This window comes from Pan troglodytes, chromosome 7 (genome assembly GCF_028858775.2).
Source record: "Pan troglodytes isolate AG18354 chromosome 7, NHGRI_mPanTro3-v2.0_pri, whole genome shotgun sequence".
NCBI classification, from domain to species: domain Eukaryota; kingdom Metazoa; phylum Chordata; class Mammalia; order Primates; family Hominidae; genus Pan; species Pan troglodytes.
The window spans coordinates 35,835,598-35,906,308 of NC_072405.2; the positions used below are offsets into that span (position 1 = coordinate 35,835,598).

Sequence of the window (70,711 nt, forward strand, 5' to 3'; positions counted from 1 at the left end):
CACCAAAGACACGGTTTTTAATTCATGGAGCTGCACTACAACAACTCAAGAACTCCCAGCCAAAGTTTTAGTTTTTCTAGGAACATAAACGAGCCAATAGTGTGGAAATCGGTGATTAAAAACAAACCTCGCACATTTTAAGACAGAATTATTACAAGTAGCATGTACAAAAGGAAAATAATAGCCTACATTTAGTTCTTCTAAGCTTCATTCCACAAGAGATTGAAATCGAAGTATTCTGGGCTGGCACACGATAGCTGGAACATCATATTTTATTCTAGAAACACATTTGCCTTGGCAAAGAAGAGCGTGCCTAGAGGAGTGGTCAGGATAGTGAGGGATCTGTGATCCTTCGTTCTGAATCTAGAAAAGTCACTGGATATGCCCCCTCCCCCCGCCCCCCAACACGGTCTTATGTTCTGAATCTAGAAGTCACTGGATGTGCTGACACATAGACACACACACACACACACACACACACACACACACAGAGTCTGTGGCCTCTTTCCCAGGCATTCCAAGTCCAGCAAGTTCGCAGGGAGCTGTCAGCCCGTCCAGGAAGGCCCGGGCCTGGGTTTGCCTCTTCAAGCAGCTACTGCAGGGGCGTGGGGAGGGGGCATAGGAGACTTTGGACTTTCCTTTGAGACAGTAGAAAGCGTTACATCCAGAGGCGAGATTCTAGCCTGGGGTCCCCGCCTTCCCGGCCTCCTCTTCCTCTCCCTCTGACTCCCTTTCCTGTGCCCCTCCCCCTGCCTCTTTCCCGGCCAGAGTCCAGCCTTAACCCGGGCAGGGGGCGGAGTCCCGTTAAGGCGGTGTGGGGAGGAGGCGGGGCCAGGGCAGGGGCGGGGCAGAGCCGGGCCAAGCTGGGCGGGTCATGCGCCCTGGCCTTCGCGCATCTCCCAGGTTAGCTGCGTGTCCGGGTGCTAGGCTGCAGACCCGCCGCCATGACGCTGCGCGCGGCCGTCTTCGACCTTGACGGGGTGCTGGCGCTGCCAGCGGTGTTCGGCGTCCTCGGCCGCACGGAGGAGGCCCTGGCGCTGCCCAGGTAAGGGGGCCCAGCGCCGCCGCCGCAGTGGGTCGGGGCCTCAGGAGGCAGACCGCGCTGGGCTTGCAGCCCTGCTTTCAGATTGCTCCTGTGCCGGAGCCCTGCGAATCATGCGAATCATGAAACTGAAGACCTGGCCCTGAAGTCCCAGTGCATATGAGGAGATCCGTTGTCTTTCTAAATGTTCATAATTAAACGTTGCCAAGGACTCCAAAATTGCTTTCTGTGAACTTTTCCAAAAGGGAGAGGAGTTACTCATGGAGCTTTGTGCTTCTGCTGCCTCCTGTCTAATGGAGTGGTGCTTAAAGATGCCAGCTGAGATTCAGGAGAGAAGAAAGTTCTCTCCCCAGGTGTGGGTTGCATGCTTACTTGTGTAATAGCAAACTGCAGCAACCGCCCAAAGCCACATCACTGGGAAATGGTAGATGGGGTGTGCAGAGTGAGAGCTCAGGGACTTGGGAAAATACCTGTTCTACTACATGAAAAAACCACCCCACCAGAATCTGAAGCTATTTATACAATATGGTTTCAGCTATGGAAAAAAGGTACATGCAGAAAAGTGCCTGAAAGAAATAGGCCAAAGTACATCAAATGGGATTAGGAATAATGTAATGATTTTCTTTCTCTCTCTCTCTCTTTTTTTTTTTTTTGTAGTTTCCAACTTCTAAATTTATAAACAATGTATTATTCCCACATTCAGAAAGGAGAGAAGTATACTTATTTATAAAGTGAAAAAGAAGGCCAGGCATGGAAGCCATTGTTCATATCCTCCTTTTACATATGAGGAAACTGAGGCACAGAAAGAAACCAGCTGTCCAAATCACATAGCTGTTAAAGAGCAGAGCCAGAAATCCAACCCCAGTAGTCCATGTCCGGAGCCTTTGCTTTTAATATAGTAAGGAAGATGAGATGGCAAGTAGCTTGAGGGAAAGGCATGTAATCTCTGTGCTTTGGGAGGCTAAGGTGGGAGGATCACTTGAGGCTGAGAGTTCAAGACCAGCCTGGGCGAAATAGCAAGACCCTGTCTCTCCAAAAATAAAAATAAAATTAGCTAGACATTAGTGCATGCATGTAGCCCCAGCTACTTGGGAGGCTAAGGCAGAAGGATTGCCTGAGCCCAGGAGTTGGAGGCTATAGTTGTGTCCAGAGTTGGTTCCTGTCGGTGGGTTCGTGGTCTTGCTGACTTCAAGAATGGAGCTGTGGACCTTCGCAGTGAGTGTTACACTCGTAAAGGTGGCGCAGACCCAAAGAGTGAGCGATAGCAAGGTTTATCGTGAAGAGCGAAAGCACAAAGCTTCCACAGCATGGAAGGGGACCCCAGCAGGTTGCCGCTACTGGCTGGGGTGGCCAGCTTTTATTCCCTTATTGTCCTCTCCCATGTTCCATTTCTGTCCTATCAGAGTGCCCTTTTTTCAATCCTCCCTGTGATTGGCTACTTTTAGAATGCTGCTGATTGTGCGTTTTACAGAGCGCTGATTGGTGCATTTTACAATTCTCTTGTAAGACAGGAAAGTTCCCCAAGTCCCCACTCGACCTAGGAAGTCCAGCTGGCCTCACCTCTCAATCCTCCCTCATAACAGGACACCCCACCTGCTACTGGGAACTGGGTGATGACCACTCTAGCTACTTCCTGCTGGATAGGGGCAAAGAAGGGGCCCTGCCGTTGTAGTGTCCTCCAGAGGGGAACTCTCTAGGCCAGTCAAAGGGCCAGTGGGTCAGTCTAGCAGTCCTCGGTAGAAGTTGTGAGTTAAGCTCATTTGGGGTTCCATTTGTAAGACCATCTGTAGCTTGATGGCCTTGATCCTGGAGGAAACAAATTTGAGAAGGAGGTTAAAAATACAGGGACTGAAGGTGAGTAATAGCAAGATGGCTGTCACGGGACCTAGAAAGGGGAGAAGCCAAGTCACCCAACTCCAGAGGTTGGTATAAGAATTTGAAAGGTGTTGTCTGGTTTCAGAAGCCTTTTCCTGTAAATGCCAGGCAGCATCCTGTACTATCCCTGACTGGTTAGTTTAAAAACAACACTCCTCCCCTAAGAAGGTGCAAAGTCCTCCTTTCTCAGCAGTGAGGAGGTCTAGACCTTAGCGGTTTTGGAGAGTCACTGTTGCCAAATAGTCTATTTGGGATTGTAGAGTAAGGATAGATTTATTTATTGCAAACTGTCTGAGAAATCCTTTGAGAGTGTATGGTAGTAGGATAATGAAGTAGTTAAACTGGCTATTCTGGTTCCTGTAGCAGTGGGCATTCCTAGCCCTATAAGTAGGGGTATTAGTTGTATGGTCCTGCGCTGACAGACTTGAGCTTTGAGGGGCACTGATAGGGTCTGATTTCCTGTGGCAATGTTAGTGTTGGGACTTAGGAGAAGGTGCAGGTGCCTGTCCAGCTGGTGGGGAGGCAGATATAGGTTGAAGTTCCACATAAGAAGAATATGCCTTGGCTGGGTAGAATAAACTGGTTGTGTATGTTAAAAAGGTGTGTGAGTTTGTGTTCATTTTCCCGCACTCCTAGAGTACTTGCCAAGGTAGCTCTGGTGAGCAGCTGGAAAGGGTGTTGGGAGCAGACTGAGTGGCTCCCTGTGTTCTATTTTCCCATTGGAGAAAAAACCGTTTTGTATCTACTAGGAACCATCCAAGAGAGTAATTGAAAGAGGGGATAAGAAAGCATACACTAGTGGTGGGGGCGCTGCTGCAGGGGGTCCAGGGGTGAATGGTCATGCAGGGAGTATGTTTGCCATTACAAAACCCAGACTGTTTGTTAAACAGGGAGGAGGTGATGATTTTGGGGGGCCCTGAGAAGCAGACAAGCCATCTGAATGGAGGTGTTTGGGTGACTCAGGAGTTACTATGATCAGTTGGGGCTTGAAGTTATAGGGTGTAATTACACTGATGGGATAGTAGGTGCCCCAGGGGCAGGCCTGATAACAGGTTGTGTTGGATGCATAAAAGGGCTTGGAAAGTTAAGGTGGTATTCAGTATTCGTGGTCACAAGGTCTTGTATGGGCTTTTCCTGAGGATTGTGGCCTCCAGGCACAGTGAAGGTGATATTGTATCTCTAGTGCCCTGGAAACTCCCTGAGTTACCATGGCTTTAAAAGCCAGACCATTGTCGCTTTGTAAGCTTTGGGGAAGCCCAAATCTAGGAATTACTTCATGAATTAGGACTTTAACCACTTCTTGAGCCTTCTCTGTCTTGCAGGGCAAGGCTTCATCCAATTTGCAAAGGTATCAACACAGACCAACAAGTATTGAAATCCCCTTGACTTAGGCATATGGGCGAAGTCTAACTGCCAGTCTTCTCCTGGATAGTGCCCTATTCTTTGTTCCCCCAGAGGGGCCTTATGATGGACCAAGGGATTATTCCTTTGGCACACCTCACAGGCTTTGACTACTTGTTGGCTGGTCCAAAGGAGATTTGGCCCTGTAAATAGGGATTTGGCCATTTGATGAGTGTTCTCAATACCCATATGAAAAGTTTGGTGGAGGGTCTTAAGTATTTTCCACTGGCTGGCTTCGGGCATGAGTACCTTTCCCTCTTCTGTTGTTAACCACCTGGAGGGGAGAAAACTATGCCCCCATGAAAGTCCTCATTCTGTTTCGGTTGGGGAATACTGGGGCTTAATCTCTTGGAGAGGGTTGTTCCATACCAAGGGTCCTTCCATAGGTATTTCTAATGGGAGGTTCCACCTGGCAGCAATTTTGGCCTCAGTGTCTGCCTAATGGTTTTCTTCTGCCTTTTCTCCTTCACCTTTTGATGGCTTTGGCAGTGTAAGACTGCCACCTCTTTGGGTTTTTGCACTGCGTGCAATAACTCCATGATTTCCTTGTGGTATTTAATGGGGGTTCCCCTGGAGGTTAGGAACTCCCTTTCCATATTGCAGCATTGGGCATGTAGGATTAGATAAGCATACTTGTTATCTGTATACACATTTATTTTTTTTTCTTTCCCAGTTCTAAGGCTCAGGTAAGCACCACTAGTTCTGCTAACTGGGTGCTGGTCCCTGGGGAAAGAGGCTTACTTTCAAGTACTGTTACATCACTAACTATGGTATAACCTGCCCTTCGTATCCCATTCTCCACAAATGAACTTCCGTTGGTATATAGGTTAAGGTCAGGATTAGCTAAGGGGACTTCTAAGAGATCATCTCGGGCAGCATAAGTCTGGGCTACAATTTGTTGGCATTCATGCTCGATTGGTTCCCCATCCTCTGAGAGAAAAGTGGCAGGGTTCAGGGCCACACACAAGCGCCTGGTATCTAAGCAGGCAGTTGTCTGACAGCCATAAATTTCCTTTGGCACCTAGTATGCCATTTACATCATTAGTAGTCCAGACAGTGAGATCCTTTCTTTGTATGATTTTGATAGCCTCCAATACTAAGATGGCCACTGCTGCAACTACCCATAAACAGTAAGGCCAGCCTTTTGCCACTACATCAGTTTCCTTACTTAGGTATGCCACTGGTTGTGGCGTTGTCCCACGAGTCTGAGTAAGGACTCCAAGAGCTATTCCTGCTCTCTCTGTGATGTATAAAGAGAAGTCTTGTCCTTTGGGAAGGCTTAAAGCTGGAGCTTGTACTAGGGCCTGCTTTAAGGTTTTGGAGGCTGTTTCTGCCTCTGGTTCCCATTCTACTAGATTAGTGTTTGCCCTCTGGGTCTCCTTGATTAAAGCATAGAGTGGCCTGGCCATCTCGCTGTATCTGGGGATCCATAGTCGGCAAAAGCTGGTGATCCCAAGGAACCCCCATAACTGTTTTAATGTCTTAGGGCAAGGACAAGCCAGTATAGGCTGTATTCATTCTTTCCTCAGAGCCCTGGTTCCTCTGGCTAAGGTTAGGCCTAGATATTTGACTTGTAGGCAGAGCTGGGCCTTCAGTGTAGATGCCATGTACCCTTGATTAGCTAGAAAGTTCAAGAGAGCTAGAGTAGCCTGCTGGCATGAGGCTTTTGAACTGGTAACCGTAAGTAAATCATCCACATACTGAAGGACCAGAGTGCCTGGACTTGAGAAGTGGCCTAGATCTTGGGCCAGTGCCTGACCAAACAGATGAAGGCTATCCCTAAACCCTTGAGGCAAGACCATCCACGAAAGTTGGGACGTGTGGTCTGTGGGATCCTCAAAGGCAAAGAGAACCTTGGAGTCAGAGTGCAGGAGAATGCAGAGGAAGGCATCCTTGAGGTCCAGAACAATGAACCATTCTGCTTCCTCTGGTATTTGAGAGAGCAGGGTATAGGGGTTGGGTACAGCTGGATATAGAGGAATTACTGCCTCACTGATGAGTCTAAAATCTTGTACTAGTCTCCACTGAACGTTCGGTTTTTGTACTCCTGGAATTGGGGTGTTGCAGGGACTGCTGCATTTTCTTACTAAGCCTTGAACTTTTAAATGTCTAAAAATATCATGTAATCCTTTATGAGCTTCAGGCCTTAAGGGATATTGCCTTTGATAAGGAAAAGTGGTGGGGTCTTTTAGCCTGATTTGGACTGGGCAGGCATTTTTTGCCCTTCCGAATTGTCCTTTCAATGCCCAGACTTCAGGGTTGATTCCCTCCTCAAGTAGGGGACAACAAATGGGTAACTTGTTCCCCATATTTATAGAGATAATATCTCTAGCTTTGGCTAATATGTCCCTCCCTAATAAGGGTGTGGGACTTTCAGGCACAACAAGAAAGGCGTGTGAAAAGAGCAAAGTCTCCCAATTACAACTGATGGGAAAAATACCTGGTTATAGGCTGTCCCAGGATTCCTTGGATGGTAACAGACCTTGAGGACAGCCATCTGGGGCAAGAGATTAACACTGAGAAGTCTGCACCAGTGTCCAGGAGGAAGTCAATTTCCTGGCCCTCAATGGTTAAACTTACCTGGGGCTCAGTCAGGGTGATGACATGAGCTGTCACTTGCCCTGGGCACCCTCAGTCCTGTTGTTGGTTCATCCGGTTGGGGGCTTCTGGCCCAGAGAACCTTTGTCCTCTGGGGCAGTGTGCCTTCCAGTGATTGCCTTGGCATAGTGGACATGGGTGAGGGAGCAGCTTGTTTCTTGTTGGACAATCTTTTTTAAAGTGTCCTTGCAAAGCACACTGATAACAAGCCCTACTGGGTGATTGGCCTGCTCTGTTTTCTGTCTTCTCTGAACCACCAAGGTTTGTTTGTGTGAGGGACATGACTAAGGCTGCAGCCTTTCTCTTACATCACTTTTCCTTTTTGGCCTGTTCCTCTTGGTCCCTATTATAGAACACCAAGGTTGCCAGGTTTAATTATGCCTCCAAATTTTGTTCAGGGCCCAGAGATAGCTTTTGGAGCTTTCTCCTGATATCTGCGGCTGATTGGGTAATAAACTTATCTTTTAGAATCAATTGACCCTCGAGGGAGTCAGGTGACAGGGGAGTATATTTTCTTAAGGCCTCCTGTAGCCGCTCAAGGAAGGCAGTAGGATTTTCTACCTTTTCCTGAGTTATGGTGGACATCATTGAATAATTCATGGGCTTTTTCCTAATTCTCCTTAGTCCTTCTGGAAGACAGGTCAACGGATGTTTGCGACTCCAGTCCCCATGATCTGAGTCTAGGTCCCAGTGGAGATCCATACTGGGGACGGCTTGTTGACCGGTAGGGAATTTGTCCCTTTCTTTGGCTGTCATTCTGTCATTTACTTGACTAAGATACCATTTACTTGACTAAGATACCAAACTCTCAGGCTGCAGCTAAAGCCGCATTCTTTTCATTAAAGGGCAGGGTTTGATCTAACAATAGCATGACATCTCTCTAAGTGAGGTCGAAGGTTTGCCCTAGACCCTGTAGGACATCTATATACCTATCAGGATCATCTGAAAACTTCCCCAGGTCTACCTTGATCTGCTTTAAATCAGAGAGGGAGAAGGGGATATATACCCAGGTTGGGCCAAATTCCCCTCCCCCTACAGCTTGAAGGGGACATAACCGATAGCCCAGGGGTTTTATGGTCCCTTGGAGATTTCTTTGCTTGTTTCCTTCTGAGTGGGGGAGATTAGAGGAGGCTTATCAATAACAGGAAGAGGAGCTGGAGCTAGGCTAGGATATGGAGGTAAGCTCATGTTTCCAATACCAAGAATGTTCTTGTTGTATCAAGTTGCTTTTTTTTTTAATGACCACCTGCCCTTGTTTTATAGATTCAGTGGTATCTTCTTCCTGTATAGGTATATTCTTTCCCTAGTTCCTCTTCTTTTATCATCCCCCATTCTCTAAGAAGAAGAAATAATTTTCCCCTGTTTTCCCACTCACCTAGTGTCTTGTAGTTATTTGTTTATACCTTGCCTCCCTTGTTCTTCTGTGAGCTTCCTATGAATAGCATCATATTTTTCCACTTTTGCATCACAGCACATAGCACAATGCCTCACATACCTAAGATGCTCAATAGGATTGTTAAGTTGAATATTGCATTGCTTCTTAATACTGAGGAGCAGATACTGAAAGGGACCAGGAGTCTTTTGGAGGAGGTGGAAATGTTCTAAAATTGGAATGTGGTGATGCTTACACAACTGTAAATTTACTGCAAATCATTGAATTGTCATACTACATGAATTTAATGCTATGTAATTGTCTTAGTCCATTTTCTGTTGCTTACAACAGGATATCTGAAACTGGGTAATTTATAAAGAAAAGGAATTTATTTCTTGCAGTTATGGAGGCTGAGAATTCCAAGGTTGAGGGGTTGCATCTGGTGAGGGCATTTTTGCTGGTAGGGACTCTCTGCAGAGTCTCAAGGTAGCACAGGGCATCGTATGGTGAGGGGGCTCAGTGTGCTAGCTCAGGCCTCACTTCCACTTCTTATAAAGCCACTAGTCCCAATCCCATGATAACCCATTAACTCATTAACCCATTAGCCTATGGATGAATTAATCCATCCATGAAGGTGGAGCCCTCATGACCCAATCACTTCTTAAAGGCCCACCTCTCAATTTTAATTTAATGCCACAATGGGGATTAAATTTCAACATGAGCTTCAGAGGAGACAAACGTTCAAACCATAGCAGTAATTATACCTTAACAAAGCTGTTTAAAAAACCAACAACTGTTGGCAAAGGTATGGGAAAACCATTGCTGACATTGAAAAGTTGAGCAAGGCCACAGATATTAGGTATATGTCTCCATATAGTTGGTCCAGAGCTGACCACTGTTACCTCTAAGAGGGTGTCTGATAAAAGGTATACTTGACTATTATCAGAAATAAAGCTCCCAGGATGGGGATATTTGTTCTGTTACTCAGGGCTGGTAATTTTAACTGGCTTGCCACTTCAACTGGAATTCATCTGGGATTGGCAAGCCAGTTAAAATTACTTTCCAGACCTGAGTAATAGAACAAATGCATTCGTACACATAAATACATTTGTTCTGTTACTCAGTGTATTTATTTACTGAGGCTGCTGTAACAGCAAACAGAGACTGGATGGCAACAATGGAAATGTTTTCTCTCACAGCTCTGGAGGCTGGAAGTCCAAGATCAAGATGTCAGCAGGGTTGGTTCCTTCTGAGGCCTCTCTCCTTGGATTGTTAACAGTGTTCTTCTCCCTGTGTCCTCACATGGTTGACTCTCTGTGTGTGTGTGTGTCCTAATCGCCTTATAAGGGCACCAGTCCTATTGTTGGATTAGAGCCCACCTGTATGATCTTATTTAACTCAAATTACCTCTTAAAGACCCACTCTCCAAATACAGTCACATCCTGAGGTATTGGAAGTTAGAACTTCAATGTATGTATTTGGGATGGGGGTATACAACCCAGCCTTAACACAGTGATATGGTTTGAATTTGTGTCCCCACCCAAATCTCATGTCCAGTTGTAATCCCTAATGTTGGAGGAGGGGGTTGGTGGGAGGTGATTGGATCATGGGGGTAGATTTCCTCCTTGCTGTTCTCGTGATGGTGAGTGAGTTCTCATGAGATCTAGTTGTTTATAAAAGTGTGTAGCACTTACCCCTTCTCTCTCTTCCTCCTGCTCCAAACATGTAACACGTGCCTTGCTTCCCCTTCGCCCTCCGCCATGATTGTGAGTTCCCTGAGGCCTCCCCAGCTATGCTTCCTCTACAGCCTGCAGAACCATGAGCCAATTAAATATCTTTTCTTTATAAATTACCCGATCTGAGGTACGTCTTTATAGCAGTGTGAGAACAGACTAATACAGGAAACTTTAAAGGTTAGAAGATGACATTAAGATAAAATAGAAACTAGAGAGGCAGAATCGAAACCAGAAAAAACATATTCCATTCTTTTTGAAGAAGGTAAACTCATGAAAAAGTTCTTTGAGACCATGCCTGGTGCACACAAGGACAGTAATGGCTGCGTGCCCACTCTTGGTTCTGACCGTTATATAGTAAAGTAGGAAGCGCCTCTGGGTGAAGCTGCTATTAGGTGGTTTCCCATGGGCAGCTTCTCTGTGGATCATACTGTGATTTACTGTATGGTCTCATGTCCTCAGCTGGATGGCTCCCTGCGCGCAAAGATCCCAATTTGAACTGCGTTTGCATTTTCCAGTTCCTGGCAGTATGCCTTTCTAGTGGCTGCTTCTCAATGAATATGAACAGTGTCTGTTTCCATGTGCTGCCATGACAAAATCCACAGAATGTTCCTGTTGTTCTTTGTGTTTTCCAGAGGACTTCTGAATGATGCTTTCCAGAAAGGGGGACCAGAGGGTGCCACTACCCGGCTTATGAGAGGAGAGATCACACTTTCCCAGGTGAGGGGACATCACCACACAGAGCCCTTTGGATGAACGTTCTCTGCCTGTGTGCCCATCTCCCCGAACTTGGGGCCCACCATAATAGAAAACACCCACCTTTTCTGTGAAGACAAATGTTGTTTTAATGGTATTAATGGGCGTATTGCAGTCACCTTAAAACATACTTGCTAACATATTGTGGCAAATGGTGAACGAAAACTGTGATGAAACTATTGGGAAGAACATTATTGAATTATTGACTTTTTATTTAATCCATAAAAAAACCTCAGTAATATTGTTGGAAGGTAAGAAAGAGGGAAATGCTGTATATTTTCTTCTTCTTCTTCTTCTTTCTTCTTTTTCTGAGACAGGTTCTCACTCTATTGCCTAGGCTGGAGTGCAGTGGCATGATCATGGCTCACTGCAGCCTTTACCTCTTGGGCTCAGATGATCCTCCCACCTCAGCCTCCCAAGTAGCTGGGATTACAGGCACACATCACCATGCCCAGCTGTTTTTTGTATTATTATTATTATTGCTAGAAATGGGGTTTCACCGTGTTACCCAGACTGGTCTAGAACTCCTGGGTTCAAATGATACACCCACCTTGGTGTTCCAAAGTGCTAGGATTACAGGTATGAGCCACCATGCCCAGCCTATATTTTCAATGAACATACAGAATTTAGAGTGAATTTCTAGTAATTGCTATGAAAATCCTGCGTTTCATTCAGACTCCTTTGGTGGCTTCTGATAGTCTGTGTGTAACTTCTAGGAAACTGGCATGGCTAGAGGGAAGAAGCCTGGAAAACTAAATTATATCATGCTAAGGCTATTTACACTTGACTTGTCTTAAAAAAAAAAAGTCTTATCTTGGGAGTGAATGTCATCTTTTAACTTTTCATGTGTATATACTATACAGACAGAAAAGTACACATAGCATACAGCTTGATGACTTTTCACACACTAAGTATACTGCTGTCACCAGCACCCAGATCAAGAAATAAAACATTCTCAGCGCTGTAGGCAACACATAACCCCACTCTGGACACCATCCCTCCAAGAGTATTACCATTCTAACTTCTATCCCAATAGATCACTTTTACCTGTTTTGGACTTTATGTAAATGGAATTGTGCAGATCAGCTCTTTTGTGTCTGGCATCTTTTGCTCAACATTGTATGAGTGAGACTCATCGTTGTTGCATGCTGCCATAGATCATTTTATTCTCATTGCTGCATGACATTCCATCACATTCATATACCCCAATCTATCCATTCTTCTATTGATGGGGGTCTGGGTAGTTTTCAGTTTGGGACTATTACAAATAGTGCTGCTATGATGATGTGTATATATAACAATCCATTCTGCTATTAGTGAGTGTATTAGTTTGCTAGGGCTGTGTCTTACATAGCACCTTCAGCTGCTACCTACAGCAAATATGCCATAGACTGTGTGACTGAAACAACAGACATTTATAGCTCACAGTTCTGGAGGCTGGGAAGTCCAAGATGAAGGCACTGGCAGGTTCAGTGTCTGGTGAGGGCTCTCTTCTTGGTTTGCAGGTGGCCACCTTCTTGCTGTATCCTCACATGGTAGAAAGCAGAGAGACAGGGGAAAAAAAGCAAGTTCTTGGCTGTCTTCTCCCTGTGTCTTCACATGGTCATCCCTGTGTGTGTCTATGTCCTCATCTCCTCTTCTTATTTGGGCACCAGTCATATTGGATTAAGATTCGTCATAATGACTTCATTTTACCTTAAGTACCTCTTTAAAGGCCTGATTTCCAAATATAGTCACATCATGATACTCTGGGGGCTAGGACTTCAACACAGGAATTTTGGGGAGGACACAGTTTAGCCCATAACAGTGGACATTTGGGTAGTTCCAGTTTGGGGCTTGCTATGGTCCAAGTGTTTGTGCCCCCCGCCCAAAATCCCTATGTTGAAATCTTAACCCCCAAGGTGATGTTATTAAGAGGTGGGGCCTTCAGGAAGTAATTGGGTCATGAGGGTGGAACCCTCAGGAGTGAGATCAGTGCACTTATAAAAGAGATCCCAGAGAGCTATCGAGCCCCTTCTACCATGTGAAGACAGCAAGAAGGTGCCATCTGTGAAATAGAAGGCAGGCCCTAACCAGACACCAAATCTGCTGGAGCCTTGATCTTGGACTTCCCAGCCTTCAGCACTGTAAGAAATAAATTTCTGCTGTTTATGAGCCACCCAGCCTCTGGTCTTTTGTTATAGCAGCTGAGATGGGCTAAGACAGGGCTCTTAGGAATAGCACTGCTATGACTGTGGGTGAATATAACACAATCTATCCATTCTGCTGTTAGTGGGCATTTGGGTCGTTTCTGGTTTGGGACTCCTAGGAAGAGTATAGCTATGAACATTTTTGGCCATGTCTTTTGGAGAACATATGTTGGCATTTCCAGTGGGTATGTGTCCAGGAATGGAATTGCTTGGTCACAAGGAATGTATATGTTTAGATTTAGTAGACCCTGCCAGAGCTTTTCTGAGTGGCCATACAAACTGTCCCCTCACTTCACTTTGACAGTGGATACCACTCATGGAAGAAAACTGCAGGAAGTGCTCCGAGACCGCTAAAGTCTGCCTCCCCAAGAATTTCTCCGTAAAAGAAATCTTTGACAAGGCGATTTCAGCCAGAAAGATCAACCGCCCCATGCTCCAGGCAGCTCTCATGCTCAGGAAGAAAGGTAAGGATCTGATACTGGCCAATCTCAGGCCTGACCACACAGAACCCTCGGGAGCATTAGGTCAGAATCCATTGAAGTGAGCTTTGAGATCACAGATCTTCTGAGCCACGAGGAAAGCCTCTTTAAACATGGCCCCAAAGCAAGTTTTATCCAATGGCAAAAGCGGCACTGTTAGAAAAGCTGGAAAAATGGCAGGATTTTACTTAATAAAGCAGTTGATGCCCATGACTGCCTTGTGAGCATCATTCTCCCCTTCAGTGGCACTTTAGTAATGACCCAAATGACATGATCTTTTGTCACAGTGATTAAGAAACAAGGCCTTTTTAGCAACTGTGATTTTCTTAGCCTCTGGGTATCAGAGTGTCCAAGCTATGAGTTGGCTGACATGGGCTCAGATTATGTCACATAGTCTAAGACATGAGGTCAAGTTCATCCATAGGCGTTGACTTGGTGTGAACACCTGACTCTTGTCATAGGCATACTTGAAACTATTCCACCCTCTTATCAGTAGACTTACCTGGTTGTGGCTGAGCCATCCCATGTCTGCAACCCTTCCCTCCTATTGCGTGGGAAGAGTCTCACCATCAACTCTTCAGTGTCTTCTTTCCAGCATTGCCTAGTTCTCACCCTCGCTGGTTAGGCAGATAAAGCCAGGGGATAATCCTATTTCTATGTACACTTCTCTAGTTTTGAAATAGAAACCTAGTCCCTGATTGCCAAGGCAGGTATTCTGGAATTTAGTCAAGCAGTGTTTTCAGTAGCATGGACTAGAAAGAATGCTGGACCTTCACCATGTGGCTCTGGGCGGCTCGTAACTTGTCTGAGCTTGTTTGCTGATCTGTGAATCTGGGAGGGTAGGATCGGCCCTGTCCACTCCTGAGGTGGTAGAGATCAAAATGAGCTGATGAATGTATAAGTGCTGCTCCACTGTTGTCAAGGAGGAAGGAGGGTAGTTTCTCCATCTAGGCTTCTGAGGGCCTTGAATGTACCCAGCTCATGCTTGTGTCTGTGTCAGAGGTGTTCATGGGTCAAGATGATTCTTTTCCAATTTGTCGGTTGAAAGTTGGGCATAAGAGATTAATAAAAGTGAGCACAACCTGCTTGGCCCATCATTGGAGTCCCTTGGGGGTATCTGGAGCATTTCAGGGCAAAGGTCTGTAGCTGGTCTATCTACTGGTGGCTTTTTGCTCAGGATTCACAACTGCCATCCTCACCAACACCTGGCTGGACGACCGTGCTGAGAGAGATGGCCTGGCCCAGCTGATGTGTGAGCTGAAGATGCACTTTGACTTCCTGATAGAGTCGTGTCAGGTGGGAATGGTCAAACCTGAACCTCAGATCTACAAGTTTCTGCTGGACACCCTGAAGGCCAGCCCCAGTGAGGTACGGAGACACTTCCTTATGGCGGAGAAGGATGTTCAGAGATATTGCAACCAGGGAAAAACTGAGGAGTGAGCAGGTGGGATGCATCTTGGGCCTGGCAGGACAGCTCTGAGTCCACTTCTCCCAGACCACGTCTTCTCCTAAAAGACTGTTACCCATTCTTTGATCTAGAAAGTTCTCCCAGAGGTGGGCATTTGGCTCCATTGTATAGCTCTTACAGAACTTTGGTCAAAACAGGCATCAGCAAAAGCTGTTTTAGCCCAGCTGCCTCAGTTTACTTACAAAGAAATGGAGATCCTGGGAGACTTGCAAGGCCACAAGACTAGTAGTCAGGTTCATCCCCACAAAGGGTGAGTGAGGATGGGCTCCGGTATTGCCACGCTCTCCCACCAGACACCCTGTGCCCTGAGCCTGTCTCCAGAGATCACCTGTCCTAAAGCTCTTTTCTCTTTGTGTGTCTCTACTTTAATCTGCAAAAGGTGATTGAATGGAGATTAAATTCCTTTCCCTCACATTTCCAACCCCCCACCTCCCCACAAGCTGACCAGAGCAAACCCTGAACTCTAGCCTTGGAGTCCTCACCATGCTGCATCCTGGGACCTCCCCTTTCTCCTCCTGGACTTTGCTTCTTCTCTTCTCAGTGCCTGGAGTCAGCCTCAGAGTAGGGCTCCCAATCTAAGCCTGCACAGGAATATATCAGTCTTCCTATCGATGGCTTCCAGGTTGGATGAGCTGCTTAGAATTCTAGACTTCCCTTGTCCAAGATGGTAAATGCATGCACCCATGCTTTCTATGACTTCCAGGATTTTTCTTCTCTTTTTATTTATTTATTGTTTAACTAATTAATTTATTTTTTCTTAGAGACAGAGCCTCACTCTGTCACCTAGGCTAGAGTGCAGTGATGTGATCATAGCTCACTGCAGCCTCAAACTCCTGACCTCAAGTGATCCTCCTGCCTCAGCCTCCCAAGTAGCTATGACCACAGGTTCATACCACCATGCATGGCTAATTTTTTACATTCTGTTGTAATGGGGGTCTCACTATATTGTTCATGCTAATCTTGAACTCCTGGTTTCAACCAATCCTTCCAGTCTCCCAAAGTGCTGGGATTACAGGTGTGAGCCATCAAGCCTAGCACTTTCTTTATTACTACATATAAATTTTTGATTCATTAAGAATCTATTTGGGGGTAAGATATAAAGTAAGGATCCATTTTATTCCCCCAAACAGTTAACCAGTCATACCAAGGCCATTAAACAATCTTCCTTACCAATTGGACATGACACTTTTCTTAGAAACTAAATTCTTATTTGTATTTGGTTCTATTTCATAGACATGTCTGTTTCTTTTCTAGTGCCAAATTTCTACCTTTTGTAGCTTCATCAATTGTTTGACTCTCTGCCCTCACTACAGTTCTTTTCCAGATACATTTTTTGGTCTACTTATGCCTGTTGATTTTCCCAGAAGAATTTTAATGTCACCTTGATAAGTGTGTATCCTCTCCTAACCCTCTTGCAATTTCAGAAGTGGCTGAAGCCAGTAGGTCTGTGTGGGGTCATATGTGCCTTTGTTTTCATGCGTATGTTATGTAATTAAATGCTTTCCATTTTAGCAGTAGATGGTTACAAAAGAAAAAGAGTTTTTAATCTCCTCATCATAAAATAGCCCCTGTTTGCATTCTGGTGAGTTTCTTTCTGAGATTCTCCCATGCTGTTTTGGGCTCAGGTCGTTTTTTTGGATGACATCGGGGCTAATCTGAAGCCAGCCCGTGACTTGGGAATGGTCACCATCCTGGTCCAGGACACTGACACGGCCCTGAAAGAACTGGAGAAAGTGACCGGAATCCAGGTAACTTGACTTCTGAGCGAGCCAAGCTTCCTGGACTCATCTGTGGTTTCTGGACTCAGGAGAAAACCACGAGCAGAGAAGCTGCTGTCCGTGGAGTCCATGAATGACTCCTGGGCACCGCTGGTTGGGAGTCCATCACCCACTGTGCAGTCAGCACGATGTCCCTAAGGAGCATCTTGCCTCTTTCTCTGCAGTCAGTGAACAGGGAGACAAGAATTTATACTAGTGTTAGTGCCAGGGCCGGGGAACTGGCAGCAAGAGTGGGATGTTCAAGGCCATCCTGACCTCGCTTTTGAGAGTAAGTATGGAGAACGTTTACCCTAAGGATCAGGGCCCCTACCTGGCATGTCCGAGCATGCCGCTGGCACTCAGGTGCAGCCCTTTAGTTCCACCCAGCTCAGAGGGAAGCCTCTTAAGAAAAGCCTGTCCGTCCCTGAGGTGGTTGGGACAGCCGTCATGATGTCCCTGGGGTTGCCTGGGGATTAGCCTGCTCCTCCAGTTCTGAGGCACCTTTCTTTTTTGGGGTTGACCTGAGATCGCTGATCTCACTGAGTCCACAGCCTTCTGCAGAAGTGCAGCACCCTCGTCCTGTGAGCACAGGGGAGAAGAGGCAGGAGAAAGCTGGCACTCAGCTGAGGCTGCCACATGTCCAAGGATGCACAGCCATTGCCTCAAAGGGAAGTAGGTTAGTTTGCTCGGGCTGCCATAACAAAGTACTACAGGCTGTGTGGCTTCAACAACAGACATGTATTTTCTTACTGTTCTGGAGGCTGGAAGTCCAAGATCAAGGTGCCAGCAGGGTTGGTTTCTCCGGAAGCCTCTCTCCTTGGCTTGAAGACAGCCACTTTCTCCCTATTTCCTCACTTGGTTTTTCCCTGTGTCTTTCTGCTTCCTAACTTCCTCTTTTTATGAGGATACCAGTCAGATTGCACTAGGTCCCACCCTAATGACGTCCTTTAACCTTAGTTACCTCTGTAAAGGCCTAATCTCCAAATACAGTCACATTCTAAAGTATTGGGGGCTAAGGCTGGGCGCAGTGGCTCACTCCTGTAATCACAGCCCTTTGGGAGGCCAAGGTGGGCGGATCGGTTGATGTCAGGAGTTCGAGACCAACCTGGCCAACATGGCTACACACCGTCTCTACTAAAAATATAAAAACTTAGCCAAGCATAGTGGTAGGCACCTGTAATCCCAGCTGCTCGGGAAGCTGAGGCACGAGAATAGCTTGAACCCAGGAGGTGGAGATTGCAATGATTCAAGATCGTGCTACTGCATTCCAACCTGGACAACAAGAGCGAGACTCTGTCTCCAAAAACAAACAAACAAACAAAAAAGTATTGGCACTAAGACTTTAACGTGAATTTTGAGAGTGATACAGTTCAGCCCATGACAAGACTGATTTTTTTGTCTTTAGTGAATAAATTAAAATGTATACCCAGTGACTCCATACCTTAAAGCATCTTGCCCAAGCTTTGTTCATTTGTCCTTCTACAAACCTGCAAGTCCCAGGCAACAGAGAAGAAAGCACATCAGACTTGGGCTCAGGGAACCCATGTGCTTGTGCCCCTGGCTAGGTCTGTCCCCTCAGCATACCTGAGCCACAGATACCTGTCCTGTGAAACTGGGAAAGTAAAAACTATATCTCACTTCTCTTTGTCTCAGGGGTAGGAGGAAGAGGAAGATAGAAGGAAAAATGAACATCATCCCCCTTGTATTTTTTTCATTGTGGAAAAATGCATGTAACGTAAAATTTGCCATCTTTGTGTGTGTGTGTGCGCACACGCACGTGTGTGTGTGGACAGTTCAGTGATGTTAGGAAAATGTACATTGTCGTGCAGTCATCACCACCACTCACCTCCAGAACTTTTTCATCTCCCTCACATGAAACTCTGCACCATCAAACACCAACTTTCCATTCAATGGCATGCCCTGGCCCCTGGCAACCCCCATCCTGCTTTTTTTTTTTTTTTTTTTTTTTTTTGCTAGGGCTGTGTCTTATATAGCACCTTCAGCTGCTACCTACAGCAAACGTGCTGTAGACTGTGTGTCCTGGCCCCTGGCAACCCCCATCCTGCTTTTTTCTCTATGAATTGGACTCCTCTAGGGACCTAATGTAAGTGGAATCACAATATTTGTCTTTTTGTAACTGGCTTATTTCACTTAGCATAATGTCTCCAAGGTTCACCCATGTTGCAGCGTGGGTCTGAATTTCCTTCCTTTTTGGGATAGAATACTAACTATTCCACTGTATGGATAGATCACATTGGGTTTATCCACTGAGCTATCCAAGGACGCCTGAGTTGCTTTTGCCTTTTGGCTATTGGGAATAGTGCTGCTATGAATGTGAGTGTGCATGTATCTCTTTGAGACCCTGTTTTCAATGCTTCTGTGTGTATACCTACGAGTGGAATTACTGGATCATATGGAAATTCTATTTTTCTTTTCTTTTATTTATTATTATTTCTTTTTTCAGACAGAGTCTCGCTCTGTTGGCCAGGCTGGAGTGCAGTGGCACAATATTGGCTCACTGCAACCTCTGCCTCCCAGGATCAAGCGATTTCTGGCTAATTTTTGTATTTTTAGTAGAGACAGGGTTCCCCCATGTTGATCAGGCTGGTCTAAGTGATCCACCTGCCTCGGCCTCCCAAAGTGCGAGGTTTACAGGCATGAGCCACCGTGCCTGGCCAAAATTCTATTTTTAAATGTTTGAGGAAATGCTGTGCTGTTTTTCACAGCAGTTATACCCTTTTATATCCCCACAGAAAAATCACCCCTTCTTAAACAGGGGAGCCTGCGTCTCTTTCTCAGAGGAAAGCAGTGGGCGTCAGTCATGAACAGCCTTTGTAAATTGCACAAACATATAAGATGATTATTAAAGTAGGAACCCCCCACTTTTCCCACCCCCAAAAGCAAGGGCATCCCCTGGTGTATGACCTAGGAAACTGAGGACACATGGCAGGAGGGACCCTAAGGGGCACCGGCCCTGCTCACGGGCCTTGGCTCCCGCCCGACCATGGGCTCATGGCCATCAGGAGACAGCAGGCTGCCCTCCCCCATCACACTGAGTCCCTCCCTGCCCCCGTCTTCTCCAGATGCCATGGAGATGGGAGGACTCACCTCCTGTGTCCCCCTCTGCAGAGTCTTCCATAGTTATAAAGGAGGTAGATTTCTTAGCTTACGTCCCCATTTTAGAGGTCACAAAACTGAGTCACTGAGGAGAATGAATTTTTCGTTGGGTTACGCCTTTAGGACTAAAAGTGACCAATCCAGCAGTAGGATTCACAGCGTGTCCAGCAGCAGAGTTCAGGCATAAGGCTATATTCACATACATGTCCTCAGTAGTGGGCTCCTTGTCATTTCTGCCTCAGGGAAACTGATTCCAGTAAGGTACAAAAGCCACCATAAGGACTCCTTGTTCAGGAATTTCCTATTTACTGAGATGGGTTAGTCTAAGCCCTCACGGACTCCTGAGAACAGGCCTGGGACCTGCCGGTGGAAGGCTATTAGGGGCTAGACTGTGTCCCCCAAAATTAATACAGTGAAGTCCTAACCTCTAATACCTCAGGATGTGACTGGGTCTGAAGAAAGGGCGTTCAAGGAGGTAATGAAGTTAAAATCAGGTCACAAGGCTGAGCCCTAATCTCATCTGACTGGTCTCTTTAGAAGAAGGAGAGATTAAGCACAGGAGCCGTGGCTCACTCCTGTAATCCCAGCACTTTGGGAGGCCAAGGTGGGAGGATCACTTGAGGCCAGGAGTTCGAGGCCAGCCTGGGCAACATAGTAAGATCCTGTCTTTAAAAAAAAAAAATAGCTGGCCGTGGTGGTGCACACCTATAGTCCCAGCTACTTAGGAGGCTGAGGTGGGAGGATCCCTTGAGCCAAGGAGGTCAAGGCTGCAGTAAGCTGTGATCACATCACTGCATGTCAGCCTGGATGACAGAGCAGAGACCCCCAAAAAAGGGAGAAGAGGCAGAGATTAGGACACACACAGAGAGGTACCCAGGGCATGAGGACACAAGGGAAAGACCATGTGAAGACACTAGGAGAAGATGGCCATCTGCAAGCCAAGGAGAGAGGCCTCAGGAGAAACCAGCCCCACCAGCACCTTGACTTTGGACTTCCAGCCTCCAGAACTGTGAGGAAATAAATATCTGTTCTTGAAACCACATAAACTGGTATTTTGTCATGGCAGCCACAGCAAACTAATACAAAGGCCCAGAGAGTTTGATTTTGGCCGACTTGAAGGAGAGACCTTTCAACAGAGCTGTGCTGGAGTGACTGCTGTGTGAGCTTCGCATGATGTCCCACATGAGCCTGGGCGACTATCGGAGGAGCTGCCACAGAAGCAAATAATATTAATTAAAGTCCAAATTCTCTCGCTTAGAGCAAGTGATTTTTGCTTCTTGCTTATATGGAGTTCAGTGGCCAGTGGCCAGGGGCTTCGTCTCATGCAGTCATTCGGGGACTCAGGATGATGGAGGATGCACTGTCTTCTACCTGTGGTTTTTGAGGTCACACTGGACACCCAGCTGGAAGATGGGGAGTTGAGGAATGTAGAGAATCATTTGGGGGTTTTAATGTGGCAGGCAGGAGGCTGCACTCTTCCATCTGCATCCATTGGCCAGAACTCAGTCTTGGGGCTCCACTCAACTGGAAGGCAGGAGGAAGAATGGAGTCTGGCTGTGCTGGCAGGAGAGGGAGATGGGCTGGTCAGCCACCAGGAGGGCTCAGGATGGAGTGGAAAAGGTGATTTCCGAGGCTTCCCCTGGCACCAGTATTCAGGAGAGCCTCTCACGGAAGGAGGCTGCTGCTGTCTCTCTCACTGTACCTTTCCTGCTTACAGCTTCTCAATACCCCAGCCCCTCTGCCGACCTCTTGCAATCCAAGTGACATGAGCCATGGGTACGTGACAGTAAAGGTGAGTCAGTTTTGTCTCTCAGTCGGCTAAGTGCTCTCCCACCAGGTCACCTAAAACGACCAGCAGAGACACCCAAGAGGCTGAGCTGTGAGGATCACCTGAACCTGAGCCTGGGAAGTGGAGGTTGCAGTGAGCTGTGATCACACCACTGTGCTCCAGCCTGGGCAACGGAGTGAGACCCTGTCTCAAGAAAAAAAAAAAAAAAAAAAAAAAACAGTGACCAGCAGTGACATTTGTTAAATATCGAGGGTGGTTGAACATCCACTATTTATAAGGAAATGTTATTTCCCACAAATCTCATTCCTCAGAAATCAGTGAAAGACAGACCCTGTCTCGGATTCTATAAAGCAGTGTGGCTGATGTGGCCAAACCCCCATAGAACAGCAGGCTAGGGAGCTTGGGCAGCCTGGGAGGCTAAAGCATGCACACAGCTGGCCTGTGTTGGGGGAGAACATCTTTTCATTCAACAGGCATTTATCGAACACTTCCTCTGTGTCAGGCACAGGCCAGATACAAGGGGTGCAGTGACAATCAAGACAGACCTGTCCTCAAGGAGCCCACATTGAGGGCAAAGAGAGGGAACGGGTCATTAAAATGTTCTTTTTGTTTTAAAGGGTTATCATAAAGCCAAGGCCACACACAGAGGGCCCTGGCTCGTGGCCTGGCTGAGAGATCTAACTTGGCTTGCTGACACAGAGCAGGGGTTTAGTACATCCTCATGGATTCACTTTGGGATCTTTCCTCATTTGTCATTGGCCTCATTTAAATATGAAAGGATCTAAAGCAGTGGGTCCACTCATCAGCAAAAAAGGCCAGACAGCTACTGTGCAGGCAGATAAACCCAGCTGGAATCTTGGTTTTGCCACTTAACTGAGATTGCAGCCTTGGACAAGCATCTTATCCCGGTGAGCATCAGTATCCACACCTTTATAATGAAATGACAATAATATCTCTCCATGCCATTTCTGTGAGAATTAAATGAAATGTTGTATGCAGACCATGGGGCATAGTATCCAACAGCCACGTACTCCATAAACAGCAGCTGACAAACAGGAGAGCTGGAGGCTATGGCTGTGCTGACCTTGGAGACCTTGGGGACCCTTGCTGTCCTGGAGGAGAACCTTCAGAGAGAAATTCTGAGATGAATGGAGGGTCTTCCATGGTCCCAGGGATTTTACATTCACAGCCTCAGTGGTTTGGTTACAGCAAGGATGAGGTGCCTGCTCAGAATGGGATCTGTGCTCAGAATGGGTTCTGCCAGGGTGGAGGCAGCCACCACAAATGTAAAGTGGGCATCCAGGCACGAGTGGGTTTGCATAGTAAGAAAAGGCTTTTCTGGGACTTAAAGCTACTGCTCAGCGCCACTGACATCCCTTCTATAACTCTGGGTTCTCCTGAAGGGGTGAGTGTTTAATCAGGGCCTTCTGGTCTCATCTCTCTGGTGGTAAAGAGGAGTGAGGGGCTTTTCGCCCAGGGCCGGGGGCTGGATTGTAACCGTGGACAGGGTTATTCTCGTAATTCCCTTAGGATTTGCATATCCAGCCAGTTTCAAGAGATTCTTTATTTGACCTTGAAGGAGTGTGATCAGAATCGCTTTACCCCACCTTGTCTTTCCCCCACCCCATATTTAAGAGCTGGCAGTGAATTTCTGGGGAGTCCCAGCTGCGCCAGGCTCTCAGGGGGCTGTTGTATTGATCGCCACTGAATCCTAAACTGGGTTGATAATAGATCTTTCTGTGTTCTGGCTTTATGGACATTTTTCTTAACACAGAAAAAAAATGAGATGGGAAAGGACATGCGTTTGCTGGGCTACTCAGCTGAGTCAATATGAAGCTGTGAGCCTCAGTATCCACAGCTTCATAATGAGATGATAAAGCTCAAGAGTGAGCTGTTTAGTTGGGATCTGTGCTAGAACACAGGCGAACTAGGATCGTTTGATCAGACATAAGTGTGAAACATTTCTCAGTGTAAGGTAGATCAAATTTAATGTCAACTTTTGCCAAGTGCTGAAGGAAAGACTGTGGAACAAACTCTGATAAACACTGTAGTCCGTGAGAGGGTCTGCCACATGCCCACCTAACGTTTTCTTGAGCAAAATAGCTTGTTGGGAATTATGAATAAAACTTCCTGTGGGGCCAGGTGTGGTGGCTCATGCCTGTAATCCCAGCACTTTGGGAGGCCAAGGCAGGAGGATCACTTAATGCCAGGAGTTCGAGACCAGCCTGGGCAACATAGTGAGACCCCCCATCTCTAAAATTAGCTGGGGTGGTGGTGTGCATCTGTGGTCCCAGCTACTTGGGAGACTGAGGTGGGAGGATCGCTAGAGCCCAGGAGTTTGAGGCTGCAGTGAGCTATGATCATGCCCCTGCCCTCCAGCCTGGGCAACAAAGTGAGACCATGTCCCCCACACTGCCCAAAAAAGAAACTTCCAGTGTGGGGCGCAGCTTGGAGTCATCTAAGATACAGCCAAGTGGAATTGTTCCACGTGAATTTCTATAATGTGACTCTGATTGTTCTCCTGCATTTCCTTTAGGATCGTGGAGATATGTAATTGGGGTAAGAACAGGGCACTTTGATTATTTGGTTCATTTGGCTGGACCCCACCATAATAGTCAAGGCTGGTTAGTGGCTATAACAAACACCCTGTCCCTTTCAGTGGCTTCACACCAAGTGTATTTCTCGCCTACAGCACAGTGCAGTGTTGTGGGCTCTGTCCACACAGCCATTCAAGCAACCAGGCTCCTTCTCTCTGCTGCCTCCACCTTCCTCAAGGCCCATGTCATTCAGGCAGAGATAGGCAAAGGGAGGGAGGCCATGCACAGGAGGTTCCTGTGAGCCCCGGATGTGGCACCTTTCCTCTGCTTGGGAGACACTGGCCGGAGCTCACTTGTGCGTCCACACCGACTGTAGGAGGGGAAGTGCTCTGCGAGATGCTACCATGTGTCTGGAAGAAGATGGGAACACAGACTTTGTCAAGCCCTCACAGTCTCTGCCACACCCATAGCCCCCAAAAAGACTATGGGTGTGGCAAAGCTTGAACAGATTTCATATTTAAGAAGTAAACAGCTCTTAATGAAACACTTATAGTATTGAGACAGCCAGGTGGGAGGGGGTCCCCAGAGAAACTCCAAACAGCCTGTGCACTGGGGTGGAGCCTCAGGAAGTTCTTGCCCTTTGCAGCAGGGAGGAGCCTGGCCCCTCCTCCTCCTGTGTGGAAACTGGGATTCCAACAGCGAGGCGGGAAGTGCTCTGGCAGGGAACTCTGGCCTTGCAGAGAGTCCCTGTTCCCCATTTTTTTCCTTTTCACCAATAAAACCCTGCTCTTTACTCATGCTTCAAACTGCGAGCCTATATTTTCATGACCTTGGGAACAAGGACCCCGTCTTTAGCTGAACTAAGGAAAAGTCTTGCAACAGTATTCTGCACGTGACCATGAATATTAAGCTCTGCACAGTATCAGCCCCCTGTTTAATATACTGAAAACACATCACAACAGCATCAGAAACTGTGAGAGTATGGGGGCCTTGTAGAGAGGAAGGAGAAGTGTGTTGTTTTGTTTTATTTTGTTTTCCAACATCATAATCTTTGCAGAATTCTTAGGTTATGGTGAGAGCCACCTGTTTTTATTGAGTAGGTTGGCCAGAGCCTCTTCTCAGCCATTTTCATGTAACACGGGTCTTTCACTGAGAAATCTGGGTCATGCACAATCCAGCAACGGACTGAAACGGCCCTGGCATTCTGCAGACGCTGTGGGGCCTGGGTCCACTGGGCCTGGTGCTTGGTCGCTGCCCGCTCCTCTTTCCCTTCCACAGCCCGGGGTCCGTCTGCATTTTGTGGAGCTGGGCTCCGGCCCTGCTGTGTGCCTCTGCCATGGATTTCCCGAGAGCTGGTATTCTTGGAGGTACCAGGTGAGAAAGCTGGGGAAGATGCAGCCAGTCAGGGTGAGGTTGGGGGAGTCTAGATGGTGTGGTCCGACGTGGACTGTCGTGAGGAAGCTGAAACCTGACAGTGGAGCATTGTCTCCAAAGTGTGACCAGGTTGGGGCAGGAGGGTGACTCCAGACCTCAGGGCTATGCTAGGCCACGAGGCACTTTTGCAGATTAGAAAAGGGCAGACTTCTTTAAGACACTCCATGCCCCCTGCTGGGAAGTCTCTCTAATGAGTATAGAAAGCTGCAAGAGCTTTGCCAGGGAAGATGCTGTCTTAGATGTGGCATTTCTCCCGTGCCCCACCACCGTCCACAGCAGCCCTGTATAAATGGGCTCATTTCAGCTCCATGGCAAAGTTACCGGGTAGTGCCCTGTGGCTCTTGGTTTGAGCCATTTACAGGAAGAAGGGGATGGAGGGAAGCAAAGAGGGAGTATCCACCTAGGACTGATGGGACCATGCTGGAGTGTGCCTGTTTGTTTTCTAGATCCCTGCTCTGGCCCAGGCAGGTTACCGGGTCCTAGCTATGGACATGAAAGGCTATGGAAAGTCATCTGCTCCTCCCGGTGGGTGCGCTGTCTTGCAGCTGTCTTATACTGGTCTTGCCTTCTACCTGCCTGAGCGCTCCACGCCTCGGTGCTTTCCCTGGTCCCAGATCAGAGTAGCCTTCCCCTTAAGACAGTCTGACTTCACCTCTTTCCTCTCCTACGGTGCCCTGTGTCTCTGCACTTTGGGCCTCAGATGCCCCTGCCCCCCACACTCTGAATGAATACAGCAGCCCCTAAGGCTCATGCTCCAAGGGATCTCCCACTGATCATGGGGGATGGCGGACATAGAATGTACCATCCATCTCCAGAACATTCTTCATCTTGCAAAACTGAAAGGCTGTATTCAGTCCTCAGTTCTTCCTCTCCCCAACCCCTGACAACTTCCATTCTACTTTCTGTCTCTATGAATCTAACTCCTCTAAAGACCGCATATAAGTGGAATCATACAGTATTTGTGCTTTTGTGTCTGGCTTCTTTCACTTAGCATAATGTCCTGAAGTTTCCTCCATGTTATAGACGGCACCACAATTTCCTTCCTATTTTTTTTTTTTTTTTTTTGAGACGGAGTCTCACTCTGTCACCCAGGCTAGAGTGCAATGGTGTGATGTTAGCTCACTGCAACCTCTGCCTCCTGGGTTCAAGTGATTCTCCTGCCTCAGCCTCCCTAGTAGCTGGGATTACACGTGTGTGCCACCACACCTGGCTAATTTTTGTATTTTTAGTAGAGACCCACTTTGCTGGATACATTTATCTTTCAGTTCTTGTAACTTTTCATGAATTATTTCTTTGATAATTTTTTCTTGTATTTTCTCTATTTTTGTTGTTCTTTTTCTTTTTGCTTTCTGGAATTGCTATTGTTAAAATATTGTTATTGTTAAAATTGCTATTATTTTTTAAATCATACTACCCATTGATTTGGGTACTCATATGACCCAAAGTAATCTACAGATGCAATGCAATCCCTGTCAAAATCTCAATGGCATTTTTTACAAAAATAGAGACAGCAATTCTACAGTTCTTATGGACCCATAAAAGACTGCAAATAGTCAAAGCGACCTTCAGAAAGAATAACAAAGCTGGAGGCATTTGAAGCACACTTCCTGATTTCAAACTATATTATAAGTCTATAGTATGATACAAACAGTGTGATACAAACATAAAGACAGACATACTTTCAGTGGAACAGAATAGAAAGCCCAGCAGTTGATCCACATGTATGTGGTCAACTGATCTTTGACAAGGGTATCAAGAATACACAGTGGAGAAAGGACACTCTCTTCAAACAAATGGTGGTGGGGAAACATGAAAAAGAATGAAATTGGACCTTTATCTTATACCACACACAAAAATCAACTCAAAATGGATGAAAGGCTTAGATGTATGACCTGAAACTGTACAGCTTCTAGAAGAAAACACAGGGGGAAAGCTTGACATTGGTCTTGGCAATGATTTCACAGATGGATATGACATCAAAAGCACAGGCAACAAAAGCAAAAGCAAACACTCGAGTCTACCTCAGTCTAAGGATTTAGTAAGTTTTTGTGGGTTTTTGTTGTTGTTGTTTGGTTTTTGGTTTTCTTTGCAAAAAGATCCTTTTGATGTGTTGATATATTTTAAGTAACGTGAATTAAATATGTTTCTTTTATTTTTAATTGCAGAAATAGAAGAATATTGCATGGAAGTGTTATGTAAGGTAAGAAGAATCTTGGGTAACATCTTCCCCATCCTGCGATTTTTGTTGCTATAAACCCGAAGCTGGGGTATCCATTCAAATTTTAGGGAAGCATCATTTCACAGCCTCTGGGTATAAATTCCTACTGAAAGTTGAACAGTATTTCCAAATGATAGCCCACATGTATGCAGCATTGACTGTGTGTCAGGTCTTCCTCCAAGCAACTGACAGAAGAGAAAACTGAGTCATGGGAAGTTAAAAGGTCAGCAGCCGGTAGAGCCAGGTTGGAAGCCTGCAGTACTGCATTCGATTGCCTCACCATCTAAAGCATTGAAAAAAGTCACTTTATTCTGGTAAAGACATTGTTGGCCAGACCTAGGCCAGACCTGTGCAGACTGTGACCAGCATGGAATTCCTGCTCTAAGACAGGTGTAAGCACCATCCTGGAGAGGGGCCCCTCACTTCAGTGCTGGCAGGGGAGGCCGAGGCCAAGGTGAGGAGAGACTGGGTCCCAAACCTCCACGCAGCTCAGGAGCAAAAGCAAAAGCTGGGGGAGCCCAGGGGAGGAAACAGCCCCCAGGTTGGCTGGGGAACTAGTAATGCTGCTGGTGACACTACGATTACAAAAGCCTCCATCTCTGAGTCACAGCCCTGTGGGGGCTTCTCCCCCTCATGTGTGCCCCACAGCTTCATGCGCTGGCTTTGGCATCTCAGAAGCAATCATGGGTAAAAGTTCCATTTCCAGGCAGGGCTGCTCCTGCTTCCTCAGTTTTCCAGTCTTTGCCTCTTGCACTCTGCTGCTTCTGATCCCAAGTGTCTCCCCCAAAGTCTTACCAAGGTCTCACCAGTGACCCCAGGAGCCCCTCTCCTGCTGTTGTCCTCTAACCTGGACCTTGCTTATTTCCATCAAAATCCATTCTTGAGACAGAGACATTGGGTCACTTAGGAGAACTGGTCTCTTGAAGAAAGTCCTTTTACCAAAAACCAACAAGATGGTGCTCCCATCCTCCTGTTCCACCTTTGAAAAATCATGAGTACATCCACAGCTAGGTATTTACCCAAGAAAATCGATGACATAGGTCCACAAAGACACCCAGATGCAAATGTTCACAGCAACATTATCCCTAACAGCCAAAAATGGAGACAACCCACATGTCCATCAGCTGATGAATGGATAAATAAAATGTGGCCCATCCCTGCAGTGGGGCACTGTTCAGCTATACAGAGGAATGACATGCTGGTGCAAGCTTCAGTGGGAATGATCCCTCAAAAGACGATGCTCAGCAAAAGAAGCCAGTTTCTGTGTCAGGACAGTGGGTGGTGGGGGCAGGAATGTGTTGTCCCCAGGGTGGAACAAGCCTCTCACTGCTCCCCTGCAGCAGCACGAGGGCAAGCTCTACAGGGCAGCTGTCTTCCGTCTCCCTCCAGTAAAGAGCCCAGGCTTGCTGTCTTACAATGGTGATGGGATAGTTAGGGATATGTATTGGCGTACACTGAATAATTCACTGTGCGTGTTTGGAGTCAGCTTGGTTCCTGAGAGGATGCTGGGAAGGGAAGGGTGATGTCGTGAAGACTGATGAACGATGGACGGCTGCACTGCTCAGCCTGGCTACCGTAACAAAGCGCCACAGACTAGGCACTTCAACAGTAGACGTTTGTTTTCTCACAGTTTTGGAGGCTGGAAGTCTAAGATCAAGGTCTCGGCCTCCGCTGCCAGCACTGAAGTGACGGGCTCATCTCCAGGATGGTGCTTACACCTGTCGTAGAGCAGGAACTCCATGCTGGTCACAGTCTGCACAGGTCTGGCCTAGGTCTGGCCAACAATGGCACAGTTGTTTCTCTGAGGCCTCTCCTGGGCTTGTAGATGCCACCTTCTTCCTGTGTCCTCACGTGCTCGTCCCTCTGTGCGTGTCTGTGTCCTAATCTCCTCCTCTTCTCTTTTCTTTTTTTTTTTTTTTTTTTTAATAAGCAACAGGGTCTCCTTATGTTGCCCCGGTTGGTCTTCAACTTCTGGGCTCAAGGGATCCTCCTGCCTCAGCCTCCCAAAGTGCTAGGATTACAGGTGCGGGCCATTGTGCCCAGCCTAATCTCTCCTTTTTTTTAATTTTATTTATTTTTTATTTTTTTGAGATGGAGTCTTGTTCTGTTGCCCAGGCTAGAGTGCAGTGGTGCGATCTCAGCTCACTGCAACCTCCGCCTCCTGAGTTCAAGCGATTCTCCTGCCTCAGCCTCCTGAGTAGCTGGGATTACAGGCGCCGGCCACTGCGCCCAGCTAATTTTTGTTTTGTTTTGTTTTGGGTTTTTTTTTGAGATGGAGTTTCACTTTGTTACCAGGCTGGAGTGCAGTGGCATGATCTCGGCTCACTGCAATCTCTGCCTCCTGGGTTCAAGTGATTCTCCTGCCTCATTCTCCCAAGTAGCTGGGACTATAGGCGTGCACCACCACACCCAGCTAATTTTTATATTTTTAGTAGAGATGGGGTTTCACCATGTTGGCCAGGATGATCTTGATCTCTTGACCTCATGTTCTGCCCGCCTCGGCCTCCCAAAGTGCTGGGATTACAGCCTTGAGCGACTGTGCCCGGCTTAATCTCCTCCTCTGATCAGGACTCCCAGACCCGTTGGATTAGGGCTCACCCATATGGCCTCATTTTACCTTAATCACCTCCTTAAAGGCTGTATCTTCAAAAACAGTCCCATTCTGAGGCCCTGGGGGTTAGGACTTCAACACAGCAGTTTTGGGGAGGACGCAGTTCAGCCCATCATAAAGGCTGAGGCAGGCGGGTGTGGTTGCTGATTTTGCCTGTATGTGTCTTCTTTCTTAGGAGATGGTAACCTTCCTGGATAAACTGGTAAGTCATTATTTTGAACTGATATCTTTGGAGAATTCCTTTGGGGCCTGGGTAATTAAAGAAAAGGCGTCAGCCTCGAGCAGGGGTGCACGGGCAGGGAGGGCCCATTTTGGGGCAGTTTAGGGCAGAGTGGGCATGGGCAGGGAAAATCACAAAAACAATGACAAAGAGCAAGGATTGCGTGGAGAACAGGATGGAGATGAGCTCGTTTATTTGTCTTTTAATGAAAGGCAGGTTCCAGGGAATGGGACCAGGGAGGACAGCCTTGAATATCCATTAGAGAAGTTTGGAAAATACCCCATAGGCTAATATTTCTCAGCTCTTTAAACTTTCATCCCTTCTGACACTCCTAAAACCTCCTGTTTGCATTTGACATTGTCATGAATGTCAAACTCAATGATACCAAATGAAAGCAAATCAGCAGTGGTGAGCTGAGAATGCGCTTTTGCAGAGTACACTTCCCACTCCCAAGACTGCATGGTATAACAGCCTCCCCTTCCCCCAAGTGAGGTCAGAGGGGCAGAATGGACGGAGGGGTCAGGCCCAGGCAGAACAGCAGCAGTGGAGGACAGAGAAGGATGATGGAGCTGTGGGACTTAAGGCCTCTTAATTGGATGTGGGAGTCAGAGAGGATCTAGGAGGCTGACCTCTGGTTCACCAGCAGGGCGCTGTGCCTGACACGGCAGGGAAGAGACCCTGAGAATATCATGGTCCCTACCCTCTGCAGATTCTCAGTTTCCTGGGATTAGGTTTGGAACTTTTGTGTGTGATGGGGACAGGGAACAGGGCATGGCCCAGAGTGGCCACCCAGTCCTGACTCTGTACAGACTTCTGTCTAGAAGCGTGTCCCTTATTGTTGAGAGAGTGACTCTGCGGTTGCTGCCAGTGGGGTCAGTGTGGAGCGAGGTGTGGATAGGCTCTGCCATCTAGGTTTCGCTCTGTGATGTTTGTGTGACGAAACCACCTGACACATTTCTGAGAACGTGTCCCCCTTGTTAAGTGACACGTGGCTATAGCTCTTCCATAAAGGGGAGTTGACGTTGTCATTTTCAATACCAGCAGCGGAAAGCGAGAGATTAAAGATGCTTTGGGACTTTTAATGGTTGTTTAAGGGAGGAGAGCTTCCAAAAAAGTGGGGTTGTGGGGGGTAGAAGCATAATCATTTGATAAAAGATGCACATGGAACATGAAGAGGTAAGTTTTACTTCTTTTAAGATAGAAGGGAGGAAAAAGGAGAAAAGAACGAAGGAAACTTGGATTTGAGAGAAGGCGGAGAGGGAGAAGGAACCCATGGCCTGTGGCCTCGGTCTCCTAAGCAGATGTAGAAGGCTGGCTATTTGTGTTGAGGGTCTGTGGCTGGTGGAGGGAGGAGAGGCTTGAAGGGTGGGCATTTGGAGAGCTGCTGTGGGTCGGGGGAGGAGGCCCTGGTGTCGAGGGGCTGGCTGAGGGCCGAACCTCTCAGCACCCCGTTCCAGAAGCCTCCCCACATTCGGCTCCCTTCTTTTTCCTTCTCTAGGGCCTCTCTCAAGCAGTGTTCATTGGCCATGACTGGGGTGGCATGCTGGTGTGGTACATGGCTCTCTTCTACCCCGAGAGAGTGAGGTAATTGGGCCTCGGGCAGTAAAGATTTGGAGGAGGCTGGACTTGAACTCCTGTGAGAATTGTTCCTCAGATCTTTAAGCCCAGAAAACTTCTCAAAAACAAGTAGGTAGTCTGGGAAGGTGATGTCTTCACTCTTTAGTGTCTGGTGACACATTATAAAGAGGGCCTAGCCGGGCGTGGTGGCTCATGCCTGTAATCCCAGCATTTTTGGGAGGCCAAGGCGGGTGGATCACCTGAGGTCAGGAGTTTGATACCATCCCTGGCCAACATGGTGAAACCTCATCTCTACTAAAAATACAAAAACTAGCCGGCGTGATGGCATGCGCCTATACTCCCAGCTACTCTGGAGGCTGAGGCAGGAGAATCGCTTGAACCCGGGAGGTGGAGGTTGCAGTGAGCCAAGATCATGCCATTGCCCTCCAGCCTGGGTGACAAGAGTGAAACTCCGTTTCCAAAAAAAAAAAAAGGGCCCAATGAGCTAATGTGTTAGGAAGTGGCACCTGTTCCACTTACAGGCAATGGGACAAATAATTCAGGGCCCGAGTGGCCAGTGGGAATACAGGAGGATCCTGGCTGAGCTTGAGGGGTGCAGGGGAGGCAACAGGTGTGTCTTCAGTCCTGGACTGGGAATCAGAAAGCGTGGCCTTCGGTCTGCCCTGATCAGCTGTGTGACACATCACTTCGCTTCTTAGGCTTTGGCATTCTCAACCACAAAGTGGTAATGGTAACTCCTGCCTGACTCCACAACCAGAAAATGCTGTGCAAATGTCCAGTGAGCCCAGCATGTCATGGTCCCCACCATTTCATTCATAATCATTCTTAGACCAGCATTTCGTGGCTTGAGTGGGAGCTATCAGATGGCAGGTTTTGGGCCCAGAGACTCTGTAGTCTCTTTGGCCATTTGAGCTGGTGAGCTGCAGCTAAACCTGTCTGACTTCCCATTTTAGCCTCTAGTCTTAGCAAGTTAAAGAAACATCATCCTAAGCCACCATCTGAATTTCCCTAACTAACCCAGTTATTTTGTATTTGGCTAAGTTTATGAGATTGGAACTACCAGGAAACTTTGTTCTGCTTCACTCCTGGCTCAAATGATAGGATTATATCAAAGAATAAAAAGAATCAAATGTTCCTAAAATATTGTTAAAGTTTTCATGCTATCGTTGTGTTCATCTCTCTAGCTTTTTAAATTTTTTAAAAAAATTTCTTGTGGGTACATAGCATATTCTAGCTTCTTCCTCTCTCTTTCTCTGTCCCCTCTCTCATTCAAAGTGGAAATAAGAGCTTGATTCTTAAGAATTGGGTTCACCAAAAAGTTACCCTGCAGACTGCACAACGTACTGGTTAAAGTCAACAAAAGGAAAGATAGCAATGAGCTGTGTTTGCCCCTCAAATTCACCCCCTTTTCTATTCCTGTTTTTTTTTTTTTTTGAGACAGAGTCTCACTCCATTGTCCAGGCTGGAGTGTAGTGGTGCAACCTTGGCTTACTGCAACCTCTACCTTCTGGGTTCAAGTGATTCTCCTGCCTCAGCCTCCTGAGTAGCTGGGACCACAGGCATGCACCAACACGCCCAGCTAAATTTTGTATTTTTAGTAGAGATGAGGCTTTACCACATTGGCCAGGCTGGTCTAGAACTCCTGGCCTCAAGTGATCCACCCCCATCAGCCTCCCAGAGTGCTGAGATTACAGGCATGAGCCACTATGCTTGTCCGTCTTTTCTATTCCTTTTGCTAGCATCCTATTCCCTCTTCAGGTGATAAGTCAGTGGTCTACTGGCTGGATTCCCGGGTTCTGACCTCTCTGTCTGCTTCCATATGGTCTCTCGGTGCTTGATTAATCTTCCTGACCTCTCTCTCTGTGTCCGTGTGGTCTCTCAGGGCTGGATTAATCATCCTGACTGCAACTCGGATCCACCCTCCCTTCTTCTGAGAAGCCCTCATGGTTTTCTTGGTTCTTACAGCACCAAATTCAGACTCAGGTCCCTTCATGTCTAGGCTCCCCACTGCCTTTCTGTTGTTATTTCCCAACATATTCCATTCCATGCTTGGCTTCTAGCCACGCAGACTGTGTGCCCCATTGAATACAGCTGCAAGCTTTGCCCCCTTCTAGAATTTGCTCAGGCTACCTTATGTTGTTCCCCTCCCAGGCCTTGTTCCCCTCCCCAGCTCTCCCCATTCTGAAAAGCCAAGTTCAAATGCTCCCTTTTCCACAGGGTCCTCCATGATGCCCAGTTCAGGAATTCCTTATCTCCTTCCAACTCCTATGCTATTTTGTGCTATTCTATGGCTCATATCATAGTCATCTCATAAGGTCACTGTGTGTTTTTCTATTTTTCCTTATTAAATTATAATGAGCTCCTTGAGGATAAAAACGATATTTTATTCATTTTACATTTTCTCTCCTCTAGTATATGCCATAGAATTATGCTCAATCCAGAGGAGACACAATGAGTGAATAAAGGGAGGGAAAAAAATGAATGTATATTTTAAAACTAGAGAGAGATTCGTGTCTCCATATTCTATCCAGGGTTGCTATAGTATGTGTACTCTGTGTGTGTGTGTGTGTGTGTGTGTGTGCGCGCGCGCACCTATGTGTCTAAGGCAAGTTGGTGAGAAATACTGCAGTTTAGTAGGAAAAAAAACAATGGACTAGGAATCGAAAATCCTGAGTTCTGATCCCATTCTCCCATTCACTGCTAGTGTATGACCTTGTGCATAGAATGTTCCCACTCTGAGCTTCAGTTTTGAACTGCAAAGTCCTTTCTGGCTCTTGTAAGACTATCTTCTTACAGGGGCTATGTCTTGCTGCCTCTTATTTCTGTAGGGCGGTGGCCAGTTTGAATACTCCCTTCATACCAGCAAATCCCAACGTGTCCCCTTTGGAGAGTATCAAAGCCAACCCAGTATTTGATTACCAGCTCTACTTCCAGGAACCAGTAAGTATGGCACCAAGGGCAACAATGGGAGCATTAGTGTTTGCCTTTCCCCTTCCTGTCTCCTTCTTATTTGCTTTATCACTGTCCCCTTTAATTTTATGTGGCATTAGTCAGAAATGATTTTACAGGTGGGCTCAGGTGAAACTGGCTGCCATGCCCAGCTGATCCTTCCCAGGCAATGGCACATTTCCGTGTGTGTTCGGGTGGTGAAGGGCCGGGGGATGTTGTACCCTGGGAGGATGGCTTCTCTGGTGTCTCTGCAATTGCAGAGTTTTGGGGCTCAATGCTCAGGTAGAGCTGCCCCTCCTCGTTCTCTGGCTGAAAGGCTGGTGATTATGGCACCAGGGTCTAAGAGTCCTGCAACAGGCCCCACATGTGCTCTGAAGAATCTGAGAAATTTCTAGGTATCAGTACACGTGCCACAAAGATGCCTTTCAAAGATGCCCCCAGATGTGGCTGATACATATATTGGGGCATCCCTGCCACTGTTAACTGGAATTCACTGAGAGCAGCATCAGGAGTCAACGTCACCTGGCCTGGTGCCCCGCCTGCAGCTGCCCTCTTCTGTGGGAGACATCTGCTATGCATCCACTTGCAGGTATTATCCAGAGAGAATAAAAGATGTTTCCTGCACACTCCAGAGAGAGAGGAATGGAAGGAATTAATTAATCAGGAATGTGAGAGCGTCTCCCACGTTCCTCTCCCAGCCTCCACCTCTGCTCCTCTTAGGAGGGACCGTTTCCAGCAAGACCACAACCATCCCAGTTTCGATTCAACGAGTAACTGTTCTCCAACAATTATTTTCATTGATGAGACAGCATCTGTGTGAAAGGAGCTTTGCGATTCAGGCAATAACTGGACTCATTCACCAAAAGCTCCCAGCGGCATTTTGAAGAGACCTCGACATGTCGCATCCCACATCCTACAGGGAGGCCTGGGCCCTGCTGTGCCACAGCCTGGTGTGTGGGAATCCACGAGCTTCCTTTGGCCTGAATGAAAGCACAATGTCCTTCATTAGTGTGAGATAGTCTCGATGGTGAGACTATGGGTATGGTGTGTGGTGTAGAGGGCGTATTACTTTGCTGGGGCTGCCATAACAAAGGCTAGGTAGCTCAACAGACTGGGCAGCTTCAACAACAGAAATTCACAGTCTTATAGTTTTAGAAGCTGGAAGTTCAAGATCAGGGTATTTGTAGAGTTGGTTTCTCTTGAGGCCTCTCTCCTTGGCTTGTGGGTAGTCCTCTTCTCCTTGTTTCCTCATATGGTATTTAGCCCATTAAAAAAAATTTTTTTTTGAGACAGGATCTCACTCTGTCACTCAGGCTGGAGTGCAGTGGTGTGATCATAGCTCACTGCAGCCTCGACCTCTCCAGGCCCAGATGATCCTCCCATATCAGCCTCCTGAGTAGCTGAGACTACGGGTGTGTGCCCCCACACCTGGCTAACTTTTTTGTGTGTGTATTTTTTATTTTTATTTTATTTTATTTGAGGCGGAGTCTCCCTCTGTTGCCCAGGCTGGAGTACAGTGGCGCAATCTCGGCTCACTGCAACCTCCACCTCCTAAGGTTCAAGCAATTCTCCTGCCTCAGCCTCCTGAGTAGCTGGGTCTAAGGTGCATGCCACCACTCCCGGCTAGTTTTTTTATTTTTTTGTTTGTTTGTATTTTTAGTAGAGACGGGGTTTCACCATATTGGCCAGACTGGTCTCGAACTCCTGACCTCATGATCTGCCCGCCTCGGCCTCCCAAAGTGCTGGGATTACAGGTGTGAATATATAGAGACGGGGTTTCACCATGTTAACCAGGCTGGTTTCAAACTCCTGGGCTCAGGTGATCCACATGCCTCGGCCTCCCAAAGTGCTGGGATTATAGGTGTGAGCTACTGCACATGGCCTAAAATATTTTTAATTGTGGTAAAACACATGTAATGTAAAATTGACCATGTCACCTATTTGTAAGTGTGCAGTTCTGTGGCATTAACCACATGTACATTGTTGTGCAGCCATCACCACATCCACCTCCAGAACTTTTTCATCTTCCCAACTGAAGCCCTTCGCCCATTAAACACTAACTCCTCATCTCCCCTCCTCCCAGCCCTGGCAGCCACCATTCTACTGTCTGTCTGTATGATTTTGACTCCTCTAGGAACCTCATATAAGTGGAAGCATGCAGTATTTGTCCTTTTGTGACTAGTTTCTTTCACTTAGCATCATGCCTTCAAGGTTCACCCATGTTGTAGCAGGGGCCAGAACTGCCTTCCTTTTTAAGGCTGAATAGTATTCCATGGTGTGTATAGACCACATTCTCTTAATCTGGTCATCTGTCAATGGGTTACAGCTACAGCTGTTTTTGAGCTCTTATGTGCCACGTGGTTCTAATCTTCACAGCAACACGAAGAATTCTCTCCTATCTTCTCAGCTGAGCAAACCAAGGCTCAGAGGGCTTAACCCCAACTGGCCCAAGACCAGGTACATGATTGGGTCAGGATATCGACCTAGGCCTGTTTGACTCCAAAGCCCATGCCTCCAACTAAGCCATGCTGGAGGGGAGCTTGGGCTTTGTTCTGTGTGCTATGGGGAGTCAAGCAGAGAGAGGAGGGACAAATCAGGATAGGCTCAAAATCCTGATTGCAAAAGTGACCTTAGGAGAAAGACGCTTAGTAATTACAGCCCTTGTCAAGGCACAGTTTTTTGTTTCAAAGGTTGTTAACAGTTATTGTGGAAAAATCAGTACCTCTATTCTGTTGTAGCAGCTGGGTTTAAAATCTGCAGTGAGAGTTTTGGGGACAGTTTTGTTCTTAAGAACAAAGCGCCTTGGCAGGGAAATGTTAGATATTCAAATTAGTGATCTGGCCACTGAAAGATACCCAGTAACCAGGTTGGGCTGCATCCAGCCACTGGAACCACTCAATAGGTACAGAGCTGGGACTGGAGGAGAAATCACTCACAGGGGTTCCTGCCAGCCTGCCTGGTACCTACTCTCTAAGGAACGAGTAGGCAAAGGCACTTCCCATCCCTGGCCCTCAGTTTCCTCATCTGCAAAAGGTTGGTTTTGGGTGGTGTTCAAACAGGTAATAGCTTCAAACTTAAGCTGATTCCAGGTCAGCAAATAAAGCCAACAACATGGAGAACAGCTCTTGGATGTATAGTGGGTGCTGGGAGTTCCTCCTTCCTGCCACCTCCTAACCCGCTCCCTCCCTGGCCAGGAGGAGGCATTTCTGACATCTCCTCCTTCTCCCTAGGAGCACTGAGGCTGTTCCAGACCCATGCAGCCTAAGGAAGACTCCTTCTGTGCTGTGGGTGCACCCGTCTCCCCCACTTATTTTTTTATTATTATTATTATTTGAGACAGAGTCTCACTGTGTCGCCCAGGCTGGAGTGCAGTGGCACAATCTTGGCTCACTACAACCTCCAGCTCCCAGGTTCAAGCGATTCTCCTGCCTCAGCCTCCCGAGTAGCTGGGATTACAGGCACCCACCACCATGCCTGGCTAATTTTTGCATTTTTAATAGAGACAGGGTTTCACCATGTTGGCCAGGCTGGTCTTGAACTCCTGACCTCAGGTGATCCATCCTCCTCGGCTTCCCAAAATGCTGGGTGAGCCACTGCGCCCAGCCCCATCTCTCCCACTTCTGGGTCATCTCTGCTGAGCACTGCAGGGTGAGGCTTAGATTAACTCCAAGTTTAGAGTCAGCTCCAATATAGCTCTTTGAACCCTTAGCCAACGTGCTGAATCTTGGCCTGGGAATCTGCCAAGTCTGCTGGAAACAAACAAGGCTTGCTTTTCTTGCCTTCTCAGAGAAGAGGTGACAGCTTTCCATGTGTATAGTGAGAAAGCATGAAGACTAGGCAGCTCTGGCAGCGAAGGCCAGTGGAATCGGCTGGGTCATTTCAGCTGAGCTGTTGCATGTTTTAATTCTGAGGATTCCCAAAGTCCTCACTTGGCCTGGGGGATACTCACACCCCATTATGCCCCCCATACCAGAACGTACCTAGGATATCCTGTGAACCCTGCTCTCTCCCACCTCACGACACTGGTCCTCTTTACTTGTCCTTAAACCGCACATGTGTATTTTTATTTCTTTGAGGAAGACTGGGTGGCAGGCACCTGTGTATGTGTCTGGAAACATATAGCAAGGTAGAGGCAGATTTCAGGCAAAAAAAAATGCTCTTTTGGGCTGGGTGTGGTGACTCACATCTATAATCTCAGCAGACAGATGGATCACCTGAGGTCAGGAGTTTGAGACCAGCCTGGCCAACATGGTGAAACCTCGTCTCTACTAAAAATACAAAAGAGCTGGGTGTGGTGGTGCATGCCTGTAATCCCACCTGCTCGGGAGGCTGAGGCAGGAGAATCTCTTGAACCTGGGAGATGGAGGTTGCAGTGAGCTGACATCGCAATACTGCACTCCAGCCTGAGCGAAAAAAAAAAAGAAAAAAAAGCCCTTTTATTTAAGTATTTAACCAGAAGAGAAACTAAGGATCAGAGAGAAAATGTGGGAAAAGAAAAATTGTAGGCAGAAGGTTTTACCTGGCTGAAAATCATCCACAAATGATTTTCTTTCTCCTCAAAACATTTGAGTCTCTCTCTCTCTTTTTTTTTTTTCTGCTATGTTGCCCAGGCTGGTCTCTAAGTCCTGGCGTCAAGTGATCCTCCCACCTCAGCCTCCCACACTGCTGGGATTACAGGTGTGAGAGCTGCCATGCCAGCCTAAATGTTGAATCTTTCTTAATCTCTAGAACACAGTAGCTCCTTCAGGCCATGGGGACAGCTGGTGATTAGTTACAGAGTTTATTTTTTAGGTTTTGTTTTTGTTTTGAAATTATGAAGTAATTCATCCTTGCTATTTAAAAAAGTCCTGTGTTGTGTAAAGTAAAAAGCTGAATCGCCCTTTGCCCATCAACGAGCTACTAATAGCTACTACTAATAGTCTGGTATTTCCCAGACATTTTTTGAAATATTTAAAAACTATTTTTGAATGTTTTTAAGCAAATATATGTGTGTATGAGCACACACACATATATAATTTTTCATATAAATGGAATCATGCTGCTTTTTCATTTAATACATATTGCACAGATTTTTTTGTCAGCACATGTAGATTTATCTCATTCTTTTTAATGGCTGCATGGGGTTTTGTAACAGGTAGACTATGGATTATGTAATCCTCTGTGGAGGGACATTATTTTGATTATTTTTCACAGCCGAATAATATAGTTTAAAAGAAAGTGCCACTGTTTGCTACCTTATGCACCAAGCTTTAACTATTGTTACTTTAATTTTTTTCTTTTTTTTTTTTTTTTTTGAGATGGAGTTTCGCTCTTGTTGCCCAGGCTGGAGTGCAATGGCATGAGCTCAGCTCACCACAACCTCCATCTCCCGGGTTCCAGTGATTCTCCTGCCTCAGCCTCCCAAGTAGCTGGGATTACAGGCATGCACCACCATGCACGGCTAATTTTGCATTTTTAGTAGAGATGGGGTTTCTCCATGTTGGTCAGGCTGGTCTCGAACTCCCACCCTCAGGTGATTTACCTGCCTCGGCCTCCCAAAGCGCTGGGATTACAGGCATGAGCCACCATGCCCGGCTGTTACTTTAATTTTTATGCCCTTTATGGAGGAAACCCTTGGCAGGGTTATTTTCATTGTCTTAAATTGGCAGTGTTGTGTTAGGTTGTGGTGAAAAGAACCAAATATGGAGGGGTTTGGAGTCTGATGTTCTCATTTATAATCTGCCTGACCTTCAACGAGGCACTTAAGGCCCCTGACCTGAGCGTCTTCCTCTGTGAAATGGGCTGCACAGCTCAGGGCTGTTATGGACAGAAAGAGCTGGCACCATCAGCATGTGGCAGGCGGCCCCCAGTGCCCTGGGTCCCTGTAGAGCCCTCTAAGTCTTTGCTGTCCACCTCTTTCTCATCTGACCAGCCACACCGCAGAGTCAAAGGTCAACAGTTTGCTGTCTGCCCAGATTTCGGATGCTTCCAGCCACTGCCATTTTTGACCTCAGGGACAACCACCCCACTGTTTCTCCTGGCCTGTCTTGGAGAACACTGGTGCAGACTTCCAGAGGAATTGGAGTCATTTTTGTCAAGGTAGACGGAGCATGAAACAGAGTCACTGGCCCAGCCCGCTGACCAGCAGAGGCTTCACCTCCACTCCTGGATGGCATCCTTTGGCGTTACTTGTAAAGGGCAGGAGGGCTGAGTGGGGGCTTTGTGGACCTGCAATTTGGCTTCAACAGCTGCCTCCATTGTCTCACCCACAAAACAATAGCCACAGTTAAGTGCAGCCTCTCAGCAGACCTGTTCTCTACCTTGGAAAGGACACAAGAGAAGATTAAAGAGGAGAAACTCCTGGGATGGTGGAGGGGAGCTCTCCCTGTTAGGAGGGCTGAGCACAGGAGGCAATCCTGTGCCCTCCACCAATGTGGGGGCACCTCCCTGGCAAATTAGGTGACTGACAGTGCCGCCCCTACCAGCGCTGAGTGGAAAGTCTAGACAAAACTCCATCTTTTTGTGGTGCCCTGCATTTCTGGGGGCTCCTCTGACAGTGCGCTGAATACGCACATGGGAAGTAAATTGAGAGGATGAGGGAAGTCCAGGGCACCTTGGATCCTGGGACCCTCCAGACCCCCACCCTGCGGTTGGCACACCTGCTGCCTGTTGCTCCTGGGGGTGGTGCCTGGGCCCCCTGAGCCCAGGGTAATGAAGACCCTGGCCCCTTTCCCTCCTCACCCTCTCCCCTCAGCCCCCACATCAAGATACCCCCTGGAGACATGCTTTAGTGTAAGCTGGGGGCCAGAAATGGGAGGAAAATAACAGAAGATAACATTTGTCCTCTGCTTATGTGCTTAGCTGAGACCTTCTGACTCTTTTTAATCTACAAAAGGTAAGACCGTATCTTTAAATCCTACAGACCAATGACAAATTTCCTGCCTGCTCTGGATAGGGGCTTCTCCTTTTGTGTTCCCACTCCCGGGGCTGCCATAACAAAGTACCACAAGCTGTGAGTTAGAACCACAAAAGTGAATTCTCAACAGTTCTTGAGGCTGGATGTTCAAAATCAGGGTCTCGGCAGGGTTGGTCCCTTCTGGGGGCTCCCGAGAGAGAGTCCATTTCATGCCTGTCTCCCAGCCCCTGGCCGTTGCTGGCAATTCCTGGTGTTCCTCAGCTTGTAGACACATCACGCCCGTCCCTGCCTCCATCTTCATGTGGCATCCTCCCTTCTGTGTCTCTGTATGTCTCAATTTCCCTCTTTCTCTCATAAGGACACAGGTCATTAGATCTAGGGCCCAATCTAAAGCCAAGATGATATCATTTAAAGAACCCTAATTAGATATTAATTTAAAATTTTAAAAAATCAGCCAGGTGCAGTGGCTCACACCTGTAATTCCAGCACTTTGGGAGGCCAAGTGGGAGGATCACTTGGCCAGGAGTTTGAGACCAGCCTGGGCAACATAGCCAGACCCCGTCTCTACAAAAATGTTTTAAAAGTTAGCCAGGCATGGTGGTGCACACATGTAATCCCAGCTCCTCAGAAGACTGAAGCGAGAGCATCACTTGAGTCCAGGAGTTTGAGGATGTAGTAAGCCATGATTGCACTACTGCACTCCAGCCTGGGCAACAGAGCAAGACCCTGTCTCTAAACGAATAATAATAATAATGGAGATAATGATATTAATATTTATTGGCATGCCTCCTGCATGTCAGGCATTGTAGGAAATGGGCATTATCTCATTTAATCCTTACAAAATCCCCATTTTACAGATGAGGAAACCGAGGCTCTAGGGAAAGAAGTTCCCCAGCTGGTAACTGTCAGTACTTGGGCTTGAAACTGTGTTTATTGGATTCTAAAGTCCATCCTTTAACTTCTGTGCGCAGGAACACAGAAGGAGGAGCCCCTCTCCAGGGCAGACAGGAAATTTGTCATTGGTCTGTAGGATTTAAAGATATAGTCTTATCTTTTGTAGATGAAAGAGAGTTGGAAGGTCTCAGCTAAGTGCATAAGCAGAGGACAAATGTTATCTTCTCTCCTTTCTGGCTCCCAGCTTCATCCTATTCTTTCTGTTGCTCTGCTGCACTTTTATGTGAGTGAACAGATTTATTTACCTTTTTTCTCTCTGATTTTTTTTAAGAGACAGGGTCTCACTCTGTTGCCCAGGTTGAAGTGCAGTGGCACAATCATAACTCACTGCATTCTTGACTTCCTGGGCTCAATCATTCCTCCTGCCTCATTCTCCCTAGTAGCTGGGACCACAGGCATGCACCACCATGCCCAGCTGATTTTTAAAATATTTTTTGTAGAGTCAGGGTCTCTACTGTTGTTCAGGCTGGTCTTGAACTCCTGGCCTCAAAGTCCTCCTGCCTGGACCTCCCAAAGTGCTGGGATTACAGGCTTGTGCCACCACACCTAGACTCTTTGATTTTCTTTACTGACTTTTTGACATCGTTTGCCCTTTAAAGGATCATTTGAGGCAAAGCCCTGTCCAGGCTTCCATGGGTTCCTTCAAACACTGAAATGCACCCCTGAGCTCATGAACAGCAGCTGTTTCTGGGATGAGGACTGCTCTCAGTAAATAAGAATGATGACCGACAGCCACACACACAGACCTGACCAGGGCTTCCATCCATCACCTAAATGTGCTTCTTCCCATGGCTATTTCTCACTGTGGCATTCATCATCATGTTGCGGAAGGCCGCCATTGGCACCATTATAATTGAATCTTACAAAACGGAGGGAACTGTCATTAACAGGCAGACATAGCTTTCATCAGAAAATCTCCAACCCTAGATCCAGCACCGCCGGATGATCAATGTCTCCATTCTTCTGTGCTGCCACTGCACAGATCCAGAGCTCTCGTGAGGAGTGATGAGCAGAACAAAAAAGAGTAACGTCTCACCGGGCATGGTGGCTCATGCCTGTAATCCCAGCACTTTGGGAGGCCGAGGCAGGCGGATCACTTCAGGTCAGAAGTTCGAGACTAGCCCGACCAACATGATGAAACCCCGTCTCTACTAAAAATACCAAAAATTAGCCGGGCATGATAGTGGGCCCCTGTAATCCCAGCTACTTGGGAGGCTGAGGCAAGAGAATCTCTTGAACCCATCTTGGCAGTGAGCCGAGATTGTGCTACTGCACACCAGCCTGGGCAACAGAGCAAGACTCCATCTAAAAAAAATAAAAATAAAAAAAGTAACCTCTCAACGTGTGCAAGCACTGAGGACTGCAGGTCGCTGGAACGAAAGCTTTGTGGATGTGGCTTTAGGATCTTCCTGTCCTCTGACTCTATCTCAAAGGCAGCCATAGATGCTGCTGAGAACAGGATGAGTCCCCACCACTAAGGGGATCCCAGGAGAGCACATTCAAGGCTCTGCAGGATCCAAGAAAAGCAGAGTTACCCCTTGGTGGTGGGAAAGATGGAACCTCATGGAGAAGGCAGTGTTTGGGTCCGGTGTTAAAGGCCAAACTAATAGAAGTCCATGCTCTTGGTGAAGGTCACAATGTATTAAACCAGGGAGGCCAGCGAGTAGGAAGCCCGCTCAGAAAACACATGCAGAACAGTTCAGCTGATGTTTGGGTGCGTGCAGGTGGGTGATTAGAGGGAAGGAGAGGAGAGTCAGTTGGCATTGCCACACTTAACTCAATTCCCTCTGGTAGCACTAGTCCCTCAGCAGCAGCTGTGTTACAGAAATATTTTATTTTATTTTATTTTATTTATTTTGAGACGGAGTTTCGCTCTTTTTGCCCAGGCTGGAGTGCAATTGTGAGATCTTGGCTTACTGTGACCTCTGCCTCCCAGGTCCAAGTGATTCTCCTGCCTCAGCCTCTGAGTAGCTGGGATTATAGGCATGCACCACCATGCCCGGCTAATTTTGTATTTTTGGTAGAGACTGGGTTTTACCATATTGGCCAGGCCGGTCTCAAACTCCTGACCTCAGGTGATCTGCCTGCCTCGGCCTCCCAAAGCGCTGGGATTACAGCGTGAACCACTGCACCCGGCCAAGATTTTTATTATTTCTGAGTGGTTACCCCTAGTGGATCTCTGCCTCCAGGACAGCTGTTTTCTCCTAAACTATGTCTGGAACAGCTTTCGGGTCCACCATCTTTCAACTTCTGGAAACGACACCTTGAATTAAAATTGTCCTCTTATGCTCCAAAAAGCCATGAACCAGGCTACCCCCACTAGGAGAGTAGGATCCATGGATGGATCTCTTGTCACCTTCCAGCTGTGCCCCTGTTCTTGGTGTCTGCTTTGCTGAAGTTCTCCTGGAGGGGGTTGGGGTAGGAAGGAGAGGGGAAGCAGGAGAGGAAGACTCCACACCCTGAGCCTCCAGTAGGAATCTCCTCCCCAGCCCTCAGCACATGACATTCAGTGACCTGGACACTTCACTTTAGTCCTCATCCAAGCCCCTCCCCCATCCTCTGGTCCACCAGGAAGGTTCTGGAGCCTATTTTATACATTGGCATCTCTTGGTCCAGTTTGCCAGAGAAGGAGCTCAGTGTCTGTGGAGCTGATGAAGCAAGTTCAGGTCAGAGAATTCCCACCACACACAAGCCAGAGACCTGGGAACAGCCAGAGAACTGTGTGTCGACTGGGTAATTAAATGCCATACTGCTCCCAAGAACTGGAAGGACCTGGTCATTTGTCACCAGGAAGGCTATGTGTCCCAGCTCTTTAACAGTGGAAACCTTGCTGCCCTGTCTGTGGAATACAATCTATTGGCAATCTAATGGTCTGTAACAATTAAGACCCAAGTCAAAGGAGTTGATTTTGAAGTTTCTACAGCAAAAAAAAAAATTGTTTAAGTTTCTTTGTAAAGATGGGGTCTCGCTAGGTTGCCCAGGCTGCTCTTAAACTCCTGGCCTCAATATAGCGAAATTTAGATGCCTGGATGGAAGAGCATTTGGTATATAGTTTTTGGCTTTTCTGCTTGGTTTCTCAGAATCCTTGGAGCCCCTCTCTTCTTACCACCAGTCAGCCTCCAACCCATTCCTCTACCAGCCCCCTCCCAAATCCTTTCAAGAGAGTATTATAAGTAGTACCTTCTCATTATAGGAATATTGAAAAACACAAAGAAAGTGGCATCTATAAACCTGCCTCCCGTGGGGAACTACAGTTAGCATCTTGTATTTTATGCTAACCTTTTTAAAAGACATGTTTTATGATGAAAATTCAAATGGATGCTATTCTGATGAAACTTGGGCTGGATGGGGCACAGGTAGGGTGCTTCTTGCTTTCAGTCAGATGAAGGAGGGGTACAGTTTCCACGATTTCTAGGGGGTCCTTCATTTTGCTTTCTTGATTGTTTTAGGGAGTGGCTGAGGCTGAACTGGAACAGAACCTGAGTCGGACTTTCAAAAGCCTCTTCAGAGCAAGCGATGAGGTGAGGGGTGGGGACGGGTGCAGAAGAACAGGAGGGGGCAGTTGTGAAGGAAGTAGGGTACCTAGTGTGTGGCAGGGACCAGGAGTAGCAATCTGGCCTCCTTTTCTTTCATTTCTATAGTCAGGGTAATTGAGGTCCTCACTCTACTGGGAAAATTTACATCCTCGCTGACACACAAGGTCAGAGAATGATTATAATAATGATGGCTTGGAAATTATGCTATTACCATTACCATTTTAACATGCATAATTGGCTTACCCAAGTACAAAATTAATTGATGTCCCCAACCCTCTTCTTGAAGCAGAGGAGTTTAGAAACCTTTAACTCTGTAACCTGCACCCTCCTGTCTTACGTGTTAGGAGTCATCATCACTATTGTTGTTTTATATACAGTCAGTGCCTGCTCAAACTGTCCCATATTTTCTACTTTACTGATCACTTCTTGCATCTCACTCATTTGCATTGAGTTCAGTTTCTTTCTTCCTGAAGCATCCCCTTTAGTAGTTCTCTCAATAAGAGTCTGTTGGTGGTAAATTCACATTTTGGTGCCTGAAGACATCTTAATTTTAATCTTGAAGAATCATTTATCTGAGTATAGAATTTTAGGTTATTTTCTTTTAGAAACTTCTGTCATTGCTTGTGAGTTAGCCTCGGGTCTAACCTCCTATACATTAATTGTCTTAGCCAATTAATTGTCCTGGACACTGCAGTGTCTGATCTGCAGTTTAACCTGTCTTTGAAGTTTTAATTTCAATAAATAGTTTTTTTTAATTTGTGAAAGTTTTATTTGGTTCTTTTTCAAATCATTCTGATCTCTTTTGATAGAGTCTTGTTGTATTCTTATTTTTCAGTTCCTTTTATGTTTTCAATTATTTTAAGTATATTCATTTCTAATTCTCTCTTGTTTCTCTCTCTCCCTCTCACAAACTCTGTTATTGGATGTTTTTGGGGAGTCGTATTTACTGTTTGCTGCATTTTTTGCCTCTTGCTGTGGGGCCTTTTTGTGTGAGTGTGGGTTTTGTAATTTTGGTTTATAAGCTCATCTTCAGCAGTACTTAATCTGTACCCATCTGCTTCAATCGGGCTTGAGGAAATGACCCCTTGAGTGGTTAAGGATTTCTTCTGCCAGGCATCCTGGTGGCATTACCAACCAAGGCTCACTTTGTTGTTATTGTTGTTGTTGTTCTTGTTTACTTCACACCTTGAGAGTTTCCAGATCATGCAGAGAATGCAAACTCAAATCCAAGCACTTGGGAAGGCAGGCCTAGAGCTATGAATTCCCAAGGGGGTGTCTTTTGGTTTCCTCTTAGTACCAAGCTGAAACAGACAAACTCCTTTAACATCTTTATCATCATGAGGGGATTTTTTTTCTAATCAATTTTTTCACTGAGGGTATAGCATGTCAGAGACCCCAGATTTACTGGATTTACCATGGAGGAGCATGGAATATCACATCTTCAACTTCTCATCATAGGCCAAGGCCTCTTTTCTTGTTCCCATTGGCTGATAAACCTAGGTCTTCATATTACCAAGGTCTGCAAGGGCCCTGGGGCAGTCTCAGCCCAGAGCTTTGGTCGTGAGCCCACTCTTTACTTGACTTCTGTGAGGGGGTCCCTGGCTCTCTTGGGAGTTCCACATGTTTGTTACAGTCTGCGTGGTACTCAGAGGTCATTTGTCATAACACGGTTTTCAGATGAGCATATTTCCTTTGTCATTTGTCGTAACAGGGTTTTCAGATGAGCATATTTCCTTTGTATCACCCATGACATCATTTGTAACTCTTTTCTTTTCTTCCTTCAGAGTGTTTTATCCATGCATAAAGTCTGTGAAGCGGGTAAGAGACATGCTTGGGAGAGCCATATCTGGAACCAGCTGAATGTTAAAGGGATGTTTCTGTCTCTGACTGCAATGGGCAGAAGCCCTGAGCTCTCCAGCTCTGAACTTTAAGTTGCCCAACCAGGGTCCCCTCGGCATGCATAGGGCTGACTCTAACCCCAGGCCTGAGCACACAGCCTGGAGTTCCTACCCTCTAGGGAGCTGTGGCTTCAAGATCTTAAGCAGTAAGAGCTTGGAGGAGTCTTAGAGCTTGTCCAGGGCAAAATTCACCCTCTACTGATAAGGACCCCAGGATTGAGAGCTTACCTCTACGGGGGTCACCTGGTGTATGCAGGCGGAGTGGGGTGGGGCCCCTGCCCAGGTCTCCTCCATTGCAGTCCACTGGCCCCTCTCCATCCAGGCGCCATGTTTCCAATTCCCCCACCTGGAGCTCATCCTTGTCTCCCTCCTGGGTTGGGTATGAGTGAAGGGTCAGAGTTGAGATTTGATTTGAGCTCATCCCCATGGCCCCTAGATCCAGCACTCTTTCCACAAGACCTTATTTTTGCTGCAGCACTGTGGCCTTGACAGCATTCACTTGTATTTTTATGAATAATGATGACCACTGTCACTTGTTTGGGCACGTGCTGACCATCTGTATAAAACTCTGGACTAACCCCCTTTAGATAAATTATTTGTGATCCTCGAAGCATTCTGAAAAATGCTACTATTTTTAATTTCCAAAGAGGAAAACAGGTCTCAGAGGGTTAAGTAACTTGTCCGAAGTGGCTGAGCTGGGGTTAAACTCCTCTGACCCTGCAGGCCATGCTCTTGTCACTGCTCAAAGAACATCTCCCTTCCCTCCCCCACACCCACATTCCCTTATTCCTTCACACCGTCTGTCACTCATTCATTCACCCATTCATTCATTCCTCAAATGCTGTGAGCACAGGCTGGGTATGAAGCCGGGGCTGCATGCTCAGCTACCCAGACACACGAAGCAGGGTGGCCACCCTCAGTGAGCCCACAGTCTCACGGGAGGCAGAGCAGCTGAGATGCTCGCAGAGGGGCCCTGAGGTACAGTGAGTCTGGAGCACCCGCCTGGTGGGGAGGCTCAGGGTGGCTTCATCACAGGGTGACATCCTCATCACATACCCCTTTGATGTGTCTCACAAAAGCCTGGAATGACCAGTTCCTGTGCCTCCGGGTCTTCGTGAATCTGAAAATGCCGACGGGCCCTGTTCAGGCACCAGCATTGAGGCTGTGCCCTGTGAAATTGCAGTGGTCCCTGGGCTGCTAGGGGTCATCACAGGCCATCCTCTGAAGGGACTGTGCAGCACCCTGAAGACAAGAGAGGGGTCCACAGTGGGATACCACAGAGGGTCTGTGTGGCACGTGGGAGGTGACAGGATGCAGCCACCTGGCCTGGGTTCTCTTCCTGCCTTAGAGGAAAAACGGAGCAAATCCTTATGAAAATTCCAAGAATCTCTGGCGATATCTCCAAAGGGCCACAGTTAAGCTGGCTGGGAAAGGTTTAGACGAGGGGAGAGCAGGAGCTGGGGGCTGGCAGGGTCTGGGATATAGCTGCTGTGTGCCTGAAAAAGCCGGCAACTGTGGTTGGTCCAGGAGCTGTGATAATAGCCCGTGAAGTCGTGGCTAGGTGGGAGGGAACATCAGGCTCCAGCGTGACCGTGAGATCACAGCTTTGAGCTTTCGAGGAGATGGGATCACTCTGGCAAAGGATAAGGGAACAAAAGATGGAGGCACTCATAAGGCCTTGCGCAAGTTCAGATGGTCTGCGAGAGGCAATGAGGTCCCCACCTTAAAATGCAGACACCTGGCCCGGGGATGGGAAAGTCAACAAGTGGCTTTTTTTGCAGGAGGACTTTTTGTAAATAGCCCAGAAGAGCCCAGCCTCAGCAGGATGGTCACTGAGGAGGAAATCCAGTTCTATGTGCAGCAGTTCAAGAAGTCTGGTTTCAGGTAAAGAGAGCACAGGGCCCAGACACAGATGAGAGATGATCGACAGATAGGGATCTTCAGCCCTCAGGGTGGAGGGTGAGGCCCAGTTCTCCTCCACCACAGCCCTCGTTAGTGTCAGGCCAGCCTCTGCTTCAATGCCTCCAGTGTCGGGAGGCTCACTACTTTATGGTGCTCAGCCTGCTCTAGTTTGGGACAGCTCAGCTTGTTCTTCCTTATGCTTATGGGGCCCCCCATAGGGCAGAGGGTTTTCACTACTTTTCAGTCATGGCTCCTCAGAGAATCAGATGGCAACTCTGGGCTCTTTCTTCAGAAAAACATAAAAATCCACATAAACTCAAAAAGTGCATACATTTTGGTGCATTTGCCCTACTTCCTGATGTCATATTAGGAGGGGGCATCTTTGCTCCACCTCCCAATGTCCCTCTCAAGTGGGCTCCCTGGGGCAGGCGAGTGGCCTCTGGATGGTGAGGCTGCTAAACCAAGTTCCCCACCATCAGCAACCTCCCCAGCCTCCAAGGTGACACGATGACATTCCCTGGAGGGTCCTTTAGGGCCGGCTTCTTTGTGTCCCAAAAGCCAACCTAGAGGCTGCCAGTTCACTCAGTGGAGTCCTGTGTCCTTGCACAAGGCCTTGCTGCTAGAGCTTGGCAACTGCGCCCGACAGCAAGGCGTGGGTCCTGGGCTCTATTCTCTTGCCCCTGCAGGAGGCTTTGCTCTTCCCAGGATGACTGGCTGTGCAGAGCAGGTTTCTGCTGGTGTCTAGCAGAGCCGTCTACTTACTGCCTCCCTCTTTTTACTTTCTGATCTCTCCCCAGAGGTCCTCTAAACTGGTACCGAAACATGGAAAGGAACTGGAAGTGGGCCTGCAAAAGCTTGGGACGGAAGGTGAGTGCCAGGTTCAGTGTAGTCTCATCCACACCCCAGGACCCGCCCGCGGGGCTTCCCATTGGCCTGAGCTGATATGACCTAGGCCAGAGCTGGTTGTGGACAGATCTGCTGGCCACCTCCTTTCCCTTTGGGGTTTGGGAAGTGACTCCCTTCAGGGGTTTCCCTAGGATCTTTCTTGCTGGTGCTTCTCTTGGGATGGTAGAGGGTGACCTTGGGGATGGAGCTGGGGTATGTCCAGAGAACTGCAGCATCCATCCGGAATCCCCAGGTCCCCTGGTGGTGGTACCCCAAGGCAGGGCTGCAGATGGCCTGGGGCACCTCCCAGAAGTGACATGGATACTGGAGCCCCCAGCCCAGAGGAGCGTTAGGTGCTCTCAGAGATGTGACTTTAGCCTTAGGTTGTGTCACCTTGCACAAGTCAATCTCTGAGTCTCAGTTTCCTCATTTGTCAAGCAGAAGATGAGTTTCCAATCTCTGGGTCTGCAGAAGGAGTAATGGAGGTTCCCAGTTTACATTCAAAATGTTTAAAAATCTAAGGGAAATCTATTCCCCAGTGTGACTGCACAGGTAGCTAGGCCTTCATCAGCTCACTCAGTAGCCATGGTTACCTTGTTGGTTCACTCTGTAAGTGAACACACTGCTACGTGCCAGACTTCCTGCCAGACCCTGGGATACCATGGTGCGTAAACAGACCAGGTCTTGACCTCCCAAAATTAGGTCTTGAGGCACTAGAGTATATAACATCGTGGTTAAGAGCAGGCTAGGAAGCACATGGGCTGAGTCTAATCCCTGTGTGACCCTGGGAAAGGTACTTAACCCCTCTGATCCACTGTGGCTTCTTCTGCAATATGGAAGTGGCAAGAACAGTGCCTCCCTCACAGAGCTGTGTAAGGATGAAATGGTTGAAGGCATGTGACCTGTTACAAGCAGTACTGGGAACCTAGTAGCTCCATTAGTGTTCCTTGTCATTATCATCATATGACTGATGAAAATGACCAAACTGCAGTTGGACAGACAAAATCTCTCAAAGCGTGGAGGAAAATATTGACAAAGGCACTGGGAAGGTGAATCCCAATGGTGCTAAGACCAGAAACCCTCCTCTTCTGCAGTTTATTTTTTGAGACAGTCTTGCTCAGTTGCCCAGGCTAGAATGCAATGGCACGATCTTGGCTCACTGCAACCTCTGCCCCCTGGGTTCAAGCGATTCTCCTGCCTCAGCCTCCCAAGCAGCTGGAATTACAGGAGTGCGCCACCACACCCAGCGAATTTTTTGTGTTTTAGTAGAGACAGGGCTTCACCGTGTTGCGCAGGGTGGTCTCAAACTCCTGAGCTCAGGCGATCCACCCACCTCGGCCTCCCAAAGTGCTGGGATGACAGGCGTGAGCCACTGCACCCAGCCTCTCTTCTGCAGTTTCCAGCTGGATCTTCCTCTCTCCTCCCCCACCTCCTCCCATCCCATCCTCTCCCCCCCCCCCCGCCCAGTTCACATTTTAGCTTGGAACTTTCTAGAGTTTACAAACCTCATAGAAGCCTCAGGATTCGTTTTAGCCACAAAATCATTTTTGACCTTCTCCTGGCTCCTGGTTGTGGGAGGAGGGAGGGGTGTGGAGAGATGCCCATCACTCTGGGTGTAAATGAAAATAGTGCACGTTCCTCAACCAGGGATGGGTCAAAGCTGCTTGGAAATTAGGGTAATGGTGGAGCGAGAACAAAGGAAAAAACACAGAGGCTTTCCTGGCCTTCCTGTGCATGCCTCCCTGTGTTCAACTCATTTGCCAGCAATTGGAAGTTACTTTGCTGCCATTCATGTCACATTGATTACTACTGTGGCTGCCCCCATTTTCTCTGGAACCTTGGTCGCCCCTTTTAAGCATCTATTTAATTCAGGGAAGAGGAATCTTGATCTTCATTCAAGGGTGTCTTCTGCCTTCTTGGTGCCGTCAATTCGGTTCTCCCAGTTACATGCAGCTCAGCACACGTTCTCACTCACACACACCTGCACACATAAGACCCATATTGGCCTCTGCACTGCTGAAGCTGTTATTTTAAAGATCTCCAGTAATAACCACGAGTCTGTTGTGCAAAGTTCGGCAGATACAACGTCAGGACCACAGCAGGGTGGCGAGCAGGGGTCTTTCAGAGGAGGAGGGAGGGCTTCCTTTGTGGAGTGCTGGCCACTTCTGTTTCCTGTTCTCCCCCCAGATCCTGATTCCGGCCCTGATGGTCACGGCGGAAAAGGACTTCGTGCTCGTTCCTCAGATGTCCAAGCACATGGAGGACTGGGTGAGGGAATGGCCCTGTACAGGGGTCATCAGTGCACCCTGGGAGAGGGCACGGGTGCTCAGAGGGAAGACGGCAGCAGAAGATACACCTTGTCATGTGGATAGGACCATGGTTGAAGCACATCATCAGTAACATCACTGTCCCCCCATTGCAAGCAGCACCCGTGACTGTACCTTCCTTTCCCCTGCATGGATGTGGGGTCTCATTCATTCATTATTCCCTTCCTAAATCATGCAGGGTTTGGGCAGGGTGGCCTGCGGGGAGCAGAGAGAAGGCGTCCATTGCCCATTGCACTAGCCAGAGACTCACCCATCTGCCTTCTTCCATTTACCTTTCTGCCTGGGGTTTCCTTTCAGATTCCCCACCTGAAAAGGGGACACATTGAGGACTGTGGGCACTGGACACAGATGGACAAGTAAGGAGGTTGGGGGCTCCTGGGGTCGGGGAGAGCAGGGCCCCCCGTTCACCTTCCATAAAAGCTTTCCTGGTTTCATTGTGCTGGCTTTGGCATGGCTTAGCCACTCATGTCACTCACCTCTGCCTTCGAGTTGGCTGGGTAGGTGCAGACAAGTGTGAATGGCTATTTTTTTCTTTTACTTCTCCCTTTCCCCCAGGCCCACCGAGGTGAATCAGATCCTCATTAAGTGGCTGGATTCTGATGCCCGGAACCCACCGGTGGTCTCAAAGATGTAGAATGCAGCGTGCGCCCACGCTCAGCAGGTGTGCCGTCCTTCCACCTGCTGGGGCACCATTCTTAGTATACAGAGGTGGCCTTACACACATCTCGCATGGATGGCAGCATTGTTCTGAAGGGGTTTGCAGAAAAAAAAAGATTTTCTTTACATAAAGTGAATCAAATTTGACATTATTTTAGATCCCAGAGAAATCAGGTGTGATTAGTTCTCCAGGCATGAATGCATCGTCCCTTTATCTGTAAGAACCCTTAGTGTCCTGTAGGGGGACAGAATGGGGTGGCCAGGTGGTGATTTCTCTTTGACCAATGCATAGTTTGGCAGAAAAATCAGCCGTTCATTTAGAAGAATCTTAGTAGAGATTGGAATGCTTTACTCAATAAAGCTAAGATGACTATGCTGCTGGCTGTCTTTGTTCTTGGAGAGGTGGAGTGACTGTTCACGGAGAATGCACGGCATGGGGATGAACCCTTTCCCTCTGCTTTTGAGCCCTGTTCTGGGCTCCAAGGTGCTGCGTGATCTAGGCCGTGCTGGCCAGGAGACAATCCTATGGGGATGGCAGTGGTCTCTTGTGCTCTGTCCCCTAGAGCAGTCACTGGCCACAGGTAGCCACCTGCCTTTCTCCCGGCCTCCCTAGCAGAGTTTGCTCAGGCACAAATGTGCACCTGGAGCATTTGAAATGTGCTAGTGAGGCTGAGGAAGAGAATTTTAAATTTCATTGAATTGTAATCAGTTTAAAGTTAAATAGCAGCAGCTGCCATGAGGCTCAGGCAGATCCAGCTCATCTTCCCCTCTGCCCCCTCCTCCCTATCTTCCCCTCTACCCTCTCCTGCCTCCTGTCACATCCGGTTAGGCTCCCATCTCATTGATGTGTCTCCTGCAGTGGTCTCTCCCCTGCCCTGCTTCCAGCCCCAGAGTCCTGGAGCAGCAGCCTCCTCACGGGTCTTGCCGCCCACATGGTTGGATCCTGAACCTCGCAGGGCCTCCCCCACTGCCCCTGCCCACCCCCAGCCCGGCCCCATCACCCTCCAATTCCTAACCGCCCTCCAGCAGCACACTTGCAGGTGCTGATCCTCCTTGACCCTCTGCCCAACTTACCCATTCTTTGCCTGGAATGTTCCTCCTGCCACCTCCTCCAAGCCCATAGGCTGGGTCCCCAGTCCTTTCTGCCTGCCCCCCTTGCATGGTTATCGGGCTCACAGATGCACGCACAATGGCCTCGCTGCACTTGCGAGAGGAAGTGGTCCCTCCAAGCTGAGTTTGGCATGATGACGGGCATGAGTTGGCCAGGCCACAAGAGCCTGAGTATCTGTGTATAGGGAGAAAGCCAGGAGAGGTTTGAAATGGAGGCTGCTGGCATTTCTTCACTGCCCTAGTGCACCTGGAGTCTTCCATGCACCACCTCTGATCCTTCCAGAGAGTCCTTCCCATTTAACCGAGAGGGAAACTGAGGTTCAGATAATTTGCCCAGGACAGCTTGGCTAGATGGGGGCAGAGCCTGGATTCAGAAGCAGGCTTTCTGGCTCCTAAGGCTGAGCTTTTTCTACAAAAAAATGTTCTCGTCGCGCCACTGCACTCCAGCCTGGGCAACAGATTGAGACTCCGACTCAAAAAAAAAAAAAAAAAAGAGAAGTTCTCCTTTCTAAATCTGGAGCCAGACCACCTAGGTTAGGCCTCCGGTCAGCTGCATACTCGCCTTGTGACCTTGAAAAAGGATATCTGTGCCCCAGTTCCCTCATCTATAAAAAAGGGGACGTTAGTAGGACCTAACTCATGGGTGGTTGTATCAAGTATGTTAATAATATGCACAGAGTTCTAGAACAGTGCTTGGCATGGAGGAAGTGCTATAGAAGTATCAGCTATAAGATTTCCAGTTTGTCTTAGGACAAGACCTCTAAGGGCTTTCCATTTCCAGCCATGCCACCACCATCTCAATCTTTGCATCTGAGAATTAAAGGGCTAATTTAAAGGCAATCATGAGGCCTGGGGGAAAGGCTTACGCCAGATCACATTATTTTCCTAACTGGGTGTATTCAAGCTCATTTGTAAGGGAGCAGTTGGGGGAAAGGAAATAATCAAAACCTAAAAGCGTCCTTTACTACAAGGAGCACAAACAGCAAACCTGTCTTCCCGAAAGTCTCGCTTTTAATATTCTATCCAGTCATCTCCATCAGCCATCAAAAAGGCCTCAGAAATTCTGCTCCTTTGGCAAGTAAGAGTTGAATAACTCCAGTCCATAGCATTGCCAGAAAATATAACCGGTTATACAAGATTGAGGGCTGTATCGGTCTGTTCTCCCATTGCCATAATGAACTACCGGAGACTGGCTACTTTATAAAGAAAAGAGGTTTAATTGGCTCACGGTTCTGCAGGCTTTACAGAAAGCATGGCTGGGGAGGCTCCAGAAAACTTACAATCATGGCAGACGGTGAAGGGGAAGCAGGAACATCCTACGTGTCTAGAACACGAGGGAGAGAGAAAGAGAAGGGGGAGGTGCTACACACTTTTATAAACAACCAGATCTCATGGGAACTCACCATCACGAGAACAGCAAGGGGGAAATCCGCCCCCAAGATCCAGTCACTGCCCACCAGGCCCCACTTCCAACATCGTGGATTACAATTTGACGTGAGATTTGGGTGGGGACAGAAATCCAAACCGTATCAAGGGCCATAAAGGACAGTGGACTGGAAGAGGTCTTTAGGTTTTTCAAGAAGATAGTGGAATGTCCAGGGCTATGTTTCCTGGTCTGCTTTGAGGACCTTTGGGCCACACGTCAACTGTTGCAGTGGTGGTATCAGGGCATTCCCTGGAACAATCAGGGAAGATTTTCAGATGCCATTTTAAGTACAAATGGCAAGGAGTGTGTTCAAAATGATTTAATTATAAAATGCTATATTTTGGGATTGAATTTAATTTTTTAATTAACATACTAGTACATATTCATGGGGTACATAGTGATGTTTTGATACATATAATGTGTAGCAATCAGATCAGGGTAATTACACCTGTCATCTCAAACATTTATCATTTTTGTATTGAGGACATTTAATAACCTCCTTCTGGCTATTTAAAACGATGTATCATTGTTGACTGTAGTCATCGCTCAGTGCTATACAACGCTAGGACTTACTCCTCCCATCTAGCTGGAATTTGACATTCCTTAAATCCCTCCCTATCCCCCACCTCTTCCCCAACCCTTCCCAGCCTCCTATCCTCCATTCTACTTTTTACTTCTAGGAAATGAATTTTTTTTTAGCTTCTGCATGTGAGTGAGAACATGTGGTGTTTCACTTTCTGTTTCTGGCTTATTTCACTTAACAGAATGCTCTCCATTTCCATCCGTGTTGCTGCGAGAGACAAGATTTCATTCTTTTTTTGTGGCTGAATAGTAAAAATATGTTATTTTTATGTCATGATTACAAAGGGAATAGATTACAAGTATATTCCCCTCTGCTAAAAGAAATTGGCCCTTTAAAAAGAGGTCCAGCAGTCTTCATACTCTCTCTCACACCCTCCAGCAGTGGGTTGTGCTGCTCCCGGGAGGAGGCTGAGATCACTCACATATTCTGTCAAGGAAGGACCACTTAGTGGCTGTCAATTAGCAACATCCAAGGTTTCCAGGAGACCCGTCTTCTACAAAGTGAGTCTATTAGACTAGACAGGACAAAAAGCTATTTCTGTCTGTCTTGGGGTATAGGGAACCCACGGTTTTAGACCTTGACATGACTGTCCACCAGTTTCCGTGTCGTTCACAGCCACATTACCATCAACACAAATTAAAAGCAAACAATGGTTAAAATATCTAGGTCAGAGGCTCAAAGGGTTTTTTCCAACAGGAATTGGGTGACAAATATTATGCCTCACTGTTCAAAGGACTCCATCTGGCCACAAATGATAAAATACTTTCTTGCCTGAGCAATTGTAAAGTGTCAACTCCTGCACCCAAATGTGTAACTGTCTGTCTCCCTGTTAGACTGTGAGGGCCCTGAGATCGGGGGCTGCCTGTCTAAGTAATTCATCCTGAAACCCAACCCAGCACTGGCCTGGCATATGTAAAATGCTCATTAGACGTTTGCTGAATAAACTGGAGAGTATATGCACAAATGGATGAATGGACAAATGCATTAGTTTCAAGTTAAAATAATTAAAATTTGGTCGGGCATGGTGGCTCACATCTGTAATCCCAGCAATTTGGGAGGCCGAGGCGGGCGGATCACCTGAGGTCAGGGGTTCAAGACCAGCCCAGCTAATATGGCAAAACCCGATCTCTACTACAAATACAAAAATTAGCTAGGTGTGGTGGTGGGCACCTGTAATCTCTGCTACTTGGGAGGCTGAGGCAGAAGAATCGCTTGAACCCAGAGGCGGAGGTTGCAGTGAACCAAGATCACGCCATTGCACTCCAGCCTGGGCAACAAGAGGGAAATTCCATCTCTATAAATAAATAAATAAATAGCCTAATGTCCTCGAGGTTCATTCATGTTGTCGCATGTGTTGGAATTTTCTTTCTTTTTAAGGCCAAATAATATTCCATTGTATGTATAGACCACGTTTTGTTTACCTACTCATTCAGCAATGGGCACTTGGATGGCTTCCATATTTTGGCTATTATGAATAATGCTCTGAGCATCAGTGTACACATATCTCTTTAGGGCTCTGAATTCAGTCCTTTTGGGTATATATCAAAAAATGGAATGGCTAGATTATACTGTAATTTCTATGTTTAATATTTTGAAGAACCACCAGATGGTTTTCCATAGCTGGTTTCCATTTTCTGTTTTTTTAATATATAGAATGGCCATGTGATGTCCCATGATGGTTTTATTTGAATTTCCCTAATGATTAGTGATGTTGAATATCTTTCCTTTCTTTTAATTAATTTATTTATTATTATTATACTTTAAGTTTTAGGGTACATGTGCACAATGTGCAGGTTAGTTACATATGTATACATGTGCCATGCTGGTGTGCTGCACCCACTAACTCGTCATCTAGCATTAGGTATATCTCCCAATGCTATTCCTCCCCCCTCCCCCCACCCCACAATAGTCCCCAGAGTGTGATGTTCCCCTTCCTGTGTCCATGTGTTCTCACTGTTCAATTCCCACCTATGAGTGAGAATATGCGGTGTTTGGTTTTTTGTTCTTGCGATAGTTTACTGAGAATGATGATTTCCAATTTCATCCATGTCCCTACAAAGGACATGAACTCATCATTTTTGATGGCTGCATAGTATTCCATGGTGTCTGTGTGCCACATTTTCTTAATCCAGTCTATCATTGTTGGACATTTGGGTTGGTTCCAAGTCTTTGCTATTGTGAATAATGCCGCAATAAACATACGTGTGCATGTGTCTTTATAGCAGCATGATTTATAGTCCTTTGGGTATATACCCAGTAATAAGATGGCTGGGTCAAATGGTATTTCTAGTTCTAGATCCCTGAGGAATCGCCACATTGACTTCCACAATGGTTGAACTAGTTTACAGTCCCACCAACAGTGTAAAAGTGTTCCTATTTCTCTACATCCTCTCCAGCACCTGTTGTTTCCTGACTTTTTAATGATTGCCATTCTAACTGGTGTGAGATGGTATCTCATTGTGGTTTTGATTTGCATTTCTCTGATGGCCAGTGATGGTGAGCATTTTTTTCATGTGTTTTTTGGCTGCATAAATGTCTTCTTTTGAGAAGTGTCTGTTCATGTCCTTCACCCACTTTTCGATGGGGTTGTTTGTTTTTTTCTTGTAAATTTATTGGAGTTCATTGTAGATTCTGGATATTAGCCCTTTGTCAGATGAGTAGGTTGCAAAAATTTTCTCCCATTTTGTGGGTTGCCTGATCACTCTGATGGTAGTTTCTTTTGCTGTGTAGAAGCTCTTTCGTTTAATTAGATTCCATTTGTCAATTTTGGCTTTTGTTGCCATTGCTTTTGGTGTTTTAGACATGAAGTCCTTGCCCATGCCTATGTCCTGAATGGTAATGCCCAGGTTTTCTTCTAGGGTTTTTATGGTTTTAGGTCTAACGTATAAGTCTTTAATCCATCTTGAATTGATTTTTATATAAGGTGTAAGGAAGGGATCCAGTTTCAGCTTTCTACATATGGCTAGCCAGTTTTCCCAGCACCATTTATTAAATAGGGAATCCTTTCCCCATTGCTTTTTTGTCAAAGATCAGATAGTTGTAGATATGCAGCGTTATTTCTGAGGGCTCTGTTCTGTTCCATTGATCTATATCTCTGTTTTGGTACCAGTACCATGCTGTTTTGGTTACTGTAGCCTTGTAGTATAGTTTGAAGTCAGGTAGTGTGATGCCTCCAGCTTTGTTCTTTTGGCTTAGGATTGACTTGGCGATGCGGGCTCTTTTTTGGTTCCATATGAACTTTAAAGTAGTTTTTTCCAATTCTGTGAAGAAAATCATTGGTAGCTTGATGGGGATGGCATTGAATCTGTAAATTACCTTGGGCAGTATGGCCATTTTCACGATATTGATTCTTCCTACCCATGAGCATGGAATGTTCTTCCATTTGTTTGTATCCTCTTTTATTTCCTTAAGCAGTGGTTTGTAGTTCTCCTTGAAGAGGTCCTTCACATCCCTTGTAAGTTGGATTCCTAGGTATTTTATTCTCTTTGAAGCAATTGTGAATGGGAGTTCACTCATGATTTGGCTCTCTGTTTACAGTCTGTTGTTGGTGTATAAGAATGCTTGTGATTTTTGTACATTGATTTTGTATCCTGAGACTTTGCTGAAGTTGCTTATCAGCTTAAGGAGATTTTGGGCTGAGACAATGGGGTTTTCTAGATATACAATCATGTCGTCTGCAAACAGGGACAATTTGACTTCCTCTTTTCCTAATTGAATACCCTTTATTTCCTTCTCCTGCCTAATTGCCCTGGCCAGAACTTCCAACACTATCTTGAATAGGAGTGGTGAGAGAGGGCATCCCTGTCTTGTGCCAGTTTTCAAAGGGAATGCTTCCAGTTTTTGCCCATTCAGTATGATATTGGCTGTGGGTTTGTCATAGATAGCTCTTATTATTTTGAAATACGTCCCATCAATACCTAATTTATTGAGAGTTTTTAGCATGAAGAGTTGTTGAATTTTGTCAAAGGCCTTTTCTGCATCTATTGAGATAATCATGTGGTTTTTGTCTTTGGTTCTGTTTATATGCTGGATTACATTTATTGATTTGCATATATTGAACCAGCCTTGCATCCCAGGGATGAAGCCCACTTGATCATAGTGGATAAGCTTTTTGATGTGCTGCTGGATTCGGTTTGCCAGTATTTTATTGAGGATTTTTGCATCAATGTTCATCAAGGATATTGGTCTAAAATTCTCTTTTTTTGTTGTGTCTCTGCCCGGCTTTGGTATCAGGATGATGCTGGCCTCATAAAATGAGTTAGGGAGGATTCCCTCTTTTTCTATTGATTGGAATAGTTTCAGAAGGAATGGTACCAGTTCCTCCTTGTACCTCTGGTAGAATTCAGCTGTGAATCCATATGGTCCTGGACTCTTTTTGGTTGGTAAGCTATTGATTATTGCCACAATTTCAGCTCCTGTTATTGGTCTATTCAGAGATTCAACTTCTTCCTGGTTTAGTCTTGGGAGATGTATGTGTCAAGGAATTTATCCATTTCTTCTAGATTTTCTAGTTTATTTGTGTAGAGGTGTTTGTAGTATTCTCTGATGGTAGTTTGTATTTCTGTGGGATCGGTGGTGATATCCCCTTTATCATTTTTTATTGCATCTATTTGATTCTTCTCTCTTTTTTTCTTTATTAGTCTTGCTAGCGGTCTATCAATTTTGTTGATCCTTTCAAAAAACCAGCTCCTGGATTCATTAATTTTTTGAAGGGTTTTTTGTGTCTCTATTTCCTTCAGTTCTGCTCTGATTTTAGTTATTTCTTGCCTTCTGCTAGCTTTTGAATGTGTTTGCTCTTGCTTTTCTAGTTCTTTTAATTGTGATGTTAGGGTGTCAGTTTTGGATCTTTCCTGCTTTCTCTTGTGGGCATTTAGTGCTATAAATTTCCCTCTACACACTGCTTTGAATGCATCCCAGAGATTCTGGTATGTTGTGTCTTTGTTCTCGTTGATTTCAAAGAACATCTTTATTTCTGCCTTCATTTCGTTATGTACCCAGTAGTCATTCAGGAGCAGGTTGTTCAGTTTCCATGTAGTTGAGCAGTTTTGAGTGAGATTCTTAATCCTGAGTTCTAGTTTGATTGCACTGTGGTCTGAGAGATAGTTTGTTATAATTTCTGTTCTTTTACATTTGCTGAGGAGAGCTTTACTTTCAAGTATGTGGTCAATTTTGGAATAGGTGTCGTGTGGTGCTGAAAAAAATGTATATTCTGTTGATTTGGGGTGGAGAGTTCTGTAGATGTCTATTAGGTCCGCTTGGTGCAGAGCTGAGTTCAATTCCTGGGTATCCTTGTTGACTTTCTGTCTCGTTGATCTGTCTAATGTTGACAGTGGGGTGTTAAAGTCTCCCATTATTATTGTGTGGGAGTCTAAGTCTCTTTGTAGGTCACTCAGGACTTGCTTTATGAATCTGGGTGCTCCTGTATTGGGTGCATATATATTTAGGATAGTTAGCTCTTCTTGTTGAATTGATCCCTTTACCATTATGTAATGGCCTTCTTTGTCTCTTTTGATCTTTGTTGGTTTAAAGTCTGTTTTATCAGAGACTAGGATTGCAACCCCTGCCTTTTTTTGTTTTCCATTTGCTTGGTAGATCTTCCTCCATCCTTTTATTTTGAGCCTATGTGTGTCTCTGCACATGAGATGGGTTTCCTGAATACAGCACACTGATGGATCTTGACTCTTTATCCAATTTGCCAGTCTGTGTCTTTTAATTGGAGCGTTTAGTCCATTTACATTTAAAGTTAATATTGTTATGTGTGAATTTGATCCTGTCATTATGATGTCACCTAGTTATTTTGTTCCTTAGTTGATGCAGTTTCTTCCTAGTCTCGATGGTCTTTACATTTTGGCATGATTTTGCAGCGGCTGGTACCGGTTGTTCCTTTCCATGTTCAGCGCTTCCTTCAGGAGCTCTTTTAGGGCAGGCCTGGTGGTCACAAAATCTATCAGCATTTGCTTGTCTGTAAAGTATTTTATTTCTCCTTCACTTATGAAGCTTAGTTTGGCTGGATATGAAATTCTGGGTTGAAAATTCTTTTCTTTAAGAATGTTGAATATTGGCCCCCACTCTCTTCTGGCTTGTAGAATTTCTGCCGAGAGATCCGCTGTTAGTCTGATGGGCTTCCCTTTGAGGGTAACCCGACCTTTCTCTCTGGCTGCCCTTAACATTTTTTCCTTCATTTCAACTTTGGTGAATCTAACAATTATGTGTCTTGGAGTTGCTCTTCTCAAGGAGTATCTTTGTGGCGTTCTCTGTATTTCCTGAATCTGAATGTTGGCCTGCCTTGCTAGATTGGGGAAGTTCTCCTGGATAATATCCTGCAGAGTGTTTTCCAACTTGGTTCCATTCTCCCCGTCACTTTCAGGTACACCAATCAGCCGTAGATTTGGTATTTTCACATAGTCCCATATTTCTTGGAGGCTTTGCTCGTTTCTTTTTATTCTTTTCTCTCTAAACTTCCCTTCTTGCTTCATTTCATTCATTTCATCTTCCATCGCTGATACCCTTTCTTCCAGTTGATCGCATCAGCTCCTGAGGCTTCTGCATTCTTCACGTAGTTCTCGAGCCTTGGTTTTCAGCTCCATCAGCTCCTTTAAGCACTTCTCTGTATTGGTTATTCTACTTATATATTCTTCTAAATTTTTTTCAAAGTTTTCAACTTCTTTGCCTTTGGTTTGAATGTCCTCCCGCAGCTCGGAGTAATTTGATCATCTGAAGCCTTCTTCTCTCAGCTCGTCAAAGTCATTCTCCATCCAGCTTTGTTCTGTTGCTGGTGAGGAACTGTGTTCCTTTGTAGGAGGAGAGGTGCTCTGCTTTTTAGAGTTTCCAGTTTTTCTCCTCTGTTTTTTCCCCATCTTTGTGGTTTTATCTACTTTTGGTCTTTAATGATGGTGATGAACAGATGGGTTTTGGTGTGGATGTCCTTTCTGTTTGTTAGTTTTCCTTCTAACAAACAGGACCCTCAGCTGCAGGTCTGTTGGAGTACCCGGCCGTGTGAGGTGTCAGTCTGCCCCTGCTGGGGGGTGCCTCCTAGTTAGGCTGCTCGGGGGTCAGGAGTCAGGGACCCACTTGAGGAGGCAGTCTGCCCGTTCTCAGATCTCCAGCTGCATGCGGGAGAACCACTTCTCTCTTCAAAGCTGTCAGACAGGGACATTTAAGTCTGCAGAGGTTACTGCTGTCTTTTTGTTTGTCTGTGCCCTGCCCCCAGAGGTGGAGCCTACAGAGGCAGGCAGGCCTCCTTGAGCTGTGGTGGGCTCCACCCAGTTCGAGCTTCCCGGCTGCTTTGTTTACCTAAGCAAGCCTGGGCAATGGCGGGCGCCCCTCCCCTAGCCTCACTGCCGCCTTGCAGTTTGATCTCAGACTGCTGTGCTAGCAATCAGCGAGACTCCGTGGGTGTAGGACCCTCCGAGCCAGGTGCGGGATATAATCTCCTGGTGTGCCGTTTTTTAAGCCCGTTGGAAAAGCGCAGTATTCGGGTGGGAGTGACCCGATTTTCCAGGTGCCATCTGTCACCCCTTTCTTTGACTAGGAAAGGGAACTCCCTGACCCCTTGCGCTTCCCGAGTGAGGCAATGCCTTGCCCTGCTTCGGCTCGCGCACGGTGCACACACCCACTGACCTGCGCCCACTGTCTGGCACTCCCTAGTGAGATGAACCCGGTACCTCAGATGGAAATGCAGAAATCACCCGTCTTCTGCGTCGCTCATGCTGGGAACTGTAGACCGGAGCTCTTCCTCTTTGGCCATCTTGGCTCCTCCCCCGATGTAGAATATCTTTCATGTGCTTATTGACCATCTATATATATCTTTGAAGTGTCCGTTCAAGTCCTTTGCCTATTTTTTGTTGGGTTGTTTTGTGTTGTTGTTGAATGTTAAATCTTGCATATTCTGGATATTTATCCCTTATAAGATAAATGATTTGCAAATATACTCTCCCATTCTGTGGGTTAGATTGTGTAGGGGTGGAAGGTATGATACTTCTTCTCACCCATCATAAGGGTCATGGCTGATTCTTCTATAGCAAAAGACAGTAAACAAGGGAAAAGCATACCACATTTATTTAATCACAATTTTACATGACAAGGGAGACTTCAGAAACGAAGACCCAGGAAAACTGTCTGTTTTCATGCTTATGTTCTATGAAGAATGGACAGTCCTGTGGAAAAGTGATTGACAAAAGGCTATGACCTCATTGTAATAGACTAAGGGGGAACCCAGCAAGGCCTGTGTGTTCAGATTCTTCTTGGCCTTTCTGTATAGCATTCCTTCCTCCCAGGTATAGGGCAGGACCCCTCTGGAACGAAGGTCTTCAAGGGAGAGGGGAGAAAGTGATCTGAGTTTTATGGCTTGCTTTGGGGGAGAGGAGGTCTAGAGTCTATGACCACCTTGGGGGAAGAGGAATTCTAGTTTTTGTGACCCCGTTTTGGGGAAGAAAGAGGACCAGAGACAGAAGGGCAGGAGAAGGTCCAATAGCCCATGCTTTAAGGCCCTTCCAATGTGACTATGTGGGCTTAAACGTCAGAGTTTCAAAGACAGAAACAATTTTTTGTTTGTTTGTTTTTGAGACAGAGTCTCTGTTGCCCAGCTGGAGTGCAGTGACACGATCTCAGCTCACTGCAACCTCCACCTCCCAGGTTCAAGCAATTCTCCTGCCTCAGCCTTCCAAGTAGCTGGGATTACAGGTGCCCACCACCATGCCCAGCTAATTTTTTGTATTTTTAGTAGAGACAGGATTTCACCATGTTAGCCAGGCTGGTCTCGAACTCCTAACCTCAGGTGATGCACCTGCCTCGGCCTCCCAAAGTGCTGGGATTACAGGTGTAAGCCACTGCGCCTGGCCTGACAGAAACAACTTTTTATTTATGCAACTCAAAGTAAGAGAGTTCCTGAGAAAGCCCCAAATAGTGGTGTTCATTTTCATTTGAAAGTATTAAGGGATAAATACATATTAATCCTCTTTATCAATTATCTTGGATTCAGATGGTAAAGGAAGTCTGAAGTACTTTAGGCAGCCTTGTCTACTTTGTCTCACATGTGCTGAAGGAACGTTATGCCCTGTGTTGTATTTTAAAGGGAACATGCTGGTGGAATGAGGCAAGGAAGAGAGACCTGCAGACCAGAAATTGTTAACACCATTCACAATGTCCACAGTAAGGACACGGGTGTTTCACAGAAATGTGTTAGGTTCCCAGGTACAAATGGTGTATTAAGGAGCGCATTCTCAATGATTAACAAGTCTGGGAGGGGAAAAGATCTAAAAACAAGCCCTTCGGTGACCACTAAGGCAGCAACATTCATTTTCCTTGCCAAGAAATGTTTGTAAAAGTTAAGACTCAGCAAGTCCGGAACAGGCTAAGTCCTTCAGGCAAGCGGAAATAAATAACCCCTCGATCACAATCATGGGACGGGGGCAACACAGATCGAATGAACTGATTCATGCAATTTTTGCTGAGTTTCATATTCTCATGTAATTTTATTTTTTTCAATGAAGGCAGTTTATAAAATTGATGTGCTTGGCTTAGGGCGGGGGTAGGAGCATTCCATCCAAGGGCAGTAATGCCAGGTGAAGAAAGGAAACCTCCTGCATGGATCCAGGCTGTGGAAATTTCAGGGGAGGAGGGCAGAAAGTCCACAAGGGTCCCAGGGCTGTGGACTAGATCAGGCCCACTCACACCCCCCAACACTAGGCTCAAAATGTAGTCAGGAAAAAAGGAGCACTTGGACTGAACTATAGCTGAAAGGGGAATTTATGGGTAGAGAGGAGAATGTACTTTCCTTAACATTGTGAGGACAGGGTTTGAGAAGGAAGTGGGGAGTTAGTTAGAAAAGAAAATAACTTTTATCTGAGGAACACAATCCTTTTAATGGCCAGGCCCAAAGAGACATTAAAACGATACAGCAATCATGCCCTCCTCCCGGCTTTGAGCTCTGTCTCCATCTCTTGAAGCTGCTTGCTTCTGCCACAAGTACCTATAAATTAACCTAACAGTGCCACACTGGACACTCTGACCCATACCCTATAGCTTAACAACGTCTAGCTATTAGCTAACTAATCAATGTTATTTCTGTAAAGCAAAGAGAAATCCTGACAATTTTGTATCAGTCCACTCCCTGTCCCCCTTTTTTGCCTTAAAAGTCCATCTGTAACTGCTGCTAATCGGAGTGTCTATTCAGGGCAACTTGAATCTATGCTCCCAGGTTGCAATTTGCAAGCTTGGCCCAAATAAACTCTCTACTCAGATTAATTTTGCTGCAGCTTCTTTCCTTTAGGGTCTGCAGAAGCAAGTTCTTGGTTTAGGGTGATACCAGGCTACACCTCTGCATGCCCTCCCCCCTTGCCAGGCGCCTCTCTGTCCCCAGGACTTGATACCAGTCAGTCCTTGTGTTGGCCACAGCCCCTGAGCCCTTTGCAGAGCTTTGGGACAGTGAGTGTGGAGAAGGGACAGCTGCTAACCTGACAGCTGCTTTCTCCAGTCTCAGCCCCAAGGCCCCCCCACCCCAAGCCCTGCCTTTTCCAGCAGGGAGTCTGCGGTCCTGCGGGGCTCTCTGCCCCTGGGCCATGGAGCTGGCAGTTCTGGGGCCCTGCAGGCCCTGCCCCTTCCTCAGGGACAGCCCCAAGTGCGCAGACGCAAAGGGAAGAGGCCTGGCCTTGCCCTATTCTCTCCTGAGGCCCTGACCCCAGGCTCACCGGCTCGCAGACACGATCTGCTATGGCTGCCATAACAAAGTCCCACAGATCAGGTAACTTAAACAGACGTTTGTGTTCTCACAGTTCTGGAGGCTGGAAGGCTGGGATGAAGGCATCAGCAGGGCTGGTTCCTTCTGAGGCCTCTCTCCTCAGCTTGTAGACAGCCACCTTCTCCCTGAGTCTTCTTCTCATGGTCTTCCTCCGTGTGTGTGTCCTGAGCTCTTCTTATGAGGAGACCAGTCACGTTGGACAAGGGCCCTACCATCTGTGCTACAGCCACCAATATCCTGTCCTGTCTCCATAACAGTGGAGGGGGGGCTTGGCTTGGTCACCCCCCAGGTCTGGCAAGGGAACGAACACACACAGGGACCCAGGCTTCAGCTGCACAGGCCTGTGCCCTCCTCCAGCCCAGGGTGCTGTGGCAGCCCCACATCAAGACCCCCCAGCACCCCCAACATCACAGCCTCCCCTGATCTATGACGTTAAGCACCTAGTTAGAGGCTGGCGGTGTGTCCTTTGGCTCCAGAATCCCTAGGATTGGGGTCAGAGTTCAGAGAGCTAAACCCTGCCCTCCCACCTTCCCTCAGAGAGGGAACCCAGGGCAGGGGGCAGACCTGAGCAGCTGTTTGTTTATGGCCTTAATCCTGCCTGAGTGGAACCTGTCGATGCTGCTCACTTGCCTCTCTTGCCAGAGCCCCCTCTCCACTTCTCAGGAGCAAGAGCAGTGAGCAGGGCCCCGAAAGATAGACTCACCATGACAAATACAGAAAGGTGCAAAGTGGCATTTAGCTGACTTTACAGATGAGGAACTAAGGATCAGAGAGGGTGAGTGATTTGCCTGGGGTCACAGAGCCAATCAGCAGCAGGGCTGGGCACAGACTCAGGACTGATGCCAACTCTGTGCTCAGTTACTGTCCATGCAATTGAGCCAGTACCTGGTGAGTGCCCCCAGGTGCGTGCCAGCGAGTCAGGGTGCCGGACAGGTGTGCTGCATGTTACTCCCGTTCTCACCTGCTGGGGCCAGCTTCCCTCAGCTGTAATTTTTGCCAGATAATCTCCCCTTCCTCTATGCCTGCTAGCAAGGCTCTGGGATTCTCTCTGCTATTTCCTTATTTGCTCAGGCTGATGGTCTCTAACTTGTAGAAAACGTCTCGGCTGAGACATCAGTCATAGTGGTAATGAACTCTGATTGCTAATTAGTGAGGATTGGGCTCCAGCAATCGATTTCACCGAGCTCTGTGCCCCGGGTCCATGGAATGCGCTTGTGCTTTGGAGTCAGACAGATGTGCCTTCTCATCTCAGTTCCACCACTGATGTTTGTGTGACCTTGGGCAAGTGACTTCAAGTCCCAGACCTCAGTCCCCTCCCTGTAAAGTGAAGAGACCATTCCCACAGCCCAGGGCTGCCGTGGGGATCTCATGACATAGTACCCTTGTCCATATGGCAGGCACCAAACAGACAGTACGTCTCTTCCTCTCCCTTCCAGCTCTTAGTCTTTGCCTAGGTCCTCACACCTCCCAGGGTGAGAATAAGTGGAGAATTTGAAGTCCATCTAGCAAAGTCAAGACCCCATGGGAGTACGCCCTCTTTGGTTGGTGACTTTGTGCAACTACACAAAGCAATCCTGGCTTCCCAGTCTGGGCAGTGGTGGGAGCACAGGGGTGGAGGAATGCCAGACCCAGCTCAGCCCAGTGAACTTGGGCCAGTCTCTCCTCCTCCCTGTGCCTCATCTTCACCTTCGAACAGAAGGCATTACCCAGAATATTCCTAAAGCTCCAGCATTCTTAGGCTCCTGCAGAGGACGTGGCTCAAGCTGACCTCAGGCTGGGACAGACCCACTTACGCTCCCAAGAAGCCTGGCAGCAGGAGTGAGGGCTGGGCAACCACCTGGCTCCTCCCAGCCTACACTGGTCTCTTGCAGGTGGATGAGGAGAAGAAGCAGGTGACCATGGAGGCTGGCATCCTCCTGGCCAGCCTGCACCCACAGCTGGATGAGCATGGCCTGGCCCTGTCCAGGTAAGAGCCCATGCTCCCACTCCTGGGTGGGCCAAGACCACCTGCCCACCCCCCATCCTTGCGTGGCTGGACACTCAAGGATCTGTCAGGAGCCACAGAGGAGCGCCTCCCAATGTGCACCCCTTTCTCTGGGCTCCTGTTCTTCCCCCTTGTGGTGGCTATCTCCCCATCCCCCATGGGTTCAGGGGCTGTTGTGTTGGGAATAGAAAGAAATAGGCCAGAAATGAGATGAGCATTAAATAATAGTCTCAAACAGAAATGGGACAACCCTGGATTAAGTCATTCTGAAAACTTGCAACAAACAACTCCAGGGATCCAAATACAAGAAAATGCCAATAAACCCTCAGAGGAACAGAAGACCCTGATGACTGAGCCCCAGGGTTTCCTGGCATGCCTATCCATGGCTTCACTTGTTCCTCCATCCAAACGTGGTATCAGTGATTGCTCAGGTTTAATATCAGGGGATTTCCTTTGAAATAGGAGCAAAACACAGCCAAAGGAGTGAATCTCTAACTGCGGAATTTCAACCATTAGAAACAGGTGACAGAGCTGTTTGGAGCAGTGAGGTGAGCAATCTCCTTGCAGCTGGGAATCATACCCATGGAAACCTGTAGTTGGTCTTCACGTGGGGGTGGCCTGCATGCCTTAGCTTTCTTATCACAGGCCCTTGGGCATCATGACTCCTCTGCACTCTGGAAACCCTCTGTTCTG

The 70,711-nt window shown here is 47.1% G+C and overlaps 1 protein-coding gene across 4 annotated transcripts; it reads left to right on the plus strand.

Moving 5' to 3' along the window:
- Window positions 1-836: 836 nt before the first annotated feature.
- On the plus strand, window positions 837-54,552 carry EPHX2 (epoxide hydrolase 2). Of its 4 annotated transcripts, none has more exons than XM_001163779.7 (19): window positions 837-1,045; window positions 10,657-10,741; window positions 13,271-13,430; window positions 14,623-14,813; window positions 16,539-16,661; window positions 21,505-21,579; window positions 25,392-25,487; window positions 25,994-26,072; window positions 27,713-27,747; window positions 30,552-30,578; window positions 32,095-32,180; window positions 35,003-35,114; window positions 46,422-46,493; window positions 48,293-48,326; window positions 50,188-50,290; window positions 51,106-51,175; window positions 53,381-53,461; window positions 53,818-53,876; window positions 54,076-54,552. In XM_001163779.7, exons 1-19 carry the CDS (start codon window positions 945-947, stop codon window positions 54,152-54,154), a joined length of 1,668 nt encoding a protein of 555 aa, XP_001163779.4. In that variant the 5' UTR covers window positions 837-944; the 3' UTR covers window positions 54,155-54,552. The 4 variants fall into 4 exon arrangements, with proteins under 4 accessions (XP_001163779.4, XP_054512586.2, XP_054512585.1 ...); XM_063816968.1 differs by lacking the exon at window positions 837-1,045 and adding an exon at window positions 2,545-2,896; XM_054656611.2 differs by lacking the exons at window positions 46,422-46,493; window positions 48,293-48,326; window positions 50,188-50,290; ... (2 more) ...; window positions 53,818-53,876; window positions 54,076-54,552 and adding an exon at window positions 35,713-35,999 and having other exon boundaries at window positions 855-1,045.
- The last annotated feature ends 16,159 nt before the right edge of the window (window positions 54,553-70,711 follow it).

Coding starts and splice junctions, on each gene's coding strand:
- EPHX2 (XM_001163779.7), top strand. CDS start 945: ATGACGCTGCGCGCGGCCGTCTTCGACCTTGACGGGGTGCTGGCGCTG. Junction 30,579..32,094: donor TAACCTTCCTGGATAAACTG/GTAAGTCATTAT, acceptor TTCCTTCTCTAG/GGCCTCTCTCAAGCAGTGTT. Junction 50,291..51,105: donor TTCAAGAAGTCTGGTTTCAG/GTAAAGAGAGCA, acceptor ATCTCTCCCCAG/AGGTCCTCTAAACTGGTACC.